This window comes from Notolabrus celidotus, chromosome 12 (genome assembly GCF_009762535.1).
Source record: "Notolabrus celidotus isolate fNotCel1 chromosome 12, fNotCel1.pri, whole genome shotgun sequence".
NCBI classification, from domain to species: Eukaryota; Metazoa; Chordata; class Actinopteri; order Labriformes; family Labridae; genus Notolabrus; species Notolabrus celidotus.
Genome location: NC_048283.1, coordinates 27,784,881 through 27,856,969, shown reverse-complemented (window position 1 = coordinate 27,856,969; position 72,089 = coordinate 27,784,881). Strand labels below are relative to the sequence as shown.

General features: G+C 39.6%; 1 protein-coding gene across 1 annotated transcript; it reads left to right on the top strand.

Moving 5' to 3' along the window:
• Positions 1–46,286: 46,286 nt before the first annotated feature.
• Positions 46,287–52,977, top strand: irx4a (iroquois homeobox 4a). The gene is made up of 5 exons (XM_034698213.1): positions 46,287–46,557; positions 47,452–47,703; positions 48,587–48,693; positions 50,408–50,718; positions 51,828–52,977. Exons 1-5 carry the CDS (start codon positions 46,513–46,515, stop codon positions 52,535–52,537), a joined length of 1,425 nt encoding a protein of 474 aa, XP_034554104.1. The 5' UTR covers positions 46,287–46,512; the 3' UTR covers positions 52,538–52,977.
• The last annotated feature ends 19,112 nt before the right edge of the window (positions 52,978–72,089 follow it).

Below are 72,089 nucleotides of genomic sequence, written 5' to 3'. Positions count from 1 at the left end.
AAAAAGACGTGTTGGCCAAGGTGAGGGACTCCTATCTTTACCAGCACTATTCCCACAATGGAACAGACAAAGCTGGACAACATGGGAGGACCTTGCATGACTTTGTGGCAAAAATATTCAAAATTTCCACAGAGGCAAAGCATAAAGAGTTCATTAGATTTTCCCTGGAAGGCTGCTGTTTTAAATTTTTTGGGCCTAACCCCAAGCTTATTTATTAACCGACCTTACCAGGTTGTGTTAAATACCTAATTTTAAACATCCCATAACAGTGATAAATTCTCAGTAACAAAGCAACACTAAGGACAAGCTTATCACACACAACCTATCAAATCATAATGCAGAAAGACTTTGAGCATATTTCCTGCCTGTTGACACTGTGGCACAAACATTAGTCTCCATTTCAGGCTGTTCTTAAGAGTTACCGGGCACAGATGTGAGAGCAGCCTGAGGTGCTGGACCCCGACCATCTCTGATAGAGAAATGTGGAGAATGATTCTGTCCTGCAATCCAGGCAACAGCAACAGAGCTGGTGAGCTTTTCTAAGATGCTGATCACTACAAACTAACTTAAGCCATAAACGGTAGTGATAACAACAACAATGTTTAAAGTTTGGGGTGTTTGCCTCATTTATATGAGATGTAGGGCTTAATGTTTTAACTTGACTGTGAATGAAATGTTCTATTAATGTTAATTCTCCGTGCAACTATCAGAGCTATTTTTTTTAGAACTGTCTTAATTGGCAGCTGGGTAATAAGTGTGATAATGGATGGGTGATGATGGTGAGATCCCTGAGCGAAGCAGAGGAGTCTTGCTCACCCTGTCAGGATTCTAATTTGCATAATCAACAATCTTGGTTTGACGATCAGTTTATTTTGTCATGCATAGATTGAATTCACCCAAACATAAAGCAATGTACTTAAAATGAATATACAGTTTGTAATATTTATTCAATTTCCAGAGCAACATGTTTGCAATTGAGAGACAGTAAGCATAGAATGGACTAATTTGAGTATATGAGCACTGCCTCTAACACAATGTGAGATATAAGGATATCACCAAATATAGTATGTGTATAAACATGTATTAATACTTTATTAGTGCCTTCTTTATTTGTGCATTCATATAACATTTGCAAGATCATGTTTACTTAAACAGTTTGACCCTATAACAAGAAATCCACCATAACTTACCAAATTCTGCCATGCATACAGCATCATTTATTACATACATTAAGAAAATGAGTCAACAAGTTCAATTACAGCTAACACTACATATAATTTACCTCAGTGAGAGTTTAGCCACCACATCTCATGGTGTGACAGGGGAGGTGTAATACTTTATAAAGCTTTATATTCTCACCCCTTACAAATATCCCATGTGTTAATTAAATGAGTAAAAAGTGCAGTGGCCTGTGTCCTAAATTAATTGCTTTCTATTAGATTACATTATTGTAGATAGACCAAGCCTTATTATTAACATTGTTGTACATTCCCCTACATTCAATTTCCTTGAACATTATTATTGCAAGAAATCACTCTCTCTTCTTCTGGTGCTTCCTCTCTCTCTCTTCCTCTCTCTCTCTTTTCTTCTCGAGATTGTTCCAAATTTCTGTCATGGTGCATTCTGCTCAGTTAATTAAAGGAGGCTAAAGTGCAGTGGCCTGTATCCTATTGCCATCAAATCCATAACTTAGAGAGAAAACATTTACATTAACTTGCCATTAATACCGCCTTTGCCGACTTTTCAATTCCCACTAAGTATGATCTTACACAATAATTGCTGTTGCCTGTGAGACAAAAAGGCGAGGAAGTCCATGAGGGGGACAAGAAAAATTTGATGCTACTGTTAATTAAATGAATAAATGTGCACCGGGCTGTGTCTTGGAAAACAGCTTTGAGTAATAAAAATATAGCCAACAATCTCTCGGTCTTCTTCCTTTCAATTCCGTTTTGAATGCTATTACACACGGTAATGGAGTTTGGGAATGGGAACTTCTTGATAGCTGTCAGAAAGAAAGAGAGCGGGCCGAGAATGCCTTGTATTTCTTTCTGTTTTTTTTATTAAAACAACTAAGCTCAGCAGTCTGTATCCTATCTCCGCTATTGGATTGGATTATTTTACATTTTGATTGAAATGATGTCCGCGCCAGATAAAAGCACGGACCCCAGCTGTTGTAATTGAATCAGGGTGGAGTTGTTTATTCGCTTGATCTACAGCGGTGATTTGCTTGTCCTAACACCCAATGCATAAAAGATCCACTCTTGTTTAACACACTGCTGATTAGATCTGTTTAAAATGGCGAAACAAGAGGCGTCCGTGTCCAGAGATGGGCAGGCATAAAGATAATACATATAACGGCATCGGGAGAAGAGGGGGAGGAATAGAGAGCAAGAGAGGAGAGAAGAGAAAGGAGGATACAAAGGGGCCTCACACTCCCTGAGTGCTTTGATGGTGTGTGTGTGCACAAGTGTTTGAGTGCTGTAGATGCACCATCTGCTAAACTTTCCATGTGTGACTAAAACTTTCAATAAATAAATTTCTCATGGTGTTGATGCCAGATGCACGGGGGGCCTTGAGTAACATTTAAATAACATCCAATAGTGAGTTATATCAAGTAGTTTCATCCCTAAAGACAGACTCTTGTAAAATTAAAAAGTACAAACAAATTGCTCTTTAATACGTCTAACTCTTGCCACATTACAGACAGAAACACAGAGATAATTTAATCAGAATTAACATTTCACAAACATGAAATAAAACCTGAATCCTGAGTGTCAGATATCACGCAGCTGTATTTAGTGAGTCTTATTTATGAGGGCTACTAAATGTATGCTATACAATGGATGGTTGATCATCAAATAATGACTCATATCACTTTGGTGTAGGATGCACATCCATCATGCTGAGAAAAAGGTGAAGTATGCCCCAGTGCGCAATGCATGCTGATTTCAATATCACTCCTTCAGGGAGCACATATGAAAACATAATCTGCTCAGATTGTGATGCCGCTCGTACCACAACAACTGTGTCAAGGGCACCGGCAAAGTCTCAAATATGTTTACATTTTGTGCATATCAAATAAGCGATAAGAGGTCTTCTTCCAGGTAAATATTTATACCACGTTGGCAGAGTTTCATGTCAACTTTGAGTTGAAAAAGTTGTACAATAGTGTTATGATCAAATATGATCTATTGTAGACTCGTTCTCCCTGAAACGCATGCTATTTACAGAGCGATAAAGGTAGAGGGAGCACTCTGATAATGTTGTGCGTTGTAATCTGACGGTAAACTTTTCAGATTGGTACAAATGTGACACTATGTTTATGTTTACCACATTCACTGAAAGAATATGTATCAGTATGAACAGTACAGCAAGATAACTTCACTACCTCATGTGGCCTTATCATAAAATGTAGTTGCATACATTAACTGTGCGATCTTTAAATAAACTGGTCAGGTATGGCACAAAGCACAAAACTGCAAACAGGATATGTATCAACAGTGAACTTTCCTTGGGACACAAAAACACTGTGTAATCTCTGACATTTACCGACATTCAGATTAGGCCAACATTTGTCAGAAAGTCTAACCTTTGTCCTACCTTGTCTGCGTATTATCTGCATATTAAACCTTCACATCGGACACTGTTGTATCCCAAAAAACATAGCTTTTGTAAAAGACGCAGATCATGTGTTTAATAATTCTCATGTTTCAGACACTATTGGGTTTCCCCCCCTGTAATCAATCATCTCTATTAACCACCATATCTCCTGCTCCGCCAGCCGTGACCCCTGGACAGCTGAGCTCAGATTTTATCACTGCATGCATTCCGCGTTTTACTTTACCCGACACCCTCGTGTTGCTTTACAATTCTCTCTGCTGTCGTCTCATGTGGCGTTTTAGGCATCCTGTTGTCCTGTGGTTTGTTTTATCTGGCTGTTACATTTTCTCATTGTGGCCCTACAGGGTAACCCAAATAACCTCAAACATACACATCTGAACTTTGACAGGTGGCTGAAAACAGTGGCAGTCAATTTAAAGAATTGCATGAATCTACAAAACAGCAATCAGATGTCAGAGCAATTCAGTGAAGTAAGTAACTAAAATAAATACATAGTAAATAAGCCCTAATGTCACTTTAAGGCCATCCTCTCCATTAATATCACCTATTACCTAATATTCATTATGGCTTATCGTACTAAAGTCTGTAATAAAACAAATAAAGGTTATAAATCAAAAGAAAATTATATTTTTTAGGTTAATTTCTGTGACAACTGTTTTTCAAATTATGAGTTACTTATAGTTTGAAAGGCCTCAGACAGGTAAGGCTTGTATTTATATTTAGGTGTCCAGAATAATGCATAATTATTATTGCAAATATAACAAAATTCTGACATAGTACGATTTTTTTCTCCTGTCATGCAGTCTGCAAATGTTTCGGTCTTTTGTGTTGCATGCTATTGCACACCCATTAAAAACATCATGATTCCATGCATATACATATATATGTATACATCTACACGTACAAGCTCCTTCGGACATAAATACCACATTTTACGGCTTAGTGAAACAGTTTTTTCCTTAAATAATAATTATCAGACCACTTCAGGACTCGCTGACCTGAAATGATATGCATAAAAAATTGAGAAGAAATAATAGGTTGCTTATTCCTTTGTTTACTGTTGTTTTGTACTGTTTAGATATATGCTGTTATTATTGCACATGCTCACTCTGCATTACTCAGACTGGTGTCATGTTGGAGGTATTTACATCTGTCAACATCAGAAGCAGAAAGAGAGAAAGACAGGATGCAGCAGAGATGTCCTCAGCTCAAACTGCAGCATTTGACCTTTTCTCTCACTGTTGGTGTCAACCCATCAACTATGAAACACATACACACACAGAAACACACACATACACACACGCTCCAAGAAAAAAAAAAGAACACAAAGCAATAATGTGGAAATGTTAACAGCTCACAATTAAAAATGTGATTTATGTTCCGTGCAGCTGTTAAATGACACCGCGGCCCAACAATATCGATTTCCATATCATTAGCATAATAGTTTTATTGTGGTATAATTACTAAATAAAAAGGCTCCTACCTGGCAAACCTTACTGCATATCAGGGACTCTTAAACGAGCAAAATGTTGCCTCACACAAGTAACATGGGTCAATTGCAGCCGAGGATAGTCGGGGGTAATGATTAGATCATTAAAATTTAGTCTATGCTTCACAGAGCATAGAGAAAATTAACTTCCCCCCACCAAGCTCATTTTTCTGCTGAACATGAAATAATGATTTTCTGCCAGTATAATTACAAAGCTAACATCTGATAGAGTCAGCATCCAGGGGGGATTATCACATGCATGAGTATTAGACCTCATTACCAGCTTGACTGCAAAATTATTACATCTTGTAATTGGATGGCGAGATTTATACACAGATTGGGCCAGGGTTCCTCGGTAAGATTGTAATTACAGGCTTCGCTGGTTCGCTACTTATCACACCGCATGCAGGAGGGAGGAGGGACAGAAAACAAGCGGAGAGGAGGGGGGGGAAGGAAGGACCGTTTCATTAAGCAGGGATACCCTATCAATGGCAAAATGGCGTCGTGGCCAGGCTGCGCGGATGGCTGGGGCGAGTGGGTAACATCTCCCCTCTCTTTCTCTATTTATGAGGCCAAACATTGGAGGTGTTTGCAGAGTTGAGGGGGGGGGGGGGGGGGGGGCATTTATTATTACCAGGGTTCCTCTCCCTGACAAATGGGATTTCATTTATTTAACCTCCACTGATCTATTCCAGTGAAACGTATAAACGCGCCATCCGTTTTTTTACGACCGCCGCAGAGTCAACGCCTCAATTATCTAAAGGCTAACTGAGTGTTAAAGTGAGCCATCTGCCAGTGGGAAGCCCATTGATTTAATTTGCCTTGTGGTTTTTACCCCCAGTGCAACCAGGGCCCCACTTTGTGCCTTGATAGAAAGAGGCGACAGATACACATATCCCTCATTGAACTTTAGTTCAAAGAGAGTGATCAGGGAGTGTTTGCATGCGTGCAGTTGTTGCCATGTCACTAAAGACTCCCATTGCTCCACACTGCATATGTAAGTCCACTACTACTCACGCACCTTAGTGTTATACAAGGTAAAGGGGAGATAGAGAAATAAAATGAGGAGTTAGAGTGGGATCAATATATCGGCCTAAATTTGACGAGGAGGATGTAGACCCGCCAATAGAGGGGACACATTTGTTCTCCTGTAGCCAGCTAATCTCTGCCGGCATGTTGAACAACTATTGATACAGTGTGTGTGTGTGTGTGTGTGTGTGTGTGTGTGTGTGTGTGTGTGTGTGTGTGTGTGTGCGTGCGTGCGTGCGTGCGTGCGTGCGTGCGTGCGTGCGTGCGTGCGTGCGTGCGTGCATGTGTGTTTGTTTATGCGTGCGCAGTTAAACAACCATCTTTGCAAACTATGATGTCTGTGTTGTTCATGCATATATTTGCTCCTTTACCTGTTTGGAACATGAGTGACTCGTATCTGTAAGCATGAATGCGTGTGTGTGTGTGTGTGTGTGTGTGTGTGTGTGTGTGTGTGTGTGTGTGTGTGTGTGTGAGCGTCTTTACGTTTGTGTGTGTGTGTGAGTGTGTGTTTTTCTGTGAGTGTGAGTTTGCATCCTGCAGGGCTCCTTTGCAGCTAATTTTATAGTCAGCCCCACACACTAATCAGTGTGCCAGCAGTAATGGAGTTGTTATTGGAGTCCATTACAAAGAGCCAGGTTGGATCAATGCTGGTATCAGTGTTCACAGATGCAGCTCATTCAGCCCATACAGACACACAGATTCAGAGGGGGATGTGTTTGAATGTGTGTGTGTAAATACTTCCTCAGTGTGTGTAAGAACTCAGATCACCCTGTCATGATACTGACTGTTAATACTGTGGTTTCCAGTTCAGTTTGGATACTTGTGTTTAAGTCGTTTTCGATAACACATGTATTAAATTATATAATTTTAGGAACACATGTTAGTTATACAATTGAGAGAAAAGAGAGATATCTTGTCTAATTACTGTCTTTATTAAACAATATACATTTGATAATTCAGAAAAGACCAATGAACTCTTCCTTCTATATTTAAAATTGATTTTAAGTATTAATAATAGCTGTGGAGGTTGCTAAATGAAGACAGCACTGAAGTCTAAGATAGATTTCTAAAAAGAACTGGTGTGTCGTATCATATTGTGTTGTATAATGTAATATCGTGGTATGACATTCTACCACATATTATCACATTGTATCATATGGTAATGTATCTTATTGTTACATACTGTATCGTACTGTGCAGTATCACGTTTAATTATATCGAAACGTATCATATCGTATCATGTTTTATCATATCGTATAGTGTTTTATGTAATGGCATTGTGTCGTGTTTTCGCATCATCAATAGCCTTACTGCCAATCAACGAACTGTATGGTGTTTTCTCGTATCGCATCGTACCTGTTTTATGATATGATATGGTATGGTATTTTTATCATATTGTATCGTGTCATGTTTTATTGTATTTTACTGTATTGTATCGTATTGTGTTTTATCATATCGTATCATGTCATATCGTATCATGTCATATTGTATCATGTCATATTGTATCATGTCATATTGTATCATGTCATATTGTATCATGTCATATTGTATCATGTTTTATCATATCGTATCATGTCATATCGTATCATGTTTTATCATATTGTCTTGTGTCATATTTAAAACAAGTGGCAACCTCCAGTCTTAAAATATGAGTCCAATGCGGAAGTGCTAAAAACTGCAGTTCATTGAGGATCCACTTGAGGCTGGCTCCGGAAGTACCGGAAACCACATACACACCAATTCAAAATAGACAATCTTAACAGCAGAAGTCAACATGTTTACAGCCTGGTACAAAAGACGAGTGTATTCTGGATAGCTACATTTCTTGACCGGCACACGCGGTGATTATTTTTATAAAGCGGCAATTTCGAAGATATTGAGATTACGAGTCTTCAAATGAGAGGCACAGCTGACTTGATTGACAGGCAGGAACACCGTAGCTGTTGGCTAGGAGGCTCAAACTCCGCCTCTTTACGTCACAATCCCTCAACAGCAGCAATATGGCTCCCGCCGACGATTGGCTTCAAAATAGCGCTTTCAGAAACAGATGGGTGACGTCACGGATACTACGTCCATATTTTATACAGTCTCCGGTTTAAAAGCAGCCTAACATATCTTGTCCTATCATATAATACCCTTCAGAATCAGATTGCATTGAATTGTTGAATACTGTTATATGCTGTAGACTATTTATATCATTTAATATTTATATAATACTGTAAAATACTGGACAGGGTACTGTTTTTCAATTCTCTAAATTGGTTATAAAGCACAGGTAAAACTCAAGTTTTAAAAGAAAAAGTAAAGGTTTATGGAGTGGAGCTATGCTGTTTGTGTTGTGTAATTGAATCTACATGCTTTTACATGAGTAGACATATTCCGTGACTAGTTTACACCAGCATGGTGACCAAATGCAGCAAATAATCACCTGCTGCTAACAGTGTGAGCGTTATTGGCAAGGAGATGAGAGAAAATCCCTTCAAGTGACACTCTGTGCCTTCCTGAGGAACAGCTCAAAACCACATGGCTAACTGTAGGGGATCCTGTGTAATGACTCATAATGTACCTGCAAGCCCAAAAAAGACAAGTACAACATTACAGAGTGATTGCTTTGTTTTGTTTTCATGTCTCATTTAATTGCTTCTTTGATGACATTTAAAATCTTTAAAAAAAGTGATCTGCAAGTATCAAATGTTATTTGAATCCTCAGACTTTACACATTTTGTGTCCCAATGCTTTTATTTCATTTGAAGTCTAAATTTCAGTTTTATTCAACACATCTTATTAGCCCGGCTTCTTTAAGGCCTCTTCCCTGCTTTATTTTCCTATCTTTCAGCCCAAGTCTCTCTCCCCAAGATGTCTCTCCCTCCCTCTCTCTCTCCATGTCTGTTTCCCCAGAGTCGCTCATATGGTATTTAAGTGGAATGGGGCCCATTAACCCTGCCAGCTTGTGTCTACCCTCTCCTCCATTGATCAGAATGCACACTGGAGATATTTTATTACCGCTGGTTGTGGGGGACTGACGCAGCCGATTAAGCAACTCTTCATTTTAAGTCATGATGGAGCGGGATCATCTCTGTGTGTGTGTGTGTGTGTGTGTGTGTGTGTGTGTGTGTGTGTGTGTGTGTGTGTGTGTGTGTGTGTGTGTGTGTGTGTGTGTGTGTGTGTGTGTGTGTGTGGTGTATTGCTGTGTGTATGAATATTGGTCTGGACACAGATTGGAAGGAAATTAGTTCCCCAGGGAAGTATCAGAAGGAATTATGGGTGCATTTAGCTTTGCTGGAAATGGCTGCTGAAAAGACCATGTATATTTTCTTTCTTCAGAGCTGATTTATATCATCAATAATTCACATGCTGCTCGATTCTTAAGATGTCTTTAAAATGCTGCTGTTGTCTCGAATGTTTATTTTCCTATCCCACGTAATGCTGTGTATACTCAGTACATTTTTTGATAAAAAGATCAAAATAAAGGGAGCTATGTTTGAAAAAGAAAACTGAAGATTGCAAGAAATCGGTTGCCCATCAATTTGCAAAACCTAACAGACGATTTACATGGTTTAAAGTATTTATTGGCAAGTGCACCAATGTCAATACTTTTACTAACTTCAAGAAAAAAAAAGCTACTGCAAAGAAGCTGTTTCTCTAATTTTTGTCCATATATGCCTGATAATGCCAAATCGAAGTATTGCCAAAAAATGTCTGCAGTTTCCATTTCTGTCTGCAGCCAATGGAAATAAATGCATGCTCAGTTGCCAGTTTATTTAGCACAGGTATTCTAAGCATGCCAGCTTTGGACAAAATATGAGAAACTTTCAGTTTAGTGCAACACAAAAACACCAGGAGACTCCAAAACAATCTGAAAGATAAAAACAACATCTATTTAAAACAGAAAAAATATTGTAGGATAAAGATTAATGTATAGTTAATGTTACTTGGTATCTGAATGTTGTCTGGTTTTATGTACATGTTTTATCTTTAATGTACATGCATGATTTTCATTCATGTATGTGTACCACCAACATGCAGGGGACTATGGAAATTAGTTTATGGCTACAATCTGGGACATTTACATGTCCATTGGCATTAATGTGCACTGTCCCCTGTTCTAAATGAATGAATGAATGAAAGAATGAATAAATGAAAGGATAAAGAAACAAATAATTAGATAATAAAGTTAGGTTTAATTGCATCACAGTTGAACTTACTTACATTAATTTTTTCCAGGTGTGCCTGTGAGTAAACGACTGTTTCCAGCACCAAAAACGCTCACAGTGCAAGAAACAGATGCAAATCAAATGGCAACATCTAGTGTTGCAGTTTCTTAAATGTCCACTTGAGGCCGGCCCCAACATGTTTTTAACCCGATTAAATACATATATGTAAATTAATCTTTTCATTTCCACAAGGGTGACATCATTTTTTATGATGCATCAAATTTTACTTTTTTATGTTAAGAGTTGAACTGAAATGTGCTTAATTAGGGGCGTGGTTTAGTTGACTGACATGTGGGCACATCATGTGTGTCAGCATTTCCCATAAAGTTTTCATCATGCCTCTTAAAGAACCAATATGTGAGGCCACCAAGACTATGTCCATGATTTATACAGTCTATGATGAAAACACTCATAGTAGCCCTGCATAGTAGTTTCAATCTCTTGCTGATTTTGGATCAAGACATCTAAAAGTCACTTAATTCCACTGTTATAGTTTATCACTGTAGATGGATCCCACTGGTATGGACCAGTTTAACATAGACCAGTTAACCAATGAAAAGTATTGTACCTTTAAACACTCTTTATGAATGTCTACTACTGTGGAGAAAAGGCATCAGTGGAGAGACAGAAAAATCAAACGTGAGCCAGGAGGTGTTGGGAAAAGCTCTCCAGGTAAATGTCAAGGAGGCTCTAAATCCACCTGCTCATAACTCTGCATAGATAACATTCATCCATGGATACAGTCCTCCCATAGCTCACAGGGCCTCTCTTTTGCTACGATATGAGGTACTTCACCTCTCTGCTTCTCCCTCGTTTTCTATTATGGTTATTCCATACCCTGTAGGCAGGGCTGCATGACTGAAGAGTGGAGGAGTCGTAGAATAATTCTGGGTTGAAGTGGTGTTCAGTTATTGGACAGTATGCAGTGAATGCTATTCCTTCAGAAGTATTCAGCAGGTGCTCATGCTGAAGGCTTCAGAATAGAAATGCTGAGAAGAGGATCATCCAAGGACATAACTTACTTCATTTACAGGACTTAAACACTGAGAAGAGAAAACTTATTAATATGATTATACATTTTAATTTTAGTTCATTCCTATGACATTGCACTAGAAATATATTTTTTAATAGTCAGCGTTTTTGCGGATTCATGCGTATCATTTTCTTCACCACCAAATTTCTTTACAAGTTAAGGCCATGGTGTCTGCACTAACTTTATTTTATTTTTATTTTTCCATTAATTCTTCCATGACAGCTCCTAAATTGAAAGTGAGTGTGTGTAGAACAGTGAGCCACTTTGGGAACGGGAACAAAAGAGGAGATAATGAAAAGAGTGAGCCTGGGGAGGAAACCAAAACAGAGTCAATGAGCTGTTTTTTTTCTTCCTAATTTAGCCTTAGCTCAGCACTTCTTGACTCTCCAGTTTGACTTTATTTAACATGAAGAAAAATGTCAAAAGACTGGGGTGTTTTTACTGTAATAAGTATGCACAGAGCAGGCCCATGGAAGGAACCTCACACTGTTTAAACTACTGAGCCTTTTTTAGTTGATGAAAAATCAAAGAATTGAAAATCTGAAGGTAAACAATTGAATGAAACGTATTTATCGGGATAAAACCCTCAGGATGTATCATAAAATAAACATATCTCAAAGACTTATGCATTTTATTTCTACTGTGTCCCAACCTCTACATAATACATCGCCTTACAGTAACCCAGCTCTGTGTACCCAGTTGTATTTTATTGTAAAATTTCTTGTATGGCACCCGACAAAAGTGAGATCTCAATCATTCACACAGTACACTGTTATTGTTATTGCTGCTGACATCTACATGTTGACACATTGTCAGCAGGAAAAGAGAGAGAGAGAGAGAGAGAGAGAGAGAGAGAGAGAGAGAGAGAGAGAGAGAGAGAGAGAGAGAGCCCTGGCAGCTCTGGTACCAGCAGGAAAAAAAAAAACTCTACTGGACGTGGAGTCGGCTCAGCACAAGGAACTGGCCAATTATTTCTGAAATGGCAGGGGAGTTTCAGAAATGTGAGAGTGTTTCCCTGGATATATACTGCAGACAGCAAATAAATGACAAGCACATAAACAAGACGTTGGAGTGATGACTTTTTCCCCTTCACACAATAGACAGAATAATGTTTCTGATATCAAAATTATTGACTCAAAGGCTCTTACTGCTCAGTGAAAGCTTTCAGCGTGTCTGTGTGCTTAAGCCTCAGTGTGTGTTTCGGTATGTTTGTGTGCGCACGCAGATTCCTTTCACGTGAAGCGTGGATTCAAAGGTTGGCTTGTGTATCATAAACCTGCGCTGTTTGACATTTGATTAAATAGCCTTACTGCCAATCAATAGAGCAAGATGCTGAGCGTCAGGTCACAAAGGTTGTGGATTCTTTCCTTTTTTATTGACAGGCAGCACATTATAAGCCCAAAAATAAATGTTTACATGTATGTGTGTATAGTGTATGTCCACAATCAGCTGTTTTTACAAGATACAAAGTGTCATGGCCATACTTTTTCCCTTTATGTCAGCCATATGCAGGGTTGTCCTTGCTCACAAGTGAGCTCTCTCCAACAGGAATAATGGAGTGTGAAAAACATCAAACATGATTTATAAGTTAGCAACTCTGTTTGATATGTTCAGTTTAGGGATGCATATTTGGCTTACTCAAAAAAAATGGATCCAAGACTGATAAAACAAATCACATCTCTCAATAAAGCTGTTTCAGACCACCAGGTTCCATGTCTCATACAAGTGTCCTGCAGGATCTTTAAGTCTCATGCCATGATATACTCAGGTCTCAATGAGAAGGAATATTTTGAGCCATTTCTATTAAAAAAAGAGGTCCTGGGTCCATAGAATAGCCCTACAAATTATTAGTAATTGAATAGTTTTACATTTCTCAAAATGACCTATTTGGTACCGTATTTGTTGTATTGTCTAATTGTGCTTCTCTACTTTTTTCCCTGTTGTTGTTTTTTGATTAGCTAAGCCCTGATTTGAACTGTTTAAGGTCCTTTAACTTAATCCTTGGCTAAAGCGAGTGTGCCCACAGACAGCCTTTGTGGCTTCCCTCTATCTACAGTAACTTTTTAGTCTTCGAGAGCACCTGGCTTTTACCTCAAGTCTATCACTGTACGTGAGCACCTGTATCCTCGTTTGCTTTGTCTCATTGTCTAAACTGCTATAAATGCACTTTCTCCTTCATATTCACTCTGAAGCATCTTTAAAATAACCTTTTTAATTTATCTTTGGTTGCTCCTCATCAAGTATAAAAACATTCTGGTCAGCAGTCCACTGTGCATCATTTTTTATACATATTTTTAATTCAGTTTATTTAGTATTGTTTGAAACTTTGGGATCTTCTTTTGCATGTAAAACTAGCTGCTAGGTTCTGCACTAGAAATCGTGTGTTGTATACTTTACACTGGAGCTAGTCAATCAGAATCATTTATTGTTGCGTTTCAGATTATTCAGCAGTTTGTCTTGTTAAAACAGTTGTTTATGTTTTTTTTTTATATCCTATTAAAATCTCCACAAATAAGGTTAAAGCTTTCTTCAGTCAAGCAATCACAGTGCAATCAAAACTTCATAACTGCATTGTCACAGCAATTCAATTCCTCAAAGCTGCAGATATAAGAAATGTGGAATATGGCCGCACCATGAAATAATCAGGCATTTTGTTACAGAAATATGAAACAAGAATCACACAATTATCCAAACTGGGTTTAAATGTTGTAAATATCATCAGATAGTTATAAAGTGTAATAAAATAGCTACAGGAACTATTTGTGGATTGTTAGGATTTTTTTTAGCCCTGAGGCTGTTAGAGCAGTTGTTATAGGGATCACAAATGCAGAAATTAAATCCGATTCCCACAAATGTATGTTAGTTTTAAAAAGAGATAAATACACAGAATCCAAAAACCTTTCAAAACACCTGGTCCCTTCTGTCTGAGACAAGTCAAGTGTTATGCACATTTTCATAACCTTAAGTCATTGTTCATTAAATATTTAACCTCACTTCATGGCCAACTGTTCCAGAAACAGATGATCCTACTTTCTCCTCAACTATTGGCATATAGATCAAAACAGCAGAGTCAAGTAACAGGCCCCCAAAAAACCCTGCAGTATTTATTTGTTTTCAGGTCAAGCCTCTTCCACAATAAGAGGTTGACCTGTGACCCCTCTCTCCATTAATCAATGTAGAGATGAATAAATAAGTGGGATATGTGGCAGCTGGCCTTCCAACAAGCTGTCTACAACTGTCCAAACCACTTCAGAGTCATTTAGAAAAGAGAGGCCTATAGATCAGCCAAATGGAGTTTGAAACCTAAAGAGTGACCGGGGGATTGGACAGAAGAGGAGAGGACAGGAGGATAGCACGACAATCTGCTGCTGGCGTGTGGGGTCTCGTGGAGGTGGGGAAGAATAGGGGGAGTGGTAGAGGCAAGAAAAAGAGAACTGTTGTATGGTATAGGGAAGAGGACAGGAGACGGTGTTTAACAAGTAATCAGACAAGTAATCAGATACTGGATGATATGTTGGTGTGGGTGGTCTAAGGAGACCTGGGGGCTAAAGGAGATAGGGTGATGAGGGAAGAGTGAGATGTAGAGGGGAAGAATTTATAGAAGTCACAGGATTGTAAGAGGAAACTTTAAAAAGAGGATTTGGAAAATGTGATAGGGGCAATCTGTTCTATGAGGTGTATCTAATTTGAAACTATCCTCAAACCACATCAGTCAAGTGAGGAGGTGACAGGAGGGGGAAAAAAATGTCTTTGATTATGTTTTTTTGTTTGCCATATAAACTTTTATTCAGTCTCAGATATATATATATATATATATATATATATATATATATATAGAGAGAGAGAGAGAGAGAGAGAGAGAGAAGGAAATAATAAGTTATGAGTAAATTGAGAGAACACTGGATTTATGGACTGAAAGTAAGAAAAGAGGAAAAGAATAGTGGAGTAAGAAGACAGGAGAGTAATTATGCACCCTCTTCTTCCATTATTGATTATGATCTGAGCCCACTGGTGGCACCAGATGTCAACTGGGCAGTTTAAGTTTCCACCAGCCTGTTTAAAGCTGCCAAAACTTCTCTCCCTCTCTAATCTTTGCTGTGAAACCCCCTCCTTCTTAAATCTTACATGATGTTTTTGTAGGTGTTTGGAACTTATCTTTTGTAAAGGGGCAGAACATTACCTCACATTTCCAAAAGAGTTAAGTGATTTTATGTTCACTTATTGTACAAAAACTGGAAAAGGACAGGCTTGATTTGTCCCAATTATGCATCTAGTAATTAATTAAATTTGTAAGAAGCATAAACCTTCAAGGCTGAAAATTGGAGGCAATGTGAAAGAGCCCAAAACTGCAGTTGCTCAACTGGCAACTTGAGGTTACGCCACGAGGAGCTATTTTAAAATCCCAACTTTTTTCTCAGGTGTTAACATGTTGACAGCCAGGTAAAATGGAAAAACAAAGCACTTACCTCTTAAGCAGCAAGGCTTAAAAATACATGATTATAGACAGTAAATTGGCTTACAGGTGGAACTTGATGACTTTCTGCTTGATATCCAAACTAAGTTAGTCGCTGAGCTAAACACTGCTGCAGACGGGGACTTTTGTACCACAGAGTTTAGCTGATTTTGAAAGAGCCAGGCCTCAACACCAATGTCATTGTGAGTTGATTCTACAAAAAGAAAATTCTGAGTACCTTCATATGCAGTCAGAAAACCAGGGTTTATCACTATTTCTCTGATGCAACCATAGACTGTATAAAATATGGACGTAGTATCCGTGACGTCACCCATCTGTTCCTGAGAGCTGTTTTGAAGCAAATCGACGGCAGCAGCCATATTGGAAATGCGGAACTCAACCAGGCAGAGTGTGACGTAGTGTGAGCTTCCTAGCCAATAGCTATGTGTTCCCGACCGGGAGTCACGTCAGTCATGTCCTTATTTGGGCAAAACTCATAATCTTAATATCTTCTGAACCGTCACGTTAGAAAAAAATTCACCCCCAATACAGTATGTGCCCATAGAGAGATTAGCTTCATAGGGCCAGGCCGTTTTTGAACCAGGCTGTAAACATGTTTATTAATGCTGCAAAGATCGTCTTTTTTCCCATTCATAACTATGTGGTTTACGGTGTTTCTGCAGCCAGCCTCAAGCAGATTTTCGATGTATTGCAGTTTATAACACTTCCGCATGGGCTTCATCGTTTGAGACAGGAGGTTGCCGCTCGGATGCAACACATACATGTTCATTTTAAAGCAGAGGAAACATTGAACAAAGGCTGAGGATAGTGCTCCGATTAAACTGAACTTAATTTTTGAAATGAGGGGGGACTTCTCTATAAATACTTCTTGCCACACAACTCAATTTACATAAATACTACATGCGTCTTCGTCCCTCATTGTATTGCCCACCATTATTTCTAACGACCCGAAATGATTCATGGGTAATTACATCTGGGGAAAAGTGATACTCAGCACATCGTGTGTGTGTGTGTGTGTGTGTGTGTGTGTGTGTGTGTGTGTGTGTGTGTGCGTGTGCGTGTGCGTGTGTGTGTTTTCTTTCTGCATTCCATAGGTAGCATCAGTAGGACACATCAGGAGTGTCACAGTGACCTGATCCTGAATAAATGAAATAGTCACACTTTTAGCTGAGATAACAGAGAGCAGCCATATGATTCTATTTGAAGACAAAATCAATTCAACTTCCCCTCATAAATTATTATACCAGACTATGTTTTGATTATCTTTTATAAAGCCATTGTCCAAGTTAGGGAATACGTGTGTACTTTGAATGTTGAAGTAGTGTTGTATGTTCAAATAAGTAAAAATAAACTCCTTGAGATGCGTCATCTAGTTTTCGAGAGGGACCCAAACAGACAATCATAGAGAACAGAACATACAATATAAGGCAGAATATATGTTTGCTCTTCCATGGAACTTTTCTCCATTGGTAAACGATGAAGATAAGATTTTCTAGTTTTGAGAAGAAAGTCCAAAACCTAAAGTTTTTTTTCTCCTTACCTCTTTTTGCTCACAAAGTTACCTGCATTGACAGTATTGTATGCATACAATTAACAGATACAGCATTGGAAACTGTAAAAGTGAATTAACTTGCCCTTTACTGATCAACAAATTGATTCCTGTCCTCTGAGACAGCCTGTGAAGAAAAATTACTGAATTAAATGTGGACAATTTAATTTATGTGAGCTTTGTCAGATGAGAGGCTTATAGCTGTTAAAAAAGGAATACATGTGTTTAATAAGTTACATTTTAATTACATACTGGCAAAAAATGAATAAACTATAAAGCATTGAATCATTCACACATAACCCCTAACGCTGAGTCATATTCATTTTTCACTGTAACACAAAGTGATTACAAGATGTCAAATATTACCCCACCATGCATCTTCTGAATATTCAAGGTTGAATTAACCGTTGACACAAGTTCAGATCAGTTCTATGAAGCAGGATTAACTTTATCCCAATTCAACACACCCATAAACTAAATTAAACTATTGGTTTAAAAACAAAAACATTTGTGTAATCAAACAGTATTTTGCTTTCTATAAACAAAGTTGAGTTGAGTTGAGTTCTTTTCAATACTGCAATATAATTTTTGACAGAGCCACAGAAATACTACAGGACTGATCATCTAATGTGGATCTGAAGTGAAGAGTATTCACAGTCAGTCAGTCAGTCAGTACTCATTGGTAGACTTCACTGTTTTAGTCTTGTTTTATAGTTTGAGCTCATGAGCAGGGGATGGGATTATAACAGGAAAGAGTGTCACTGTACATGAACTTAGACAATGCTCTTTAAATCAGACTTCCTCATCCAAACACACACTCTCTCTCTCTCTCACACACACACACACACACACACACACACACACACACACACACACACACACACACACACACACACGTAAAAAGCACACACTTCCCCATAAAGCTCTTACACTCTAAATCAAGACAAGAGAGGAGGATTATTTTCAAACTTCACCTTGCTCTTCCCTCTCTTCTGTCACTTTATTGATTTCCTGACAGAAGGATGAGGGGAGAGCATGCGACCTATTAAAGACTGCTGTCTGGTGTCTTAAAGGTTAACTAATCAACAGTAATGGAAAGGAGTCAGGCATTTTTACCTCACCACATTTACACACACAAACAACCAAGTTTGCATCATGCTAAACATTCCATACAATGATGTGAAGTGTGTACAGTGAGCTACAGTAAAGTCACAGCAACATTTCATCATGCTTTGAATTAGCAAAACTGCATGCAGGATTAATAGAGTAAGGAAAACAATGTAAATGTGAGTGTGTGCGTGGAGATTTATTTGCATGATTGTACATGCAAGTGCAAGAATTTGTGTTGCACCCGAGACATAAGAGGTATTAAATCACATTTAGTTTTGCATGGTGCAGATGTGATGACCAGGCCCGTGTTTAAATGTCGCAGCATTGATAAGGTGTGACTGGGCCCAGTCGACTGTTAAGGGTTTGGATGTCGCATTATAGACTGTTTAGTTCTGCGTTAATGGGCTGCTGCACAGGAGAATGTTACATTTACATCAGTCAATATAAACCTCATAGGACATGAAGGACAGTGTTTTAAATATATTAAATATCCATACCTATTTTATGTTATATATATTTATTTATTCTTATTCAGTGGGAGAATTGTTTAAAACAGGGGTCAATATTTTATGCAGTTACATTAGATAATATAACAGTTTACTACTGTATGTGAAGATTCTCACCATAATTTACAGTTATAAAATTTCCACTGCTTGAAAACATCCTTACCTCCTTATTTTAGATCCATACTGTGCTGTTTATATTTACTTTATGCTTCCTCCTTTGATTCTTTGCTGGGCTGATGTGGCAATGCAACCCATGCTGTGTCTGCTGCTTTTATTTCATGATTTTGAGCAGCACAATTGCAATACTTCAAGAAACCAGGAGGTGGCAGCTCTTATACTGTTTCCACAAACTCCTGACCCCACTGCAGGGAGAGCTGTTTCACTATCTATCAAGCTTGTATCTGCCTTACTCATTAGATTTACAAAATTATATTTAAAAAATTTGAATATTATGAGAAACGTAAAGAAATAATGTTTAATATTCTGTGATATTAATCTGCAATTTACCTAACTATAAAAATATCCAGGAATTTGTTTCTTAAAATTGAGTTTAAATGTGATAAATTTACATTTTCCATCAGTGCACATAAATAAGTGTTCTTTAGAGTCACAGATCACCCCCAAACCTCCTCTTCTCTGTAACTGACCTGACTTTCAAACCTCCACACGCGCACAAGCATCATTATACCCTGAGATGTTCTGCAGTGACCGACTCTGGGGCACATAAGGGAACAATCAGCCACTGCCGCATCCATATACCTGTTTTAGTTATATTAAGGAGTTGGGAACGTTCCCAGGGGGTGTTTCGTGTCCATTTAGTCCCCTGTTCTTCCTCTGTGAGAGGTCACACACCCACACGGCCAGTTTACATTTCCTCTGTCACAAAAGCAATCCACCGCAATTTCCCTGCACGAAAATACCCCCTCTGGTCACTACCGACACAATGACCTTTTCTTTTCTGTCTCTCACTCTCGTTCACTTCCTCCCTTTCTCCCCCTCATGTGATTTAAACACTGACAATCCATCTTCAAATAAATATACACACTTGTATGTTTTTTTTTCCTTTACCCCCACAATCCCCTCTATCCATACAGGAATGGAGGATAATCCTCCTGAAAGAAACATAAAAACAGAGATGTGCATGGCGAAAGCCACACAGGAGGAATTCATCGCTGACCTGCAGCAGAAGCAGCAGCGTGGACGGGCAACAGGAGCTATTCCCCTTTGACTTCACTCTCTCCTTTCCACACTTCTCCTCTCCTCCCACCTTCTCAACCCTTTTCCTCTCTCTTCCCCTGGGTGCATCCTTGCCTTTCCACTTGAGCCCCACCAACCACCCTCCTCCTTTCCTGTTTTTTTCTGCTCTCTATCTCTTATTTTTTCTCTCTCATTTTCTTCTTACTTCACTTCTCCCTTCTTACACTGCTCTTCTTTCTCTCTCCTCTCTTGTTTTTTTTGTCACTTTGCTTTCTTTCCTTCCCTCTTCTGCGTCTGGTGGCCATTTTTGTTCTTTTCCCTTTCTCCCTATCTGGCCTTTCTCCCGTTCCTCTTACTTCAGTACTTCTCTCCATCACCTCCACCCCAACCTACTCCCCCTCCACCCATAACCACACACACACACACACACACACACACACACACACACACACACACACACACACACACACACACAGCTCTGTTCCCTCTCTCACCCTCTCTCAGACTAACACAGGGTCTTTCCGGCCCACTGCCTCTCCTGTTCAAATGTAACAATGCTCAGCGTGATTTGATGATGGCCTCAGTTCACCGGCCTCTGTGTGTGCTTGTGTGCATTTGTGTGTGTGTGTACTTGTTTGAGCTGAATATAAGTTGATGTTAGCACAATATAACTTTTTATACTCACAGAACTTCCTCAACTTTCGACCTCATTTAGAGACATTCTTTTTAGTATAGTTCAATATGTATAGTTTTTTTTGCTGATGCCTTTTTATCTCTTACTTTCCCTGTGATATTTTTCCCAGCACTTTTTGTAGATTGTTATACAACTGGCCTTAAAGGAAAAATAAACCTGCTTTTGCTTCACAATCTCATTTTTTTAGGATCTTTACTTACATGTTTCTCATCACTCCAGTCCCCATAACAGCACTTTTCTTTAGATATACAAAATTATTTTCATTTACTACTTCCCTGTGTCTTGATCACTTTAAAACTTAACCTTTATGTCACTCTTTAGTTGTACTTCATGTTGCTGGGGGGAGCCATATCAATCTGAAATATTAAGTTGATTCTTAGCGCACTTTTTTATTGTTGTTTTTTATAAGACAGCATATTTACATATCGCCATCATGCCACTCATCTAAAGCTCCTGAATAATTCCAGTTTGCAAAATAAGTAAACCTGAGTGCTTTTGAATCCACAGTAAAATCTCCAGTCAGGCTTTCTGTGTGCAAACATAAGCTGATACATCTAATGTTTTAATAGTTTTTTAAAATGTCCTGAATGTGCTTTGTGTTACTACCACTCTCAGGAGATCTCCCTTGGAAACAAGATCTCTGATCTCAAAAGGACTAACCTGACTTTATGGAGGTTAAATGAATAAATAAAATAGTCTGTCACTACACATCCCTTACTCGTGCAAGTATGTGTTCAGCAGTAATGACGTATTTCTCCACTTAAAAGTTTGTTTGCTTGTCATATGTGATGATTTTCAGCTGTCTTTGTTTATGTGTGCTTTGCTATATATACTCCTAAAATAACTGGAGGACTCTGTTTCAAGATAGCACACATGCTCCTCCAAAAATATTTGAGCTTCAAATGTAAGATGGTGTTTTCTGGGGAGCAGGTTTATCTCAGTGGTGGAATTGCATGTACAGAGATTATTGTCCTCAAAGTGAGCAGCCAAGGTTCAAATATGACCCACAGCCCTTTGCTGTAAGTAATCCTCTTCTTACTCTTCTCAGTTTCCTCCTCTATCCACAGTCCTGTTCTCTAAAAACAGGCACTTAGTCCAATGATAATCTGAAATATAAATAAGGATGATATTTTCTATATTGATTGACTGTTCTGTGTTTTAAGTAAATCAACAAACTATGTTATTTTGCTATTTCAGAATCATCTTTTATATTTTTTCTGCTCCTTTTTTCAGTAGCGTGTAAGTCAGCATCGATGTGACACAAACAGCACACTTTGTCATCTTCTCTGGCAACAAACCACATTTCATTGCAGGATTAAATAAACACAGAGATAAAAGTCAGCTGCAGCAAACTCCTGACAAAAGTGCAACCACATCACAAAGACAGAAAGTTAACTTTGATAACAGCAGCGTGTGCCCGTGTGTGTGTGTGTGTGTGTGTGTGTCGGTGTGTGTGCATGCAGGTGTTGGCTCTCCTCTCTATGCAAGCACAGGCATTAAAACACATCAGGAGGCGGGGGTGATATTGACTAGGCTGTGTCTCCCTCACACTCGTGTTTGGTCGGCAGGCAATCTACCAGCCGTCAATCACAGAGAGGCGACCCAAGTTGGGAACCATCAAGCAGCCTGACTTCTGGTGTCAGTGCTGAGGGGGATCTATTTCAGCGTGACACGCCATCAGCGCCAAATCTAAAGAGGGCTCCATTGTCAGAGCAGGGAAACACACGAAGATACACATATTCATGAATGAGCACCTATTTGGGCACACACGCATGCACTGTGCTCCCATGTACATGTTTTATCTCAGGCTGATAGAATATTTACAGTCAGCTTTATACTATTATTATCTCTTACCTTTAAATAACATAGTGTGTGAGAAGTGAGGGTTTGAGAATCAATAGTGAACATACTATTGTTGGATTTTCTTTGAATAATTTAAACAACACTTCCTTCACTTTTACTGTTTTACTAATATTTATGTTTTTACTTTGTACAGCCAAAATAAAATATTATATGAAGTAAATATTTTACTCATCTTCATGGCAATAAAGTCATAAAATATAATATAATTATAAAATCTAGACAAAAATGCATCATTTGGTTTCTGTTTACCTTTGCTTGAGCAGTTGAGTAACGTTAAATAATTAAAAATAAAAGCAACACACAGAAAAACAAAATCAAACATGAGGTTTCTCCTTTAACTGTGTTCTTAGATTGCTTTGAATGAGACAATAATAAAGCATCGATGCCCTGCAGCTTTTATGATCATTTGAAATCGATTGATAGAAAATTACTTTTCACTGGTAATAAAGTGCTGCACTTCGCCTAACCTTTGAACTTTTGCCACTGTTGCCTCTGGCTCTTCGGTGGCCATTCAAGGTTCAACATGACATTCAGACATATCTAAGCGCTCTAATGCTTTGAATACAATTAAAAGGTTGCTCGATCCTTTTCCATGAGACTAAGTGGTTTAAACCTCGAGGGAGTTAACACAGTCGTTACTGGGAGAAAAAAAAAAACAAGAACTAACAAGAAGTTTTGTTTATTTTGCCCCCATGTTTGCAGTGATTTCACTTTATCTTTAGTCTCATAATCTATGTAGATTTTCAGGAGAGGCTTTAATAGTCAACATACACTCTGTACATGTTTATAAGTTATTAACAACGTTAAATGCTGCAGCCTCATGTGAATTCATTGAACTCTTCCAGCCCTGAAGTCATCGGGATACTTAAACACTGCTCCAGTAGTACGTTACAACATGTCTTGTTAGCATAAACTATAACTTAAGCAAAGCGTATTGATCCTTATTTAAATGTACAACCATATGCATATTGATTATCTGAAAACCATTGTCACAGCAAATGAAAAAGCAGCAGAATAACTAATAGTTAATTAATTCTTCAAGACAAGATAATAGTACGGGACAGTATGGGAATGACTACACAAGGGGTGAAAGAAAAGAGATAAATGCTTAATGTTTATGATGCATGGAGCAGGCTTAAAGAGGCTTTGCAGGCCATTTGTCATTTGTAGTTTAGAACACACGAGGCAATAAAGAGAGAGGAAGAGAGACAGACTTCATACTCAGCTCAGGGTCACTTAATCCTGCAGAAGTATTTAGGGACCACCGTGGTTGAAAACTTTCTTAAATGAGGCCAAAAAAGAGACTCACAGCTGTCATTGATCTCACTCTTATCTTTTGAAACACATCGTTCTTCCGTGCCTTTAAGTCTTTTTCTATCACCCACTTTAAGGATTAAAAAATACACAAAATTAGGATGCTGTGGAAATGTTTTGCTATCTTCTCACCGTGCCAAAATAAAAGCAGGATGCATGCTGGATGCTGCAGTAAATGAGCGCGCCTCCATCAGGAGTCAATGTTGACAGAATGAGACATTGTACTTTTGAGCCATGAAATTACAGGCTGGTAAGCCCAAGGCAGTCGCCAGGTGTGACTGATGCAATCGGGGGCTTGCTTGGACAAACGCAGCAGCGTGCACAAACATTCCTGCTTGTCAATCATGTTCAAAATCTGCAGGATATAACTCATCACAAGCATCAAAAGATGAATGGGGAATATATATATATATATGTATATATATATTTGATTAATTGCTTCATGATATTTACATCCCTGTGCTTCAAACCAAACTTAAAACATGGATGGTAAGTGTAATTGGTGAATAATATTTGGCTTATGGTCATATTTAAATGATAGAAATTGGTGATACTTGCATTTTATTGGTTGTTTTTTTTTGTCTCCTTCTGGACTGTTGTTTCATCAGTGGTGGTATAGTGACAAACAAGGGACTTCTATAATAGCTGCAACTGTAATCCTTCAGGGTGCACAGTGGTTTGTCTTCTGTACATGCAATGACAATTACAGAGAGAGTTTGACAAAGAGAATCAAACATATTGTAACCCAACAGGAAATTAAAAACAAAATCAATTGCTCTTTTCTGACTGTAGATAATATATTATTTTGATAGCAGGCCTCATATTTACACATTTTATTTCCAGTAATTGCAGCTTAATTCTACTGAGGAGGTCTATATTAAGCTTGAACAGCGGGAGGTCTCAGTGGAGAGGTTTCTCTCCTGTACTGTGACAATTACAGTGAATCAAAGCTGTGGTGTTGGGGGCCTTTAAACTTCTCCCTCCCTGGTTCCCACACCTGTCCTCAGGGCTACAAGATTTATGTCTCTGTCCTGCGATGAACCGCTGTGGCCCTCTCTTACAACACTACTGTCTCCTCTGTTGTAGTGTATGCCTGTAAGTGTGCATGTATGGGAATGTGTGCTCTTTTAACACTGCAGAGGGTCCCATTTTGGGACAGCTAAACTTTTCAATTGGATGAAGAAGAACTCGAAGGTCTGACTAACAATGTACAACTTTCCGCTATTGGGACATTTTTTACTCCCTACAGGCTGAATATTTTCAGAAAGACAGAAAGATTTGTCATATTAAATGTGACCAAAAGTTAAGGGGTTTGTTATGGCAGAATGTACTGTACTTTTAACTGAATGCAGATGGGGAAATTTATGATATGCAACAGTCATATTATGAGGCATTGACTGTCAACCAAACATTTTAATTTGTAGATTAAAACCAACATAACACACAACCGAAAAAAGGTTCTGACCAACCAGGTTTTATCCTTTTCTTTTTTTATGAAGTTGGGTTGTACAAGGTGGTAAACTGTAAGTGTATTACCCACAGGGGATCCCAGCTCCGCACCTTACATGAGAAACCAGTGGGAAAAGCAGCACAGAGGCAAAAGTATCAACTGCTGCATGCAGGGTCAATTTCACCATGTAATTTAGAGCTATGTGAAAGAGAATCTGACTTACTATATGTTGGTGCTTTACTCTGACATCAGTAAAGCGCCATCATAAGGCCTGTTTGTTTCAGCACTGTTTCATAAATGCATCACAAGCTTGTCCCTCCACCTGCAGCACTGATCAGCTTTTCTTTAAATGCCTAAGGTTATCCAACGGACACAGCAATGGCTGTAGAGTTTTTTTTTTTATTTCAGCTGAGCCTTCCCATTCAACTGCAACAACCTAGTGTATTTGATGAAGTAAATATACCATGCAGTCCATGGGTTATGTCATTACGCAATAAAAAAAATATGTAAAACACAAAAATTTACTTTTCAATTTGACTTTTCTGGATTTCTCATTGAACCTCTGACAGTTGAAGAAAGGTATAACAGTACAGCAGAACTGTGGATCGTGAGAGATGCAGACTGCAGCCGTATGTGAGTCGCTGCTATCCTATGAAAGTTTTTTACAAAGTCCCACTCATGACAGGAAGAGCTCTCTCGGTTTGTGGACTCTCTCAACTCTGTGGAGTTTACACACCTGCACCACCAGGTATATCTTGTGCTCTCCACTAAGTACAGAAGTTTCTCCCCTCTCTGTCTTGTTCCTGTCAGTCCGTTGAGTCCCTCTCTTTCTCTGTAAAGTCTGACTCATAACGGTGTCCTCTTGTGTCCACAGCAAAGGGCTTGTCATCATTGTTGTCAGAATCACTTCTGTTTTCATTTGTGTGTTTTTTTTGTCTCTTTGGAAGACTGCAGAGCCAAACAGCTGATTGGTGTGCTGGAGAAGGAACATGCATTTGTTATGTCATTGAATAGTGCTTAAATAAAAAGGCTTTCTGACAGTTAATGTTGTTAATGTTTAGGCTGGGCTTTCTTAAAATTAGCAAGATTACATGTCAAAATTGACCCTGCCTGCAACAGTAGCCTTGCCCCATGCCTGTTCTCTGGTCGGTTTCTCAATGAAGGGGCCAAGCTTCCCTGTGGGTAATACACTTAATACTGACAAGTACCTCATACAACCCAACCTCAAAACAAACCAATTATCACTTCCAAATCAAAATGCAACACTCTGCTTGGCTGCAGTCAGCGCTGAACTCCTCTCCAGTAGAGGGGAAACCGTGGCTACCAAAGTGTGTTCTCCACACGCCAGCAACAATTAGGGTCATGTCCTCTCCGAGCTTCTGTGACACTCTCCTGATGGCGATAATATGCCGTCCTCATAAATATGATGGGCTCTTAAAGGGCCCACAGGACGGTGCTTAAATCCATCTGAAATATGCATAATGTTCCCTGTCTCCCACGGAGAGAAGTGGGTAAGAGATTCATGTCTTATGAAATATTGCGCCACCAGCTCATTTAGGCTCACATACAGGATTGAACCTGATCTAGATCAAGTGTAATGGAGGGAATACGTATTTTCCTCTGCCGGTTTAACACTCTAAAATCAGCAAACCAAACTCAAACAAAAAAGGAAGCAAAAACAAGTCCAACATCAACAATAATGGGAAAGTGAATGAAGTTCATGCTTATCAAAGCAGAAGGAAGGCAGTCTCATGGATCCAAGGCTATCGAGGAACAGAGTAGAGAGAGAAAATATCGAGCTCTAAACGGTTGCTTTTAAAAGGTAAATGGAGTCAAAATGCTTCAACCAATAAATTTGCCCCCAGAGACGGGAGGGACTGCGTAGCAGGCAGAATAATACATGTGGGCGAGGGGGTAATGAATTGGAAGGGATGCAGAAAATGCGCAGCGCTGAGCATTGCCCCTTGGAAGTGGATAGGGAGTTTTCAGAAATGCCGCTCAGATGCCCTATGAAGCTTCTTTGTCCAAGAGAGATGACTCGCACTCAGCTCATTCTGATGTTAGCTCTCTATGTATACACTGAGGTCATGTTGCATCTGAACTTAGATTCATGCCACCATTAAGTTTAAATGCGTAGTTGATCTTAAAATTTTCTAAAAGACATGAAGTGAAAGAGACCGACTGTACAGCCTTGATGGAGGTCAGTTCATGACCCCATTAGCATTGGATGGACAATAATCTATCCTCACGGATCTGCAAACAATTTTGTTGGATTCCTAGTTATTGGTTTCTGGGAAGAGGGATTTCTAAGCCAGGACTTCTTTTCCTATGTAGGGGTTACCGCTGTCCCCTGATAAGGTTCCTGGTTCGATCGCCCGCCAAGACAGGAGCCTTTCTGAGTGGAGTTTGTATGTTTTCCCCAAGCATGTGTGGTTCTCTCCAGGTACTCCAGCTTCCTCTTGCAGTCTAAAGACATGTTTGTTGGGTTAATTGGAGGCTCCAAATTGACTTTAGGTGTGAGTGTGAGTTAGACTGGTTGTTTGTCTCTATATGTTGTCCCTGTGATTGACTGGCAACCTGTCCAAGATGTACCCTATCTGTCACCCAGTGACCAACCCCTGCCATCCCAAACCCTAATGGGATGAGTGGTTTAGATACTTGATTGAAGAATGTGCTTTTCCTTTTTTTCAGTCTAACTAGTAACATAAAAAACAAAGTTGGGTGACTTCATCAATGAGTTGATTGTTAGTTGACTCAGACATCTGTACGTGGAGAATGCAAATTTATCACCAGGTGATAGCCGACGAGTTCCAGTATTGCTTTATGGCTTAGTTGTTCTCTTTCCTGCATAAAGCCAAAGTCTGCTTAATGCTAGCAGACATAAGGGACAAACTGAACCCAAACAATTAGGCGGAAACTGTTGACAGAGATAGTTAAAGAATCTCACATTCCACTCTAAGTTATCACTGCCATCTTTTTCTAAGACAAGCGCAGCAAGACTGAAATGTTTGCCACAAATGCAAACTCTTGCTTAGAACACGGCATAACTGTGATTTCCTCAGCTGCTGTTCCTTTACAATATCAAAGCCTCTATAACTGTGACTCACTTTTCACCACGACAAAATAATTTAGCCTTTGAGTTAGAATGCTTCTGCTGCACACTCCATCAGGAGGGTTGCTGCTGTTCTGTGTAACAGTAGTTTTCCTGTGAGGCACTTAACTCAAGCACATTGCACCCTGAGGAGAATTTGGAACCATGCACTTCCTGCATTCACTCAGGTCCATGTCTAAAAGACTTTCTTATAAATTGTCAGGACCATCCTGAGATAGCATCTGTTCTGAGAATTCAGTCTGCCACTTGGTAAATGCCAATGCACCCTGAGAATCCAATGGGCATTGTAATGCTTGTACACAGACAACCTACAAGGATGTCTTGGCATGCTTCCCATTTGAACCACTACCACCATTTCAGCGGTAGGACACAGGGAGTGGAGTGTTGTTGCATGTTCAGGTCAGGCTGAGAGGATTGTGGTTTTCACCTTCCCTTCCTTATTGAAACTTTAATATAAGACTCTTACAGTGGCAAAAAATAAATAACTGAAAAGCACAAAACTTTGCCAAACTGAGAGCTTATACTTTTAATTAGTTGGCTTCTTCTGTATTTTTCCTGATTACATTTGTTCAAAGATGATCATTGCAGTGGCAGCTCATGTCTACTTTGCTTCATAAGACCCTCTAATTGTCTCCTTTTGCTGAGCTGGTGAGAAAGGACAACATATCCTTAAATTTCATGGAGTGCACAGGTTTGACAAGCACTTGTAGTGGATGGCGTTCCCTCCTGAGACCCTCTGAACTTCTCTCTCAGTCAACTGATGAAATATTTAGCATCACAATAGCAGCCTCTTTAAGGGAGGAGGGTGTCACTGACTTAAATCCATTGTTGTGCTCTTGTGCTTTTATTGAGTGTTTTTGATGTCAAGTGGTGATATTTTAACAATTACTTTGCTATCACGATCATTTCATGCTGTCACCACTGAGTGGATTTACATCGTCAAGAACAAACCACGGTATGCCCTTGGATATTTGTATGGCATCCTGGCAAAATAAGCAACACAGTAACACAGTCTCCAAGAAGCAAAAGAGACACAGCCTCAAGAGCAGGATGTGTAAAATGTGTTGCTCTCAGCAAATATGTAAAGTTTGTCGTTGTACTGACAATTTTTGAGGGAAGGAAAATCTGTGTTTACAGCATGGATTTCTCAGGCAGAATACAATCCAAAAGTGACTTTGGGAATTAAACTCAGCTTTTTATTTCTTTTTTCTCTGGCAGTGTTGAAAAATAAATGGAATTGGGGACAGAGCAAGGTGTTGTATTCAATATATGGGCTTTCATGTGATAAATTGAACGTTATTCATATATGAGTGCACACTGTTTTTTGGTTATTCTGGGGAGAAGTTGCTTCTTGCTGCTCAGGGACACTTTTCCTTTTAACTGAGAAGCGGTTGAGGAGCGGTTTAAGGGAGGAGGGGGGGTTGAGGGTGGGTTGGTGAGGAATCTCTACAGACCTTGATACAATTACTGTGCCTTCCCCTCTCCTTCCGCACCACTTCTGGCCACGCTCTCGCTGCGCCGCTGGGAATAGAAAAGGCCCAGCTATCTGGCAGAAGATTTGGTCAGTCAGGCATCAAATGCAGGGCCCTCTTCTCACACTCTGTGCTGGGGGTGGGCACACTGGGGGACCTGCATTGTGCATTTTCACACACTTCTCTCGGAGGGGCTGCAGGAATCCTTAGCCTTCGGATGGAAAAGTGGGCAGTGAGAGGCAGATGAACACAGATGGAGGGAGAGGGCTGGGGAAGAGATGGAGCGAGAGTGAGAAGGACTAAGGAAGGGAGAAGGAGAGAAGGAAGGAAAATAGGTCCAGAGGCTAGACAAAAAGCATCAAGGCTGCAGGCAACCTCAAGGAAACAAACATCAGTGCCCATCAGACACTCCACTAGTTCTTCACTGTCCTTTATTTTTCCTATGTTCCTTCTTTCAGCCTGTACTTCCACACCACTACCTCCATCTGCCTCTGAAAGGTAGAAAAGGTTTTATTCAGGGGTTTGGAAAGTTGACCCTTCGTGGGCGTGTGACAGTAATGGCCGTGGGCTGTAAGGCTCAGGGTCAGGATGGAAGCAGGGAAATGTATTTCTATTCATGCTTTCAGGGCACTGTTCTTGTTCAAAGACTAATGTCACAAGAAAGGTGTAAACCCCCCGAGCAACAAATCTCCATCACCCGGCCAGGAGACCTTCTCATTTCCCTCAACTATCTCCACGGAAAATGTGATTGTTTCTCAGATCGGCTCAAACTTTTTTGACATGTAGGGTGAAAGGCCAACTCATATTATTTGTCTGTGGGCACTGGGGCAAAAAGAACAGAGGGAACAATGGAGTAGTTTGTGGAGCATAAAACAACAGAAAAAATATTTGGTTTCACATCATAATCATGCAAATATCTAAAAGCTTGTCCGTTTGGCTTCAGTTCCTTTAAAGTAGCAGGGATAAAGCTCACAGTTATGGTTTGACCTCCAGAAACAAAATGTATTCTTTAGTCCTTTTTATACATTTCAAGGTTTTAGACTTTCACATGAGAAGTAAAGGTTTTTTAAATCTGGGAAATGTTTCCTTCCTTTAAGTAACTTGACTGACAGGACAAAGCTCACAGTGTTCACACTTTGGCTGTTCATCAATACATTAATAAAAGTCAATATCACATTTCAGTTTTCATGCTTCACCGTGTTTCTTTGTCAGGTCAGTGAAGAATAATGTCCTTATTTATCCGTTTGGTGAGAACACATGTTGAGTGCATTGTATTCGGTAATGAAATAGCTATTGATAAGAGAGTGACGTGACACCTGCTCTAACCTGCTGTACGTGTGTATGTGAGTAAATGTGTGTGAAGGGGGAGGTCAGTATTCTTGGAGATAGGTCAGCCAAGCAAGACATGGAGGTGGTGTGAGTCTGTGTGTAGGTGGAGAAATGAATGTTGAACCTTTAATGAATTAATAACACATCATATTGTATCTGCCTTTAGTACAATATCATAAAAGCAGTGTCATTCTAACTGTCAGACTTTCTATGAAATGTGCTTTATATGTTCTGCCAATAATAATTCACTTGAATAGCTTGTTGGCAGGAAGGCTTTACAGAACAATTTTTCCAAAGCACAAATTCATAAATGCACAATACATGAGATTACAATACCAACTATATTAGATTAAAAATACAGAACTTAATGTACAAATTGTTCAAATAAAATGTGGCACAAAACAAATAAGTAAATCAAACATTAAGAAAGCAAGGTACACTCTTAAGGACCTCCTGTAAAAATTTAAACATCCTGAATCAAACAGTGTGAGTAGTGTTGAACGTTTACATCTGATTTATTTCAGTATTTTTTTTGTGTTTTGTTTTGCTTTTTTTTTTTTTCAAACTCTTCCTATTGAAATCAGTTTTTTCTAGTTTAGTATTAGTCACTTACTCATATTTTCCTCAACATGTTTACCGTTACTTCTGTGTGTGTAACCAGAATGCTCAATGATATATTCTTATCATTTATTTGATTAAAGTGAAAGCTCTCAAAATTAGGTGTTCAAAAATGTATGATAAGGAAATTAAAAAACACACAAATAATTTAAAAATATATATTTATTTGATTCTGGTTTATTTGACTCAAAATGTACAATGTATATGCATTTTTAAAACTTTAATAGTGAGGAAAACATGAAAGAGACAAAGCAAACTAAGGGAATACAACAGTATACAGACAATACATACCAAAGGTTACAGTAATGTGGGTAATATTTGATTGGTCTGAAGGAGGATACTTGGTTTGATGAGAAGTAGGAAGTTGTATCATTGAATGATGGTTTTGGTAAGGGTAAGAGTATCGCAAGAGTTATTTTTGGGACTCCAGACAACACTTACCAAATTCAGTTTTCTATAAACAGTGAGTTGTGGACACTTGAATGAAGATCTTTTAATTTCTTGTCACCTAAAACCTGCGATACACATTTGAATGCATTTTTTGTATTTATTGTATTTCTGTTCTATTTATCTTTTTTTACTGGCGACATGTCACACCCACTTGTCTGAAACACTGACAAAAGGCTGAAATGTGTTTATTTTCTTAAGCTGCTGATAATTTTTCTCATTGAAAGTTAAGAACTAAACCTTGAGAGCTGAAGGGTCTATGCTTGCATTTTTATTTTTTATTTTAAAACCTAAAAATATGTCCATCAGGCTCATGCAGCCTCTCCAGGTGTGCGATATCTTCCTCCATGATGTCATTTTTTACAGTTTGCAGTTTCTCTGCAGTGACTTTAAGGTATCCACAAAAATGTTGCGCTGCTCATCCCAACTAAAGACATCATTACATGATGTCTTTGTTCAAAAAGTTGTCATTATGTCACAAGAAAAGGAAATCAGCCTCAGTATCTTTCACACTGGATATCTCTTCACTACTAACATGCACACCTTTTAAAAGATTATAAAGTCAAACCAAAGGCCTCTCTTCTTGAGGCGGGAAGTGTATGAATATTATTATTGTTGTGCATCTCTGTGAAAAAGGGAGAGCGGCTTCCCACCCTTCTTTATTGCGGTGTTAAAGCCCAGGTAATGCTTCAGAATAATGCATGATAAGGCAAACATAGGCACTCCTTTCAAAATATTCAAATGTGACCGGCGGAGTGGAAAATAAAGGAACGTGGATGGGTGGAATGACTTCCCTCTTCTCCACACTCCTTCATTATATTCACATCACCACTCATTTTCTCCTTTACTTTGTTGTTCAAAGTGACCCTGACACAGGAGGAACACACAAGCTGATCCCTTTTAGGGAACTATTGTTCGTAATGAGAAAGAAGCCATGTTGAAATTGTATTATCCACAGCCTATTTGATCAAAGATGTGATCAATAGAGAGTAAAGCAAACTTACATCTCGTGTTATTCACATTATCTTGAACACTAGACTGTTTGTGAAGTCTGCAATTCCACATTCAGTCCATTCAGGTACCAACTTTGGGCCTTAGCTTTAATATGAGCTAGCCAGCACTGGACTCTCATTGTGCTGATGTCTCTGGGTTTTCAAAGAACTCCTCATTTTCATTTTCTCAATTTTTAAAGAAATCTTTGCTACGAAGCAACATATCATTTAATATGTTCGCCTCACACAGATGAGTCTACACCTCACAGCGGTGAATATGTAACATGTTTTGCACCCTCGCATCATTCTGCTGACTTTTGACAAAATTAAATTCACCTTGTCTTTTCCTTTTTGTTCAAACATGATGGTTTGTTCTGTCTGTGAATGTGTGAGTAAATGGGGTGTACTATATTTGTATTAAGTTTTTTGCTTTATTTCTCATCCATCAAAATAAAATTCTCCTGGCTCCTAATTAGACCTGCAAACTCTCAAGACACTGGAGGTGGCCTGGGATGAGAAACAAAGAGAACATGCTTTGTACAAAATAAACAAATGAAAAACATAATAAAAACTTGAAATGTAAGAAATTGAATTAAACACCCCTGTCCCCATGTTGCTGATTTTATACCTTTACCTTTTTTTTCCTTCTTTGCCCCAAATTCATTTATTCATTTTTTTCTTCACACAGAATATGTACTTATACTCATAAATTACAAACTCTTGATAAAAGTTCTATTATTTCACTTAATTGTTTTTTGTTTCTTTTTGTGGCTGGTCTTTTTTTAGTAGTTGCTGTTGTCTTGGTTATTATATTTGTTTTGGTTTACAGTCGTCATTTCCCTAGATTTCCCTATAACATTTTAGTTGTCCTTATAGCATGATAAAAAAATAAACATTGACACACAAGGTGAATTTTCTCAGAATTCTCTCTGCTCGTGGACTCAACACAAACATTGGTCCATGGTCTTTGGCCCGTCTTTGATAAGCCCTAAACACTTTTGAATCATGGCACTATTTTTAAAATATAAGGTTATGTCCCAAATGCTGAGACATGGAAAGAGACTTACGTATATCTGGACTTGTTTTTCAGTATTTTGACGCCCAGACTCTTTATTGCAGTTTTGAATATATTCTCTGTGTTAAATATTGGAAACTTGTCTTTTCACTGTCCATGTCTATTGACACATCAGGCCCTGATTTTGACTGAAGAGTTGAAGAAATAAAAGAATAAAACTAAGGCAAGAAAGTTCTGAATTATGAAATACAAAGTTCTTGATGTGGCCTACATCTCTGGCTTTTTTTTAACACAACAAAGAACACAGACAACGGAGTGAAAAAAGCCGCAATAGGCCTGCTGAAAGGAAGCGGCCCACTCGGAGAGTGAGATCTTAATGTAGCGATTAAAGTCAGGTAATGCTGCTGACAAGCCTGGTTGAAAAAGCATGTCATGCCCATAGCTGCCACAGTTACTCTTGCATTACCTGCCCGTTTTTTATGCAGAACTGCGAAAACGAGAGGCTTAAAAAGCAACTGCATGTTAAATAGGTATTAAAATTGTATAGTTTTAATACCTCCAGGTAGAGGAAAATATTCAAATGCATCTCTTTCCTCTTGTTCTGCTTTTGAGTGATTGAAGGAACTTGTGATTGGGTTTCCACATTGTGCTCCCATCTGCTCATGCCAGCCCTTATCCGCCTTGATATTAACATGGCTCTTTCATTAGAAAGCCAGCCCATTTTCTGGTTTATGGGTAAAATAAGATGCAGAATGAGACAATAAAGTGCATTTGTGTTTCAGTGGATGCATTATGAATAAATAATTGTAAGTGCCTGCCTTGGCTGCATCGTCTTCAGGAAGATAATCACTGCCTATAACACATTCCCTGCCCCTGAACGCAGCTACGCTCAATGTACTACCTCTATTATGTAGGTGAATATTGAAAGAGGATCATGACTTTATAATATCCATGTGCATCAGGGGCAGAAACAAATGGAAAGAATGTGGAGGAGGATGGAGACAAGTCATTTCTGGTCATCCTTTGTGTGGATATTTCAAGACAAAGAAAAAGAAAGTAGAGGAAGATTTATTTTATAAATGTGCACCAACATGACTTTCGGTGCTTTTTCTTAGACCGGGATTTGGAGTTTGCTCGAACTTTACCAAGTACATGTTGGTAAAACATGGGCACACTGTGGTGATCTCCTGTCCAACACACAGGCACAGGGATAGAAACATAAAACCATTCATGCTATTGATTCATCTCTAGGACCGCAAAGCTCTAATATTACTTTGTTTCAATCATTTCTGATTACATAGCAGATCTATGTATGGTCTCACTATATGTTGATGATGCCCTGTCATATACCTCAGTTTGCAAACCACTAATCATTGCAGCTTAAGCCAATGCATCAACTTCCTTTCCAACATTCATTTCTCCTTACTAAGACTCACTCAAACCTAACATTTACAGGATAAATATAATATTGTTTGACATCCAATTAATTAAATGAGATATTCTGCATTCTTAAACTGTTATCACAAAACATCAAGCCGCTTTTAGAAATTGAGGGTTGCTGAATTCTGGCCTTTGTTTTAATAATCAGGAGTCTTCTAGCTGAAGCCAATTAAAAAAATTAAATGCTCCTTATTCTTCAAGGAAAGCATTTTAGTAGCATTTGGAGTCCTGTAATATCTTCTGTATGGTTGTTTCTCAGTCTTCTCTTAAGTGCCTTCAGCTGGTCAAAAATGCTGCTGCTGCAACTATCACTAACTTTTATTCTTCCCTTTTTGCAGTAAGCTCCTGTTCATTACCAAATTAATTCCATAATATTATTGTTGACCTCCAAGGCTTTACGTGTCAGACCCCTGGTTATATCCAAAGACCACAGACTCAATAAGAGCCTAGGCGCCCTCTTAGCTCTGCAGATTTTCTGTTTTTACCTAGAGCCTGATTTAAGGGAGTGATCCTCATACTGAACCCAAAGTCGCTAAATATTCTTTGTTTCTCTTTGCATTAATGTATTTCTTGATTTTCTTATTTTTAACTTAGTTTTGGGACATTTTAGCCTCATTAGATAGGACAGTGGAAGTGACAGAGAGTGGGGTATGACATACAGCAAGGACTCAAGTTTGGGAGTCAAACCAGCAGCTGCTGTCATGTGGGTTATGGCCTCTGTGTATGGGGTGCCCACTTTCACCACTGAGCTAAAACAGGTGCCATCATTTTCTTGCTTTTGACTTGATTTGAATCATCCTGTGTAGTTCTTAGGAGAGTATTTATAAACATAATAAAAGGTTTATACCATCATGTTTTAGTGACCAGTTTGAGTGAAAACAAGCATTTTGCAGGGATGGCACACAAGAGTCACTTTTGAAAGCAAGTCAAAACAGCAATTAACAGACTGTCCAGACTGGCACAAGTGACTGTACATTAATACAACACAAAATATTCCTTGCAGATTTCAGATTCTGGAAATGTATTCAGTAACTGGCTGCACATGGCTGCAGCTGGGTTGGCTGCACTGGTGGTGGTCTCAGGTGTCGGGGGAGACGAGGGAGTCAGTGGTCTGGTCTGAGGTCTGTCATGACAGAGAGAGCAGCCACCTGGCCCCTGTGTTTGAGTGTGTGCGCGCGCGCGCGCGCGCGCGTGTGTGTGTGTGTGTGTGTGTGTGTGTGTGTGTGTGTGTGTGTGTGTGTGTGTGTGTGTGTGTGTGTGTGTGTGTGTGTGTGTGTGTGTGTGTGTGTGCATCATACCTTGGTCAGTGTCATTCCAATGTCTGACATGATGGGTCTGCCGTTGGTGACACATGCAGACACACACACACACAGGATGACACATTCAGGCAGAAAGGTGATTGACAAGTCTTATTGTTCAGCTGGTCAGGCTGTTTGCATTTGCTTTCCTAAAACGAACAAGGAAAGAAAAGCTACAATGTGATCAGAGACATAAAAATTACAATCACATACATAAGCCTGTTCCCTCGGGCCGAGGCTCTCTCAGCTCATACTCTTCTTTATCTTGTCCCCGATTGCACTCTTGAAAGACTGTTTCCAGATACTTTTAAATATGACAGACTTGGCCTACAACAGGCTGTGATAAGCTTCAGCTGTTTCATTTTAGTCTGGGGTGGGACTCCAAAGTCACCGACAATGGAGGGAGCAAGATTATTCAAGAGATGTTTGCAGTGGGTTTGTGTGCGTGATCTAGGCAGGATATGAAGTAAGTTGCAACAGTATTTAAGACGCTGTCTGTTTTGGGGACTCTCCCAGAGGGAAAAACGTTCAAAGTGTGTTCCTGCATGAAGACTTCCATTGAGTTCATCAGCATGCATGCTATGTAGATGTGTAGCTCTTTCTAGTACCATCTGTTATAACCTGCACTGCCAGCTATCTGTAGGGTATTGAGCTTAGCTAACAGTAGGGTTGTATGAAGTGCAGACTGACCCACTGCCCATGACCAATTTGCTGACACTCTTGCTACTCCTCTCTGGTCACTTGTTGTCCTAAATTGAATCTCTACTTTGAATCAAGCAAATTTCCCAATAGTATACCACTGCTTTCTTTAGATGCCTGATTATGGCTTAATGAGAAAGAAAAGCATTAAAAGCGTGAGGGGCAAGTCTGCCTTGAAGCTGCTGCTTGTTTCTGCAAGTACCATCCTTTTGGGAAAAATACTGAAGCACAATAGAAGAGCCCTCTCTGCAGTTCATACTGGTACTGTATATAGTATATTATATTAGATGACAAAAAAGGTACCACAAGTGCGTCTCATACACCAGATTTTACAGCAAGTGTTCTTTAGCTAATCTAACAAACACACTTTCTTTGTTTCCCTGTTGTAATATACCGTCCAACTTTTATAGGCTGATTTTATTTTAAATACGCAAAATATATCCCTTCATTTTGTCACTTTCATTTTTTTAATTTTTGCAAACCATCCAACATAATCACAATAATACAACTTTTTTTCTAGTGTGTTTCATCCCTCAATGGAACAGATAATTATTGTATATGAGGAATATAATGTGTCAGCCACCAAATAATCAATACAGAAATTTAAATTATAAGAGGAAAAATAATAATAGAATCAATTTGACCCATCGTTTTCCCACACAAAAGAAATAAAATCAACTTAAGCAAAATTAAAAAGCATTGGGCTTTTCCAACGATCCAGATAATGCCTCCAATCCAGTCAGCATTTAAAAAAGCACCTCTAATGCATCAGTTGCCATACATTTCAACAGTGTAAATATAAAGATACTCTTTTACACTCTGCATGTAAATCACAGGGATGACCACAGATGAGCAGGTGCAAATGTCAGTGTTACAAGACATTTGATTGTTTTCACCCGTATCTTGGACTGTGTAATGGGCATACATACATACTGAGTCCAAGAACACAAGCAGTGAACAAGGGGCCAACACCAGGATTTACAAGACACGTTGAGCTCACATTTTTGGGGCTTGGGAGTCTACATACAGTATTTCAGTGTGTCAGTCCCTGGTCAGTTGCTAAGGGAACACCTGCAGATAGCTAGTTAACTAAGTGCAGCGAAGATGCTCCCCTTGTGGCGATCAATTATGGATGAGCCAAGAGAACTTTGACATGTTAAACCACTTAGAGAGGCTGGAGAGGAAGAACAGCAAGAAGAGGGATGGGAGTGAGAGGAAAACTGAAAAAAGAAGGCTGGTAGACTCATCTCAGGCATATTATCCTGGTATTGTCCAAAACCAAAAAGGTCTACTTCCATTGAATTTTATCACCACCCTGCACTCAGCTTGAGATGATATAAGAAGGATAATGGGCATGGTAACATTGAAGGTGCATGCAGTTGCGTTAAGCTGCATATATCTGAATGTATAGTTTCATCCTGTGAATGCAGAGCAAACTAAATCTTATTTATTTATTTCATGTTTATGAGTATTTGCACTATTATTTTGGAACCGTGGCCATCATCAGAAAATATTACATATGTTTAATTTAACTGCCAAAAATCAACATACACTTGAGTCTGCTTTGTCTTTAGTACAACTTTAGATTACAGACAATACATTTAAGTTCATATGTTTTGAACCCCCCAAAAAAGCCATATGATACAGTGCAGTACAATATAATATGAGTATGAGTGCAATATATGGTACAATAAGATGTAATATGATACAAAACAATACAGAACAAGATGAGATGATACAATATGGCACAACACGGCAAGACTCGATACAACACACTATGACAATGTGATACGATGCGATTAAATACAGTACAGTTCAATATGATACGAGTAAGAGCATGACAGGATACGATAAAATGTGATACGATACAGAACAAATCCAGGTGATATGATACGGCACAACACGACAAGAAACTAAACAATACATCACAGTATAACAAAATACTATAGGATACGTTAAAATATGTCACGGTGCAGTACGATATGATACGAGTAAGAGTATGATACGCCACGGTAAAATGCGATATGATACAAAACAATACATAACAAAACTAGATGATATAATATAGCACAACATGACACTAAACGATACACTGCAATATGACATAATGTGGTTTGATAAGGTAAAATACAATACAATATGATATGATACGACACGGTGCAGTACGATATGATACGATGCGATATGATATGAAACAAGACAAGACTCAATGACAAGATATGATACCATACAGTACAACACAACAAGACCTGGCAACGTACAATATGACCCAATACGATACCATACGATACCAAACTGTACACCTTATTGTTCTCTTAGGTAAATTGGTCTTGGATTCAAGTGATGCATACATCTAGCTGCCTCCACAGTAGTATTAATAAATAATTTTTTTTTTTTTTTTATGTCCATATGTAAACAGAAGCATATACCAATGAGAACTACAAACATCATATATAATACATTGCATACATTAACAAATAATATTAAGTAACTACATGTAAGGCACCTATTACACATCTTACCTGGAAAAAAGGGGAAATAAAGCACTACATTCATTTACATCATGCCTTGTGGGTATCTAAACTAAGCCCCTGAAAGTTTCAATGAAACCAAAATATACAGTATGTTCAGGACTTTTTATAACATGTCTTTCATTTATTGTTATCTCTGCACTCTATCTGGCCTTACAATAAAAAAAAGAAAGATACCCAATTGGTCCAAAACTTAAAAAACCCTTAAGAGTGCACTTTATTTGGAAGTGTATTTTAAACGAAGAGTTGTCACGATTTTATTCTCAAACATCTTGTTTCTTCCTCTAAACCTGGACATATCTCCAGGTAAAGGTTCCCAGTATCAAAATGTTTATAGCCTGACCAATCTAACCTGATAAGCACATTTAAGGAAGTAATTTTCAAAGCCACTGACTCAATGTTGCACAAACCACCAAAAACAAATAGCATTTATTACCTCCTGGAAACGTCCAAGAAATCCTCTGCAAAAATAACCAAAGTCACCATTTTTACACTGAGCGCCTGAAGCAGTCAAGCCTACGATCCAACTCATGCAAAAACCATTAGAGCTTTAGGGCCAAGAGAGAAGGGGGGAAATCATTGTGTTGTTCAGGGGAAGAAATAAGAAATACATTGAGAGGATCGTTGGAGATCAATATTCCATTTGGACTCCAAGACTAGACTAGACAATAGATACAGGCTAATGTTTTGCTGGATAAGCATTGCGTGTAGTTGTGTGTATGTATGTGGTTGTGTGTGTGTGTGCACAAACACTTGGACATTATGTCTATGACTGCAGAAAGAGAAACATGGTAGCCATTGGAAAGCCTGGGAGCTGCTCCGGGCTTCATGTTGCAGAACAAGTCGGCCTGTGCAGCTGTCTCCAACTATTGAGGTCAGCTTAGGTTTTCACGTTGTGGACTCAAAAAAACAAAACGCATGAGACAGTGGACCATAAGAGGGCTGGAGCAGGACCCTCATACATGAGAGAATTCAATATAAATGATGTTTTATAAAGTCTGAAAAAGAACATTAATGTTGTAAGAAAACAGAGCATGACTCAATGATTATAAGCTCACAGTCTGGGTGAACATTTACAGAATAAGAGTGAAGAATAAAGAGTGATATAGAGACACAAACATAGACACAAACACAGAGACAAGTCCATTTAGAAGAAGTCAATAAAGTGAGTTTTTCTTTCACCTGATGCCAACCTGCATTGGGGAGTTTGAACACGGCAAAGGTGAACATCAGCACTATCACTGAACCGCACTTGATTGAGGCAAGTTTTCGTCTCAGTGCTCAGTCAGCCCTTAGATATGTCCTAACTTCAGAGCAGAATTCACACGTTTTGCCTGTAAAGCACTCCAGACTGAATCTGTGAAGAGAAACTGCTCACTCAAAGCTATCATATTGGCTCAAATGAAGCTCATGCAGAGAGGATGACATACTGTACCTTGTTTAGACTGTCTTATTGATGTGATTCCATCATGTGATTCTGATTCTGGTAAATAATATGATATATGGTTACATTAGCATATCTCTCTTTGCTCTGCAGAGATTACTGCGATTATTTGCTAATGATTACTGTTTCTTTGATCTCTTAGCTTGATGAACAAAGACACTTTTATACCCTTGGCCTGTCTGTCTCTGTTCTCAAACAATCCAAAGCACAAACACAGTAGAGGCACTCCCACACTCCCCTTTCCGTGGCTCATTAATCAACAACAGATTATCAGTAAAGTGACACCTTCATGATTACAATGTTGGGGAACTTTCTAACATGAGTAAAGTTGGAAAGGAGATGCAAATTAGGAGCCTCATTTCCAAGTGCAGCTCCGTTATTTATCAGATTAAAGTAGTTTGACGTTTCAGCCCTCTGGTTAAAAGCAGAAACATGGTTACAGAGCTAAACAAATATGATGGGTAAAGGGGTCATAGGGTTGAAGAACAGGATTATAGTCTAAAATGCGGCTTAAGTCTAGTTTGAGAGAAACGGTTACTTAATGTCACTCAACAATGTGACGAATACTTCTGCATTGAACCCTGCTGAACCCTACTATCTAATCCATACCTAATTAGACCAGAAAATAATTTTACAATCTTTCATAAAGGTACCACGCTGATAATGCATGGTTATAATTTATATTTTCAAAATTGATCAAGAACAAGGAAAAACAAGAAAAAAAAAATGGTCCCAGCATATTTTTTTTTTTTACATTTCTGAGGTAAATTGTCTGCAAGTTTACGTTAAATTCCATACATACAAGTGTTCCAAAAATTTAAGAAAATGTTCCTTATTTTTCAATTTTCCAAAAGTTTTGCAGAAATGTATGAAAAATGTCCAATTAAGGTTTACAAAAATGTCTTATAAATCCCAAAATGTTTCTGAAATCTTTCTGAAAGTCTGGAAATGTCAGATTAAAAAGTCCCCAAAAGTCTAACAAGTCTGACTGACAATTCCTCAGAAATTTTCATCGTAACTTTCAGAACATTTTCAAAGAAACCCCATTTAAAATCCAGAAAGTTTCCAAAGTTTTAGAAAAGTTCTCCAACGTTTTATAAAGTTTCCATTTGGCTTTTTTTTTTCAAAGTTTCAAATTTCATCATATCATCATATTAAAAAATTGCTCGAAATGTGCTCAAAATTTCCATGAAAACTCTTAAAATATTGCATTGAAATTTACGGAAACATTTGTTGAATATGATTTGGAAAGTTTCTGAAAATACAGATTGAAAGGTTCCAACTAAGAGTTTCACAAATAATTCCATGATGTATTTCCCCCACATGTATTCCATAGAATTATTTTCATTCACAAGATCTAGGGACATCAATACTTGTATTTAAACTTCCAGCAAGTGCCCAGTCTATAAACTTTGACCTTAAATACAGCTTGTGGATGGAGTCAGATTCATTAGGTGCTAGATTTCCATGTAAGTGTATCTACAATTACCTTTTTGATCTGATAAAGGTTCAATGGATAGGGCGTGAAGCATTACATACATGGCACAACTTCACTGTATACTCATTTTAGTAATGAAAGCACCTAAACCACAAAACACTTTCAATTTCAGATTGAAGAGTTGTAATCACAGCAATGAAGCCAGCCTCAAGGTCTTGGTGCTCAACCAAATCATATGTATTTCCTTGGTAAAAGGAAATCAGACAAATCTTCAGATCCAATGACACTTCCAGAGACTTTATTCCCCTTGATCTGTAAGGGGTGTAGTATAATTGATAACTCCTCTTAATCTGTTGGCCAACACTTTTCAAATAAACAACAACTGAATAATCAGCACATGACAGACTCATTGGTCTCCAGCTCTTGATTTCACAAATTGACCTCATTATGGCCAAAGAGTGGGGACTGATTCCAAGGGACAATAAAAAAGGAAACACTGATTTCAGAGAGAGAGAGAGAGTGAGAAAGAAAGAAAGAAAGAAAGAAAGAAAGAAAGAAAGAAAGAAAGAAAGAAAGATAAACAAAAGGTCCTTCGCAGACCTTGTAGGTGCTCGGGCCCTAAAAAAATGTTAATCAGGCCATAAACATGGTCCCTTTGTCCTGAACTGGGAAAGCATCTTCTCCCTCACTTGCTCCACTTCAGAGCATCCTTGCTTCCCCACATCTGTCCAAGATGAAAAAAAGGGAAGACTCTTTTAATCTTTAAACGCTAAACAAGCATGAACTCTTGCCGTCGCCTTCATTTTCCGTCTAAAAGCATATACTAGTGCGCCTAAATATTTTATCATAGGCGCCCGATAACACTGGGTAACGCAGTGGATAATGAAAAGGTATACACACCGAGGGGAGGAGGGAGGGAGGGATGGATGGAGGGTGGGTGGGCAGTGTAGTTTAGCTTAGTAGTTTAAAACGTGTCTATCAGACTTTCACAATGTCTTCCAGCTTCTCTCTCACATACTCAAGGTTAGAGGTCCATGCAAAGGGCAATAAAGAAAATAAGCTGAGAGGCCCTGATTGCAGCAAATATCTGAGGAAAATAAAGGCCACTCAAGTGTGTGTGTGTGAGTACGTGTGTGTGTTTCAGGGGCGCTCCCACCCTCCCCAAAATCAACGTGTCATCACTTTCTCATGTTTTCGTCCACTGGGTGTGATGTTGAAGATAAATTGGGTCCCGCCCTGCCATAATGCACTGCGTGTCACATTAACCCCAATGAATTAAAAAAAAAAGTCTCAATTAATAAGACAAAAAGGAGCTGTGTGTGGAGGTGTGAGTGAGTGTGTGGTTCAGCCGTTCAGACGGGTGGTTAATGTTGAAGTGGCATTAGAGTTAATGCAAATTAAAACGCACGGGCTGATCTCGTTTGACCCCCCCAAACACACACACACATGTACACACACACACCCACACTTTCCCCCGCCCCCTGTTCATAGCGTTAATGCGGTCATTTGCTCGGAGGTACTAACCCTATAATTCAATTTGTCCAAATGAATGAGAGAACAGACAGTTTATACAGCCCGTCCTCCCTCACTAACACACCTTCCTCCCAAAATAAAACACAAGTGAAAAAAGCAGGAAGAAAGTTGACTTAACCAAAGCACAACTACTCCACCTTCGGCCTTGTTTATTACTTCTTTCATCTGTAAATGAAAGCGAGCAATTATTGCAGGTGCCGTTATCATATTATTATGTTGGCCCCGGTCCCCTAGATAGTCATCAATCACTCTCAATCGACCTGTCACCGGCAGGCACGGATCCAGCTGGAGAGGAGAGAGGGAGAAGGAGGAGGGTGAAGAAAAGGGAGGAGGAGGAGGAGGAGTACATCATCATTAATTTGAGGAGTGACCCCCGGGGCTATCCACATGTCTCAACCCGGGATTCTCCAAGCAAGGCAGCGCGCGCCCGGCGCTCTTGCTACTGTGGCGCGAGAGTTGTTGGAGGTTTTTGGATGTTTTGGTCACTGCAGTTTGACAGTTTTACCTGAACGCAACACACGTGACTGTAGAATGAGAGGAAAAAGAAAGGATAGATAGATAGATAGATAGATAGATAGATAGATAGATAGATAGATAGATAGATAGATAGATAGATAGATAGATAGATAGATAGATAGATTTAAAGTTTATACAAACTGTATCCTCCTAAGTCCTTTTTGTGGAGTATGTGGTCATGAACAGCTCTCTGGAGACTCATTGGCTAAAGCGTAATACAACAGCACTCAAGTGAAATATGATCTTTTTTTGTGGGTAATTATTAAAAAATACAGTCAAAGCGTAATATGTGACTTTTTGGTGTAAATGTTTAATTTACTAAAAGACTGAATGTCTCCCTCTGCCCAAAATGAAATATTCTTTACTAATTAATTTAAAATCAATTAGTTCCCCTTGTGATTAGCATCAGTGCGGAGCAATGATAAGAATGTGCTTAATTAGGCCTAATGCATTTAAACTGATACATACGTTTGCATATTCAAGACACTGATTGGCCTAATTGATTGATTAGGGCTGTAATTTATTTTTTACCTCTTCTTTTTTTGTTTCCTTAATGCCCCCTCCCCTGGTTCCTCTCAAAGAACGTCCTGCCTGATGTGTGTTTTTGTCGTCATCCTGGGAAAGAAAATGCATATTAAAGTTACAGTCTGGTCATTTTTAGAGTGGGAAACTTCTGACGTCAGAGTCACCGCCGTTTAAAACAACCTGCCTCAGCTGCTGACGTCTTTTATACTACTTTTTTATAAGGCAAAAATATGTATCTGACAACAAAGTGATATTTCAGCCAAAGAAAGTCTGTATTGATTTGATTCTTTTATCATTTCTTATCGACTTTTAAGAAGAAAAAGGAAAAGCTAAGGAAGATTTTCCTCCAGTATTATTTTTTTATTTTTTTCCTCCGATGAAAGCCGTTTGAGTGGGGGGCATTTTGCACAAATTAAACATGCTACTCTGCTTCGCCCTATAAGCATCCTAGGAGCCTGTGCTTACCAATCAATTGGTACAGTCAAACAGAGCCGCAGCCTGCGTGAGAGTGGAGACCTTCAGTCTCGCTTTATTTCTGGATATTGGGGGACCTCTCTACCATGTCATATCCACAATTTGGATATCCCTATTCGTCTGCTCCACAAGTAAGTTCATTTCTGTTAATTCAATAGCTTGGTTAAGTTTTGACACCGCTGCAATTGATTATCTCATCGATTTAAGCGCGATCACTTTACGCGTTTTGGCCAAGAATCAGGGAAGCTGTCACCGAGCTTTCGGGTATCCGAGAGGTATTTCGTTACTGCCAGCGATACCTGAGTTCCTGCAGAGATAGAAGGGAGGTAAGGAGAGGATAACAAAAAGAAAGCGAGACCCCGACCTCTCATTCACTGATTTCTGTAAGATAATAGCCGCTCTGTAATGTCAACCATATGTTTATCTTCACCGGAACACGCATGCCAACTTGTTATGCACGCGCTGTGTGTGTTTTGTGCCGTAACCCAGCTGCTGTTTTGTTTTGGCTTTGAGCCATAAAAAATCATTTGGGCATTACTTCGGGTATGACTCGGCGACATGCGCTATCTGTTTGTTTCATTTGGATCACAGCTAATAGACGGGTCGTTTTGGGCACGTTTTACGCGCACATTACCACTAAGATCTGAAGCATCATCCACCATCAAATATCACTCTTTACATGCCATTTGATGTTGTTTTATTACTTTGGACAGATTACATTTCAGAAATAAATGTGGGATTAAGGAGGAGTCAATTCAGGTCAATTCCGAATAAGTAAAATCATGTATCTGTCAAAAAGTTCTTGTTTATTTTTTTTGAAATCAGAAAAGTCAAACGATTTTCGAACAGTTAAATCATGATTATACTTCAGAAATTGTCTTATTTTACAACTGAAAGCCAAAAGTTATGAACTAACTTCGTGAGTTTCCAGGTCTTGCATTAAATTTAATTTTTTCTCTCTCAGAATTTCAAAAAACATGCCAATAACTGTCTCAAAGATTAACTCTCTCTCGGTTTCCTCCTAGTTCCTGATGACAACCAACTCTCTGACCACTTGCTGCGAGTCCACCGGCAGATCCATAGCCGACTCCGGGGTAGCGGCGTCCGGGCAGACACCAGTCTACTGTCCCGTGTACGAGAGCCGGCTGCTGGCCACGGCGAGGCACGAGCTCAGCTCCGCCGCCGCACTGGGCGTGTACGGGAGCCCGTACACCGGCAGTCAAGGCTATGGGAATTACGTTACATACGGCACGGACGCCTCAGCTTTCTACTCGCTGGTAAGCCCTTCATCTGATCCCTCTTGGCATTGATTAATGTAGCTGCAGGGTGCTGAGAGGCGAGCCAGGCACACCTCTCCTCTTTTTGTACACTCCACATCGCTGTAAACCTGCATTTTACAGCTCACGATTCACCCTCAAATCATCTTTAGAAATTAAATGAAATGTATTGAAAATAAGATCTAAACTCAAATGTTTGTGATAGACTTTGCCTTGAATCATTTTTATGACAGGACAGTAAAAAGTGTAATCGTTCTGCTCATATTAAGATTAAAAAGAAATGACCTGATGTTAAAAATGAGTCTGGCGTTGAAGTCTAAAGTTTGTATTATACTGTCATTTTTTGTTGTAAAAAATATATTTCAAACATTTTTATTAGACAATTCTCAGGCCCAGAAGGACTAGAAAGAAATCTAATCAAGTGGCTTTTGTGTGAAAATGTATTAATGCCTCACATAGTGTTGAGATAAATTAATACATTACTTGTAAACTGATTATTTGTCAGTAAAATAATCAAACATGCCTTTTTTTAAGCAACCATCCTGAAACTGTCTGATAGATTTTATTACAATGATCCCTTTACAGAACAAACGTGTGAACCTCATGTTTCCTGGTGTTGCACACAATTGATTTGGTAAAATCTTAAGTTTTTATTTGAAAAGACTTCACCATGTGTAACTGACAGACTACTTATTCATTTTGCAAGATGTGTCAGTGTTTCAAACTCTGACTGACTCATTAAAAACTGCACAAACTTTCACCTTAATACAACTCAACTCAAACTGACATCAATCATTTTTGCAAACCAGGTGAGTCATTGAATGTATCAGAACTGATTCCCTGTTGTATCACTTTAAAATGTTTGTCTTTGTCTTTTCTGCAGGGCACATTTGATACTAAAGATGCGACAGCTTCTGCACATGCTGGAATAACACAGGCAACAGCCTACTATCCTTATGATCCAACCTTAGGACAGTACCAGTATGACAGGTGAGTTGTGACTATAAAGATGTGACTGTTCTGCTTTTCTCATATGTTAACCACGGTCATATTTGAGTGATTTACTTTTTTTTCGTTTGACCAGCTAGAAAAAGTTTTGATCTTATGTTGAGCAAAGTTAAACTCCTCTGGTGCACAAGTTTGCAGGCGTATGTTTTATAGCAGCTAGAATTGGATGTTATCAAAGTTTGGGCAACCCGTTAACACTCAGGTATCATGCATATGATGCACTAGATTAGTCCAAGTTTGACTGGTGTTTGATCAATCATTGCTGGGAGGTCCAAGTCATTCTCATCACACCTCAGAATAGAGGTTCATCTCCTGACACATTTATCTCCTGATGAGCTCATGTTTGGTTCAGAAGACTCATGCTCCTTTCAGAAAGACATGAGGCCTTTTCAGTGCTGTGAAGAGTTCACCTGCCACACTGAAAGGTCTTCCCAATAATGGGATGACATCTTAATGAAGTCCGTGATGTGCGGAAAATGTAAGCTGAGAATGACAACCATGGCTGATTGTTTACTACAATGAGAACGCTCTTTGCACAGAACCAGCAACTTAAGAAATGCACGCACCAGCATGTGTCGGATTGATTACTTTAACGGCACAAGAGTTCACATAACCTAAACATAAAAGCCAGATTCTTTTACCAATCACTCTAAATTCAGTTTAAAGTGCAGAAGGAGTCAGCGTAATAAGTGCAAATACAGCAAAAGGCCTCAGTCTAAAGTAAAACTGGATTAGAAGAACAAGCAGGCCTATTCTGCCTGCGCTCTTCTTTTACCTGAGGGCTCATCATTACACTCAATAAAGCAATTTTACAGTCTATTTTATCTGCCAGGGTATGGAAAGGTGCTCCTTTGATTCCCTTAGCAGTGTTTGACCTGCACTAAGCTATACGGAGCAATAAAGGCCTCATAAAAGCCTCCCCTGAGAGGACTTTTACAGCTCACTGCTGACTGAAAATCAACACTGTGCATTTTAAATGGAGCTCTATGGCTGATATTTATGTGAGAGGAGAGGTTAGGGAGGAAGTTGTATGCTTGGTTATGAATGTTTTTAATAGGTGATACATTGATATTTTGAAATATATGTGCATGTAGTCATACTACAATTAGCAATATAACTGTTTAACACTTACCTTTAAGGTATGATTTGTGTATTCCAGAGGACACTGAGAGCAGATTTATTTTGGACACTAGTGTAGGCCCTGCAGAAAAGGTTGCTTTAAGCGTCTCAGGGAAGTTATGCAAAACTAAGTCACTATTGCCTCGCATCTTGTGTAGTAAAATCTGCATTGTTATAGCAAATCTAATGCTGATACAAAAATAAATATGACAATTTACTGCCACAAATAATCATAACGTTTCCAAAAGGATCGATAATAATGAATACTGCAGTGGGTTTTTAAGGGGGGTGAAAAAGCCTCCTCTGCTTCTTCCTGGTAGTTTCTTTATGTGACCAACATGTGACATGTTTACTATTAATTTTAAAAACTTCACACTTTTCCGGAAGCACAATGAGTTATGAATAGTATTGAGAGGCTTATAAAGCATGTTTTGCATACATTTAAAATGATTGTATGTCACATATTGCTCAGAAAAGAAACAGCCAGGGCAACATTTGAGGTATTTTTGTGCAACAAGCATCACTTGTGATTTTTAGCCTCTCATTACCATCATGTTTGTTCTCTTCTTACTAACAGATACGGCTCCATGGATGGTGGAACAAGGCGGAAAAACGCCACGCGTGAGACGACCAGCACGCTGAAGGCCTGGCTGCAGGAGCACAGAAAGAACCCGTACCCAACCAAAGGCGAGAAGATCATGTTGGCCATCATCACCAAGATGACCCTGACTCAGGTCTCCACGTGGTTCGCCAATGCCAGGAGGAGGCTCAAGAAGGAGAACAAGATGACATGGCCGCCCAGAAACAAGGGCTCGGAGGAGAAGAGATATGACGAGGATGAGGATGGGTCCCAGGAGGAGCAGATAAAGAGCGAGAACAATGAGGATGGTCAGTGTCACTATGTTGTGTTGTTCTAGATTGTTTGGGGATAATCTGAAGTTTCTTTACCTAATAAGTAAATTAAAATGATGTACCGGTGACCTGTTTGCTGAGATTAGTCACATAAAGTTTGCTCTTTTTGTATTGTATCTATATAATTCTCAATAAGAGGCTGCACTAATGCACTATAGTCAGTTTGAGCAACTCTTCCTTGCACTTACGGCCGGTCACCTGAGGGATCTGGATGACTACAAAAAATACCCAAGAGCAACTGAGAGAAAAGTCAAAATTAGACTTCTGTGTAGAGTCCTCTTAAACTGTGTTGAAAAAAACTCTTGTTGAAAAGTCCAAGCCGATGTACTGTACACAATAATGACATTAACACATTGGCATTTATTATTTCTATTTCTTCAAAAATGTCTGTTTTAGAGAGATTAACATGATATGATAAAATCAAGTTCTCTAAACCGATTCAGTCCTTACAATTGATTGTTAAAACTGTTTGAGGCTTATTACAAGAAGGTAATGATGCCTCATTGCATTGTTTTTATTATTCTCATAGTATGTGCTGGAATTAGACTAAACTAAAGTATTTATTTCTAATAAAAAAGTAAGTGCCCATGTCTGTATAGGCATGTATGCAATATCTATAAAGATATGCTGAGGGGATCTGAACATGTAAAGAAACCTGGAACTTTACATTTAAAAGGGCCTGGTTCAGTTTCATATAGGGATGAAGTGGAGGGTCAAACCACCTTCATGTTTGAGTTGCTGCTTGTTTTTTTTTCACACTTCTTCTTTGAGCTGAGAATGACTCAGTAACTCATATTTTTGTAGTTTAGATGTAATGTTGGTGAAATCTCATTCATGACTTGATGTTCTTTAAGTCATAACAGAGGTCTTGATATTTATTCACTGTTGTCAAGCTGCACACGAGTTTTTTCTAATTCATTTCAAAGGTAGTTAACTTTTATTTGACAAGTGTAACTTCAATTTTCAGCAGCTCTCAATCTGACAGAGACACTTCAGGATGCTTTTATCAGATATGATGCCACACATCGTATGGTATGTCATCTCATATTTCCCTGACATGTCTGTTTTCCTCTGTTCTCCTGCAGAGACCAGGAGTCGGCCCGATAAGGACCTCCAGCTGAGCGACCTGGATGACTTCGACACACTGGAGTCTGAGAACTCAGAGTGTGAGCTGAAACACCGCTACCACATGAACACACACATGACCACGACGAGCGACTGTACCGCTGAACACCTCATGAAGGACACGTCTCTGAAAATCTCCATCCCGGTTTCTCTGGGAGGGGAGCAGGACTTGAGCAAAAGTTGTCTGAAAACGAGTCCGGATGATTTCCAGGCGGAGAGCAGACAGCAGGTGAAGACGTGCTACAACCAGCAGCAGCAGCAACCAGGGCACCAGATTTTAGACGGCAAACCTCGTATCTGGTCTTTGGCCCAAACCGCGACCTCTCTGAACCAGACTGAGTACCCGTCCTGTATGCTGAGGTGCCAGCCCCCGCCGCCCTCCTCCCTCACCCCCTCCCCCGCCGCTACCTCACCCGTGTCCGGCCTGGACAACAGGCAGGACTCGCCGGTCACGACCCTGAGAAACTGGGTGGACGGGGTTTTCCACGACCCCCTTTTCAGGCACAGCACTTTGAGCCAGGCTCTGACCAACAACACCGTCTCTTGGACCTCGAACACCAAAGGCCCCGCCATGCTGGAGGCGGAGAGGAGCGCGGCGGCCTTGCAGCAGCACCAGGACTCCTCCAAAGACAGTTTCCCCAAAAATATCAACAAACTCTTCTGCTCCTAACAAAACCAAAAACCACCCTTTGATTTCTTGGAGAGAAACAGAGACTTTTGTGACTGATGGGAGAGCCTGTTCGCTCTCAATGATCCCCTCTTTATGTTTTATTCGTTTTTAAAAACAATGGTAGCTGTTAAATTGGCGGTACACAAGTGAAATACCCGGACCAGTTTTTGGTAATTTGATTTTACGCACGCACAAAAAGTATCGAAATGTATAACTAAAAGTTTACATCCTGAAAAAATAGGCCTAAGGTTTACATGAGTTTCTTTTTCAAGTTTTCTTTCTATGCGCATGCAAATGTAATTGAATATTATTTAGGTCTCAGAAGTGGAGTATCACTATTAAAAGAAAAAAAAGAACTCTCACAAAATGCACAGCTCTCTTAGAAAGTGAGAGCGTCTCAACTTTGTTCACTGAAAATAAAAGCAGTCGGTTTCTGAAGAGCGCTTGTGACGTTGGGTTAATAAGAGGAAGAGAGGGTGCTGTCCAGGGTGCTGAAATACAGGGAAAGCTTGCCCTCTTTCAATGTTTGCACGTTTTATTTTCCTTCTGATAATACATCCGACTCTACAACACATCGGCCCTGGGATCTGCTCTTCAGTAAGCATTACTTTTTATAATTTCAGCTCATTCTTAACCCATTAAAACAGGCCCAATCTACATCTCTCACCATGTGTTATTTTTCAGAAAAACATCCACTCTCATTTAGTGACAGCGAGAAAATGAGGCAGCTCAAGCCTCCAGACAGAACAATATCAGTATCTAAGATCTGCCTCATTAATTCCCTCTAAACAGGCTGTAATTGGGATGTTCACAGTCATATTTCATGTCAGCCTATTGATTTCCCCTCTCTGCTCTCTGATAATATTATCGGAACATCTCAACAGCGTCCATGATGCAGCTGTCAAAAGGGTAAGTTATTCGCCATGCGTCCATTAATGGGTTCAAAAAAAGAAAGCAAGAAGACGGAGGCCCCCTTTGCGAAATCATTTGAAGTGAGGAGTTTTCGTTTTGACACTAACCCCTCAATTTTCTTCAAGAAGCGGGGGCCCTGCAAGAAAACCAACCTGGATGCTGGAATGGAAAAGGTGGGGGGCTTTACGAGAGAGGGAGAGAGAGAGAGAGAGAGAGAGGCACTCACGTCGGCTAAAAGTGAAAAGGGCAAAGGAACTCGAATTAGTTGTTGTAGATAAAAGGGCAAAAAGAAAAGGAGTCAAGGGTACTTGACAGTAATGGCGAAAGTGGAGCTCTCGGGGGACTCTGTCTCTCCTGTGAGAGGGGGTGGGAGAAGGAGGGAGGGCTGGTGGTTGTGGTGGAGGGTTGGGGGCTTCAGTGATGAATTTTAATGGGAAAAGCACATCTCACCCCCCTCTTGGAAGAAAGTGCAATGGTGGACAAAAGGGATTTTCTATAAATCGGAGTGGGGATGTATGTTTCTATTTGCTTTCTTGGCTCGTTCCCTGCAGCAAAGTTGACATGACTGCAGAATAAACAAGACAAAACAGAGAAAACAGAGATATCCGACAGGTGCTTCATTATAGAGAAATATTAAATTCCCATTCTCTTAATGTAGGCATGTTTATTGGCCCACATGTAAAACTGTTTAATTTTTCATTGCCACTGATAGAAAAATTAGGCCAGAGTTTAAGTCTCCGCAGATAAGACAATATAGCCTCGACATTTAATTAATTTAGCATGAGGACAGATTTTATTAGACCTCCCGAACCAATTGGTGTCTTTTTATTTGAGAGAGAGAGAGAGAGAGAGAGAGAGAGAGAGAGAGAGAGAGAGAGAGAGAGAGAGAGACCAGCTCTAACTAAATCATTCAGCCGTGGCAAATACGAACACACAGAGGGAGTGCGATGGTAAATTAACAGGGGCTTTTTACATAGAGACCAAATAAAACTGTAATCAGCGACGCGTTACTTTTCATTAAGCGGGTTTGACAGCAGCATATTCAGCTACTCCGACACACGGAGGGAGCAAGGTCCGGAGCTGGAATAAACTGCTCTCGAACCGAGGAGTCATAAGATAATTCCTTAAGCTCCATTAACAACTCTTAGCCGCAGGAAATGGGCTCCCCCTGAAAACATCTCCAAATCTAAAAGCTTTATCGACCTGGCAAACCTCAGCTGATGGCTTCTTTTTTTTCAACCCCCTCTCTCTTTCTCACCCTCCCTCTCTCCCCCTCTCTCTCACGCCCTCCCCTTTTTTCAACTTAAGGGACAGAAACGTCCAACTGAGGTAATAGACTTTGACACAACACATTAAATGGGAAATGAGAAAAGGGAGAAGAAAGGGCACTCTTAAACGCCTTTTAAACGTTACCAATTAGAGGTTTAAAACTTGAATAAGATGTAGGCCTTTGGCATGTGCCTGACTGATGGGACATTTAACTGAATACCTTCCTTGCTTGGTAAAAGCTTCACGTAAGTGAGAGCAGTATGTAGTCCTCCTGTGAGGCAGCTGAGTCAAGGGACTCATACAGAGGGAAAAGTCATGTGCAACAAGGTCTCGCAGGTTTTTGACCCATTTTTGTTTCACATGGTATCCTAAATCTCGTGGAACTTTTATATATTGAACCCATTTCATCTTCTTTTTTTCAACAAACATCCTGTTACACAAACATGCACTGTTTATTTTGTGGTGGAAGGCCCAAAAATGAGACCGATGACGCAAAGCAACAACAATCAGCAGCTCCCCCAGAGAGAGAGTGTCTGGGTCAGGTTAATACCACTGTGACCCTGAGCCATAAATATATTTACACATCATTACACATCAACATACACACACTCAGAGACTCTCTCTTTCACACACAGCAACACAGAGAATGACATGCACCCCACATGTCAGGCTTAATTGAATATTTAATCTATTCATTGACTAACATTAATAAGGTGAGAATAGCCGTAATGTGATCAAAGCTTAAATGAAAATATGAAGCATGACCTCACACAGAGAGCAGTGTAGAGGGACCACACACACTTTAGCGCAGTCACACACACAAACACACACAGAGAAGCAGAAGGAACAATGTTGTAATGACCTGAGTACCCCTTCCCAAGAATCAATGTGATGGCCTTTTATTCTAATTAAAATAAAGTGCATTATTATTAGAAAATATAAATTCCCTGCTACAATAAACAAACAGCCCGTAGGTGTGTAATCATATCATTTCAAAAACATATTTGCCTCTCTGAGGATTAAATTACATCTAAATGTCAGTTGGTGTGACTGCTTGGCATGGCTGATCTTAACAAATGAACATATTGATAAAACGCACAACAACAAGTGGATGAGAGGAGTTTACAAAGTCACACAGAGGAGAAGTAAAACACTTTTTATAAAGTTCACAAAGTAGTTTGTCGCTTTATGTTCCTTGTTATCATCCACCAGCCACCAGGACGCCCCTCCACTGATGTCAGGAGGGGTGTAGAATATTTACCCCTCTACTTTAAAATCTAAAGAGCCTCCTCTTATTCTTCCTCCACTGCTTGGAGATATGGCCTGCGTGTAAGTGTGTGTGTTTGGGGTCATGTGTGTGTGTATTTGTGGCTGATGTGCTCTGGGCCCTGCTGCCAAAAGCACATGTCCAGGATGTGCCTTTAGGCCCCAGTGACTGGCCTCTATCAGGCCTCTATCATCGCCTCCCTGCAGCGCTTCCACAGGTCAAGAGGTTTTAGCCTGAGGGGCAGCGCTTTTCACCGTCCCAGCCGTTTCACTCTGACTGACTGGGCTGGAGATAGAAAAAGCTTCCCATATCAAGAAGAGTTTTTCACATCATAGACTGCAACTTCAAGAAGTCAAGTGAGGTCATTTTATGTAAAGAGCATTAAGAAACAGGATCTGACCCGAAGTGCTCTAACACTGATGCATATGGTTTTGAATCAGCCTCTTTACTTAATACTAATAAAAGACAGTGAAAAATACAACACAAAAACAATCTCTAAAAATCTATTAGACTGAAAATAATATGATAAAAAGTAAGAATTTAATAAAATCAAAAGAAGGAACAATCCAAGAGAGCACTGAAAATAAGCACCAGACTGGATTTAAAGCAAGTCAAAAATAATCTTTGAATTTAATTTAAAATGATGTGTTGTGTATTTAAAGAATCAACAGTAATTCTATTGAAAATAATTCCAAAACAATATAAATAAATATAAATAAACCATGATGACAGCTAACAGAATATTTGATACATTAGACAAATGAGAGTATATTCAAAGTTAGATTTTAACGTGCAGTAGAAGTGGACACAGCCCCCCAAGAGTGCTGGATCTTTATCTCACACCCTCTTAAGACTAGTGGAAAGGTCAAGAGGGTCTGATCTTTAGTCATCACAACACACTTCAACTCTGTCACACAACTTTGACTCGGTCAAGGTCCACACCAGATAACTGAGATCCTGCAGGCAGGCATCCGACGTGTTGGCTGTCTTTTTGTCATATCTATCTCATTCTAGTATATGACCAGTGTCTGGTGGGACACTCATTCATGAAAAGAAGGGAGATGTTCGCTAAATGTAATATTCCACATTTTAAATCTTTCTCTATGTTTGTTGTCTCATTATAGGCATTATGAGCATGCATATTTGTTATTTCTAGTGGATGTATGGTTCTCTAAAAACATTCATAAATAGTTATAAAAAAAACATATTAATATATATTTGATGATTAGGTCTAAACTGCAGAGCTGAGATAATCTCATTGTCCTTTCATATACTTGTGAATGAGATTTAAGTCAACTATCCCAGAGCATCTCGAGGTAATATGGTGTTTACAGTGATTACACTGTAAAGAGCAGCATCTGATAAATTAACCTAACAAGTCATAAGTATGTAATCTAGCTGTACTGAGGGTATAAAGTAATGCACAAATAGAGAAGAAAGAAAGAAAATGAGATGGACATTGGTTTTTCATCTACAGTACTGCTCAAGCCATGTAGAAGTAATTGCTAAAGGTCAAAAGAGGCTGTGTTTTACCAACACATTTGTGTTTATCATTCAGGACAGATCAATACCATATTGTTGTTTTTAAAGAACAAAAGCCAGAGGAGACTTAACACTGACCTTTGCTTCCATTTCCCATTGTGCTCAGGAGGTCCAACAAAACATACAAATGAGGCCCTCAGGTTCCCCTGGATATAAAAGGTTTTCTCAAACTGCTGGGTGGGTGTTTCTCTGTGGAAAGTATGGTATGCTTTTCTTGTACAATAAATCTCCTTTAAAAAAGACTGGAGAAATGCGATGCAGTTTCTCTTGAGTGCCGGGGTATTATTACTTTCATACTCTCCAACAAAGTTAAGAGACATTCTCAAGAGAGAGGAATATAAACATGAGCTCTAACAACAAACACCTTCAAAAAAAAAGCTACACGTAATTAAAACATCTTATTATCAACCTGATGTTAAATTGACTGTATACTCCTTACAGTGGATCCATGCAGCTTGTAACTACTCATCATACAATTATTTAAGAAGCCTGATGTTGATTGGATTATGATTTGCTCAATCCAATTTAGCAGAAACAAGAAAATAGTCCCCCAGGTGTCATATCAAGCTCTAAAACCACTGAAGACTAATGCGAGGGAACAAGGGGTTACTGATATACCCTATTTATTTATGTGGATGATAGTGAAAAAGCTAAAATCATCAACCATTTAAGGTTGCGAAAGTCAGTAATGTTAGAGTGTAAAGTTGTGGCGAGGGAAGGTGTTCATTGGACAAATTCAAACCAAATAAGGACGAGGTGTCATTGGAGAACATTTCGTCCTTGTCATCTCCTCCCTGCAGAAGTGAGGCATGCTTTTGTGGATTTCTAACACCTGGCCCAACCTACTAGTATCTGAAAGACAGAGAGGACAAGATCAATCAAAAGGTGGGGTCTTCACACAAAGGGGCCAAAAAGACACAGATGGACCAGAGCAACCAGAAGGGTGCCAAAGTACAGACAGGAGAGCCACCAAACTAGAAGTGCGACTCTGGATGAGGGTCAGGAGATAAACCAGATGTAAAGAGCTGCTCTGGGGATGGTAGTACGGTTGATTCAAGTTGCTTCAGGGTATGCTATTGCAACTGATGATCATGTCAAAGACAGGGTGCAGGATGGGCATGCCAGAGGAGGACATTACAGGAAACCTCAAGCCAGGAATGCAGAAACAAAGATCTGTGCAGCTACATAGAGAAAAGAGGTCACTGCAGATCCATGAGGAGATTCACTTTAGCTTGGTTCTCCTGTCACCCCCTACTGCAAGAATCTTGGCATCACCTTTGATAAAGACCTTAACTTCAACCAACAAATCAAAACTACAGTCCAGTCTTGTTTCCACCAGCTGCGCAAAATCTCTTGGATCAGGCCCCTCCTTTCACACCATAACCTAGAAATTGTCATCCATGCATTCATCACTTCCCGATTAGATTATTGTAACTCACTCTACTACATCAGCCTAAGCAAACCCAACCTCTCAAAACTCCAGTTAGTCCAAATGCCACTGCCAAACTCCACATACACACACCAATAAAAGGGAACGCATCACACCAATTTTAACCCCCTGGTTGCCTGTGGGTTTTAGAATTGATTTTAAGGTTCTAACACTCACTTTTAAGGTCCTAAATGGACTGGTCCCTGAGTACCTAAGCAAGTGTCTAAAAATGTATGTCCCCTACTGCTGCCTGAGATTCTCCGGGAAGTCCCTCTTGTAACTTCCTGGAGTGAAGTTAAAATCCAGAGGCGACCGGGCCTTTGCAGTCAGGGCCCCGTCACTCTGGAATGACCTGCCGGAGAAGATCAGGCAAGCCCCATCCTTGTCCTCTTTTAAATCTCTTTCAAAAACACACTTTTTAAAATGTGCTTTTACTTCTTAACTTATCACTGACATTTTAATTTCTGCATGGTTTTTATTATTGTTTTTTACTTAACTCATTTTAGTTCTCCTAACCATTGTCATGTGCTTTTGTGTTTTCACTTGCTATGTTTTGAATTCTATAAAGCACTTTTTAAACCTGTTTTTAAAAGGTGCTATATAAATAAATGTATTAATATTATTGGTATTATTATTTTGAGAGGAGGCTCCTGCAGCTTCACTGGGACAAGACACTGCTGCAGTTTAGCATACACAAGAAGTTGCTGCAACCTAGCAAACACAGGAGAGTGCTGCAGCTCAGCAGGGACAAGATACTGGCAAAGCTCAGCTGGAACAGGAGACTGCTGCTGTCCTGCTCTAACTGGGGATTACTGCAGAACCAAAGAGTCAGGAGGTAGCTGCTGCTCCATGGGTCCAAGAGCACTGCAGCTCACAAGCTAAAGGAAATTGCAGCTCAGCTAGGACAGGAGATACAGTAGCTGTGGCTTCATAGTGACAGGGGGTTGCAACAGCTCAGCAGTGACAGAAGACTGCTGGAGCTCAGCCGGGAAAGAAGCTTGGCACAGATCATCAGGGACAGGACAATGCTGCAGCTTATCAAGGACAAATGATTGCTGTAGCTCAGCAGGGAAAGCAGGTTGCTGCAGCTCAGCAGGGACAGATGATTGGTGCGTCTAAACAAAAAAAAACATCTACAAGTTGCTGCATCTCCATCTTGACAGGAGGATGCTTTAGCTACACAATGTTAACAAGTGCTGCAGTACAGCAGCGACAAGAGATTGCATCAGTTCAGTAGGGACAGAAGATAACTGAAGCTCCATGGAGACAGACAGAAATGTGCTGCAGACCTTCAGGCTAAGGATGTTGCTGCAGCTCAACAGGGACGGTAGATTACTTCAGTCCTGCAAGAGCAGCAGGCAACTTCAGCTTCATAGAGACAGAAGGTTGCTGCAGCTGTACATAGCCAGGACACTTCTGCAGCTCAGCTGGAACAGGATATTTCTGCAGCTCAGCAAGGACAGGGATTTGCTACACCTCAGAAGGAACCAGGAACTGATGTTGGTCAGCTGTCATCTTATTAAATAAAGTTGGAATACACTTGTTTTTGCTTTTCTGCTGTAAATACAAAACCACCAAGTCAAACAGTACTGCAACAATGTATGTTTTCTTTATCATTTACATATAACGCTTAATGCTGCAGACTATGCCTCATTCTCTTTGCCATAAAATGCTTGTAGAGCACGGTTGAAAAACAATATGATTTGTTTTTACTGATCATGTGCTTTGATGCATATTAGTTTACTTAGCGGTGGCAGGGGATTAACAGCCTCCTCTTGCATGCTTGAAATGAAATTCAGCCAGTGTGTCAGCATGACTGGTCTGGTGAAACACAGCTGTAGCCTAAACTGTCCTTCATCATTGGCTCAAGTATGGGAATGTGCACAATGGCACTGTGCTGTTTATTGTTGGCTTAAGAATGAACACATCAATAGTCAAATCATGTATACTGATGGATAACTCTGCTGATGATGACTTATGTCCGTTGCATTGCCTTGTCTCCTTTTAATTTAGCCCGAACCTTGACCTTCCTCAAAGTTTCCAACACCAGTGATGTTCTGTAATGTCCACCAACTCTGACGGCACTTTGTTTTGGTAGCAAGTGAAGAAAATCACAAATTCTATATCACTCTTTGATTTTTAAGATACACCTCATGGCCGGATAACTACCAATAAGGTGATACTTTTTTGTTAGATATGTGAGATTACCAACTGTAATATGATGATGAAGAAGCCTTGCACACTTTGATCAGTATCTCATACTCCCTATTTAGCAAATAACTCACAGCTGTACTTATTAAAGCCAGCATTGGTAGTCACAGAAAACTAGCATGAATTTGAATGTAGCATGTCCTCAGGACTCCATCTAACCCCTCCCCACCTCCCCTTGGAGCTCCTTCAAAACGACGCCCCCGCTCACATGCACTAGCACCGCTTATTCAAGACCATATGATCGTGACTGATTCAAAACCGGTCCTCAGCACTTCATTTGTGTTTTGCACTATGTCAACTCATGTCTCACTCAGCGGTAAGAAAACACCGAAACATTATCATAGTGAAAGTTAAAAACACAAACAAACATGGCTGCTGTTAGTACTCACAACTGTCATGCTAGCATTATTCAGTTGAACCGGTGACACGATATCAGGAGAAAAGCTATACTACATATACATTTTCTGTAGGACTTAGTAAATGTCATTAATTCTTTTGCTTGTCAGAGCCCCCGTGGTGAGAGCTTTTTAGACTCTGATCTGGACTACAGTCCTAAGCAAAGCACCTCATCGGGTCAGAGGGGACAGGCCTGAGGTCGAGCGAGAGGGGCAGTAAAAAGAGGTAGGGGAAGCAGAGGCAGGGGACGGGGAGTGCAAACCGGGGAAATGTACATGCAGGAGGCGGGCAGAACGGCAGGACGGGATTTGATTGGTTTCATAATTTGGCTCCTGATGGCAGGGTTTGGTTGGTGTTTTCCCAGGTTTACTTTGGCTGTAGATAGCAGCTTTTTTGACTCTTTTTAAAAATAAAAATGCATTATGAATTGATTGCCATCGGGACATAAAGATCATTTTAACAAGTATAACAAAAAGTGTATCTAAATCTGACTACCAACCCCAGTTTTAAGTCATTAATTTGCTGAAGTTATAGACATTTTAGGTTCCCTTGTTACCTTTGCACCCTGTATTTATAATCCAACAGCTAGATGTAACTCAGCAGCATGGATAAAATGAATGCTTGTATTTGTCAATTTGACTTAGGTCCACAGTGACCCCCAACAGCCATATCTAGCAAAGTATTGCACAAACAAAATAAACAGATTATATATTTTTCGAAATTCAGATTCAGTTTTGATATATTTCAGTCCCAAAATTCCTCCACACGTTGAATGATCAAACAAAGTTGATTTGTGTTTTCTGTTCCTCTCCTTTTTTGATGTTTTATTCTTCAGTCCATTCTTGTCATGTTATCTCTTTCCTGGTGTTGCCATTGTGCATGCTTGCATAGCATTCTCTAATAACTGCAAAATCATTTGACTTTTTGGTGTGGCAAAATAACAATGACCAACAGTCATCATGTTTTCTTTCCACATTTTAATTATTCTGGTGCTTGAATATCTAGCAGAGGACAAAGGGAAGTCTCGCTGGACTGTTTGCCAATTAGTTCCTTGAGTAAATTATCTGTGGTCTCTTATCTGTCTTGTTTGCATGTAAAGGATTTTCCCTTTAAGTACTGCTGTGACCTTTGGAGTCTCATTATAGGAAAAAAGTTTCTTCATTGGCACTTCCATTAGCTGGAAATGGTGTATTGGTGACTTAGGTTAATGTAGAAATTATTGTTTTCAAAAAGAATGCTAACAGTCCTGTGTAAGCTATTTTACAGATTACGTCAGAAAGAAAACTTTGGTATCAACCCCTAGAACTGGTCATATCACCAGATTTTCATTAGCTCAAGTACAAATCAGATAAACCAAGCCTTTGGTTAAAAATGTAATCTTATACACAGATCAATTAGGACAAAGACTTTCTCTTACAAGCATGACAACAAGTGATTTGTGGGTTTGCAAAGCTTGAAGTACCCTCTGTACAAGCTGCAAAACAAACCTGTATGGATCCAGTCAGACATTACCCATGGATTTCTTTCCAACAAGATCCAGGATTTTATAAAGTATGTGGTACACCTTCAGGTATAAGCAGCCAGAATGAAGGCAGAGAGGTTCCAAAATAGCACCTCTAACAAGTCCCGCAGAGAGAGGAAAAGAGACACCTTTGAGGGCCCACTGCTCCCGGGCTACAACATGTAGTGTGACGACTCAGTAACTCCAACAGGTCGACTTTAGACTATTTGGAGAGTTTTGAGAGACAGCCTGGCCAACTGTGAGGATGTGCTCTGACGCGCTAGGTGAATATCCGTCTGCCACGCGTCTCAATCAAGCCTAATGTCGACTTCCTGGCTTCTCTATCTTTACCCTCCTCTCTGCTTCTTCTGAGCTTTTCCTACCTGTCTCTCTTCTCCTCAGGTGGAAGAAGGGGGATTCATTTTCCCCTCTAAATTATGATGAGTCAGCCAAGCGATGTGCCTTCCACCTTTTTCAGAAATAACTATTCGACTCAACCTACAAGCTGTATTTTCTCTTGACAATCCTGAGGGAGAAGGGAGAGACAGCTTCTTTGTTCTTAGGCTTGTAGCTGCACTGGACTGGTTGGGACTGAGTTTACAGCGTCCACAGGCTGTCAGGCTAACTGGGACTTTACGACGGACAAGACTCTTGGTTTGCCATTCAGTGGAATATTTTGCAGGGTTTTTCCAATCCCTGCATTTGTACCCTGTTTGACAGGTGACATCTACCTGCTTCAAAATGACTTCAGCACTTAAATGTTTGGATTTTTAATAGTGTTTTTTGTTCTTTAACAACAATGCAAACACTGACATTAGCAGAAATACATACTTTAACTTTTCCACAGTAGAGACATGCCATGTTAGGCAATTTTGTTGATTTATCTTGTAAAAGAAGAGAAAATTAAAACAGATGTGTCTCGTGGAAAGGTAGCAGAAGTAAGGTGCCTTCTATTGTTTTAGAGTTTAAACTTCAAGCTTCTCAAAGGAGCTTGCTATTCGACAAAGACACTACCAAAAGCAACCACGTTCATGATTATAATTTAGCTGCTTTTGGAATCACTTCCATCGACATGGTTCGTAGTATTTGTTCTAGTATAAGTATGCACAAGAACAGTAGATTTGGTTATTTTTAGTCGTACAACTCTGGCTTGATTTCATGTGACATTAGCTGAGAAAACTTTCCCAGTTTCAAAGTAAGGCTACAATTTCAGGATAAGAAAAAAATATGTGTAAAATCTCCATGAGGAAATGGCAGCGGAAGCCCGGTTTCCTAAGGTCTCGTTCAGGGGTGTTGAGGCTCGCCCCTGCATAAGTAGCGTGTGGGACTGTTACAGTGGCTGCGGCTGACTGACCTGCCTGCTCATTAAAGCACTAGCGAGCACATTTGGCCTGCTCCTGTAATGGGAGCCTGTACTGTGTCAGAAACACTTATTTGCTCCACAGCCATCACAGAACATTAACATTCACGACAGCCCGTCACACGAGGGCGGGTGAGGGGGGTCAAAAGGGTGTCTGAGTGGGTCTGCTTGCTGCACCAACCCAGACTTACACACACACACACACGCACACACACACACACACACACACACACACACACACACACACACACACACACGCACACGCACACGCACACACAAAGATCTGCATTTCTTACATACATACAGCCATAAGACACCTGATGACACCCATTTCTGCAGGATATACAGGCTCTTAGAAAATAAGTATGAAAACTTGCACGCATGAACACACGCACACGCACATGCACTTATTTCATTACTTTCTCTTGACACACCCTTTCTGAGATCATATGCTTTCTCTTTTTCACACACACACTCTTCAAAACCCTGCGTTCTCTCACACACTCTAGGAAACATGCAATCAGTTCTCTAAGTAAAGGTCACATTTGCAATGCAGGTGACTCAAGCAGAAGGCTGCAGGTAATTGGCTGACGGGATGGGGAGCGCTAATACCTCGTCTCTGAAAGATAATGTGATGGATGGGAAATGCTTGGCATTGGGGTAATTAGATGTGTTTGGAGGAGACCAGACCGGGCCAGGGCCTCCACTTATGGTGAGTGGAAGTAAAGAGAGAGTAAGGAGGGGCAGTCAAAGGGAGAGTGGTGAGGTTGAAGAGTAAGGGTCACACATGGCCTTTACTAAATTTAAGAGATCCGGAGACAGAAATAGAGAGAGGGAGATAAAATAAGCTCAGTTTTAAGCAGGAGAGCTTTAGGGGAATAAAGTGGACTTGAATTTTAAATGCTACCTGCTCTTGGTGCTTAGGATAAGCTGCAAATTAAATCAAGAGCTGCAGCAGGGGACACTGGTGCAGTTTAACATGCTGCACAGCAAAGCAAACAAGTGTTTCAGTGTCTGTGATCATAAAGTCAACACAATTTAATAGCAGGAGCTTCAAAAATCAAAAAAATGAACTGTTTGGGAACAGAGCCGAAACTATTTTAGACAATTGCTGACTACCAGTGTCTGTATCCTTTAAAACAGATATTAACATTCATTAAGGTGAGTTAGCTTCTCCTTTGACTGAACCATATGAGGCAGACAGGAGAACAAATTCATCTCAGTGTGCCACATTACTGTAAATAAACTGTTAATTTGGAAACTGTGTAATGAATTGCCGTTTGAGGAAAATCACTTTAACTGTGGTTGAATATTTATGTGCAAACAGTAGAAAAAGCACTCATACTGTAATAAGTGAGAAATGGAGAAAAAGAGTGCATGAGAAAGGAGGGAAAAGATGAGTGCAAAGCGTTCTAATTGAAGTGGGCCAGCTGTGGCGGGGTGAAACCCTTTAAGACACATGCATTATTTACATGCTATGTGTAGCTGTGGAGGCCTGTGTGTGTGTGTATGTGGGTGGGTGTGTGAGACACCCTGTCTGCATCGCACCTCCTTTGGAGAAGGCGTATATTCTATCACTGGGCAACCAAGTGGAAACAAAGACTCAGCCGCTCTCCATATAGACTGTATGCACTGTCTGATACAGGACGGATGAAATGGAAGGATTGTAATTGACACTGGTTATAACTCGGGCTTGCATTCTGATATTCAAAGCGATGGTTGAATCAGATGCACAAAGGATACATCAACACTGTTAGGATTGGTATTTGAAAGAAACAACAGCTGTGAGCTACAAAAACCAGAATAAGTCAGTTATTTTATCAGGTTTTTCACATCCTCGCTAGATTTAGATACAAAATATGTGAATATAATTACTGGAAACATATTCAACCATTTCATTATAAAGCTTTAGGGAGTATCATTTGGTTAACATTTTATTTAAAAAAAAAAAAAAAAAAATCTAAACCTGAAAATGTGTTGAGAGAAAATTGACGTTAAAGTCTCAGCGATGATTATTACTCAAATATGTCTTCTTTCCCCTCTCCTCTCCTCTCCTCTCCTCTCCTCTCCTCTCCTCTCCTCTCCTCTCCTCTCCTCTCCTCTCCTCCTCTCACACAGCAGGTTATAGCCGCTGTGTGCAAATAAGATTAGTCGGCTGTATTTTCTCAGGTCTCTGCATTGAAACAGTAAGCCTGGCTGTGTATATAATTAGAGAGAGATTATAGCAAGGCCACTGCCAGCGACCACGGCCAACTGACATTTTGTGTGTGCGTGTGTGTATATGTGAGTATGGACTGGCTGTGCTTGTTGTGCTGTGGCCTCTCCATAATCTCTGTGTAATTGTGAGCATTACTGTGTGTGTGTGTGTGTGCATATGTGTGTGTGTACAGGACCACAGGTGATGTTTGAAGTGTAGCAGAGCCAGGACCTGAGAAACCAAAGCGCTGGTGTCACTGAAAGTGTGTAAAATGTAAAGTTTTATGAGGGCTTCATTTCAGCATCATAAAAGAGTAGTAAAAGTCCGGGTATAAACACACTATAGGCATGAATTAAAGGCCTATTAAGGGTCCTTTCAATGATTACTTGTCAGTGCTTGCCCTTTGTTACTCCAGGCCTCAATCCTCAGTGTAAACACGTGCCCCTGTGAACTTGGCAGATGTCTATAGTCAGTATCTATCCTCCTGATGGCCCCAGTGTTTGACTTTGACGCCATCGATATCCTGTTTATTCAGTCTGCATAGGAATAATCACTTCAGTAAATGTGTGATATTCTGCAGGATTTATAGGTTTGTAGGTCAGACTGGTTTACAAACACACTGACGGACGAGATGTTTCACATTTCAGACCTCGTGTCATGAATGTTGGGATTAAAAAAAACTAGAAAAGATGGAGGATGAATAATTAAGAGGTGAAGCTGAAAAAAAGGTCAAACAAAACAAATAGAGTCACAGTCTGGATTAAGTTGTTGTGAATATTTTCTGCATTTTTTCCCTTAATTTTGATTTAGTATAAGTGCACCTTTGTTTTATTAAGGACATAACGAGTTGTACACAGCATACAAGGCAGTATTGAAAGATCATTAAGTTGTAAAGATGATGTTTTGTGTGTTTTATGTGATTTAAAATGACACAGTTAAAAGATTAAATCTATTACAGAAAAGAGTGTGGACTTTTTTAATTCAATTTAACCGAACAGCAATACTTTGTATATTTTAAAACTTACCCATGTGTTGATTTTTAGCTAATTGATCTACCATTAAGGCTTTAATATCCCCCAAAATAAATGACTTTTAAAAGTAAAAACCTCTCCTCTCTTCCACTTCTCTGCAACACCACTAACCACAAGAATTCAGAGACAATGCCTCTCTCCCCTCTTGTTTTCCATCTGCTTCCCATCACTCCATGCTGCCTGAAAGTTACTAAATAATAGAAGAATTACGGGTATTTTATTCAGCCGTTTTTCACGCACAGTTTCACACAAATTTGCGCTCAGAGCGCTTTTCTAACTGACTGAAGAATCTTCATCGTGGTTTGCTGTTGCCTCCTCTAATAAACGCCTAACAGTTCCCCACTCTCGCCTCCTGCAATTAGTTTTCATTGAATGCTATTGATTTTTACCCCCTTTCAATTACACACACAAAAGTCAACCACATGGATGTTTGTAGTCATTAGGAGATACTCTTTGTGTCTTCTCCAATACTAATTATGTCTGGTCGCTGGTGTTTGTTATCCTCCCCTGGATGAAAGAAAAAATAAAAACTCCAAGAGGGGAAAAAAATAGAATCACTACATGCACCAGTGGACATCTGGGGTCCTGTCGCGTGTGTGTATGTGAGTGAGTGTCTGAGTGCATGGCTATCCTGCCACCGTGAAGCCTATGGAGAATACACCTAATAAAATAAATATGACCTGGATAAAGAAAAAGTAGAAGTGTTTGTCCCCTGGCACGTCTCTCTCAGAGTGTGTAATGTATTGTGTTTTCTGTGTGGCCTGACGTTTCTCCTGCATTGTTAAAGGAATGTTCCCAGAAATGTCTTTGTTGTATTTAATTTTAAATAAATCCCCACAATAAATAGGAATTTCCTTTGAACAAAATAGAGGATCTGCTTTGAGATCAGTCTGAAGATGAAACATGAAGGGAGGGAAAGCCAACCATTTTATCCCACAAACAGACAGCTTTAGTTTTTATACATCATACATTAATCTATATAAATTTACTTTTCTTGAATGAACAAAAGTAAAAAATATACAAATACAGATCTTTATATGCAGTCATTTTATATTTTGTCCTGAATATAATGGATTGTTGATGCCCCCCCCTCTCTCCCTCTCTGTATTAAAAGCTGCAGATTAGCGAGTAAAAGGTTGCACAGGTCTGTGTTTGAACTAACCTCTGTCCTATATTTACACATCCTCTAAACAGGAATGCCATGCATATGTACAAAACAGATTTGGCTAGCATCTCTGAGATGAATCATTGCACCCTTTCCTCTGCATGGCACCAGTTCAATGATAGCTCTGAGCAGGGGGAGGGACATGGCATATTACCTCCATGGAGAAGTGGAAATTAGATCTGTAGTGCAGCTATTGTCTTTTACTAAAGAGAAACAAAACTTTCAGATATCAGTTATTGAACTTATTGTGGGTCCAACAAGAAAAGAAATGTATAAATGGTGTGACACAGCAGCTTTTTCTACTGTTTCAAAATCAACCCTTTGAAATCACCTTGATCAATATGAGTTTGCAGGGGTTGAACTTGAAAACAAAAGGGTCGCCTTAAAGCCTAATCAATAATATAATAAAAATGTTCAAATATTGGTTAGTCTAGAGCAGGGGCGTCAAACTAATTTCATTTCAGGGGCCACATACAGCCCAAGTTGATGTGAAGAGGGCCGGACCAGTAAAATCATAACATGATAACCTATAAATAATGAAAACTCCAAATGTTCCTCTTTGTTTTAGCGCAAAAAAGTACAAGTACATTCTGAAAATGTTCACATTTAATGAACTATCTTTCTACAAAAAGAGCTGTTGTATTTTGTCATATGAGTCTCATAGTGGGCCGAATATTTCCCTCTTTAACCCTGAAACCTGCTGCCAACACACCAAACACACAGGTTTCCCAGTCACCTGACACAGACTGTAATGTTAACATCAAAAGAACACAGATTATAATAATGAAGAAGGTAAAGTTGATTATTCTGGACCCCTCAGCTCCAGCATGAACAGTTTGCTTGCTGGACAGTGTTGTATGCAGGGGTGTAGTGCTAGTGCTAGTAGTTAGTGGATCATTTTAGTGCTCTAAAAAGTCTTTATGAATCTCATCCAGATTATGCAAACAGCAAGTAATCTATTTTCTTACTTTGGATAAAAAGTCCTGAAAAAAAGCGCCATGGCAGGTGCGCTCCGTCAGCACTATGATTTTATGCGACCCCCAGAGAACAAATTGAAAATAGTACAGTTCTCTGTAATTTTTTCACTTTACAAAGTCGTTCCTCGGGCCGGATTGGAGCCTCTGGCGGGCCGGTTTTGGCCCACGGGCCTTATGTTTGACACCACTGGTCTAGAGGTGAAATAAATATTTAAACATTCCCGAACAACTGCAGTTCAAGTCATGTAGCTGTCCTTATTCACTTTTACTTTAATCTTCACTTAGGATAAAGGATTTTAGACAGCTCGGTAACTCAAGTTAGAGCTTAGCTAGCTTTACTCACAGCCAAGCTACCTCCCGCAAATTTGTTTAATGATAAAAACTTTATTTTGTGTTTTTGTCTGTCTTCATCAGCTTGTCTAATTCGCCTCTTTCACACTGCAATGCCACAACAGCATCGAGTAGAGTTTCACCATCACTACGCCTTTGTGGTTACACATGAGAACCTGAAACGGCGTAATATCTGTGTCCCAGTGTGTGATCACACATCGCATTACAGAAGTGCAAGAGGCACGACTTGTAAACACAAAGCATGACGGCCACATACACACACACTCAGATATGAAGATGCACACAGCGCTGTTCTGCCCTTACTGGTTCTAGCACTACACATTGCACCTTCTTCTTCCATTCCACCTCTGTTACTACTCCGAGGCAGGATCATAGGCCGAACGAATTTGCCCAACATTACACCTCCTTAGGTTACACAGGCGAGGCTAACAGGTGCAGAAATATCCTGCCTTGACATGACAGTGTTTAAGAGCCTATTGTTTCTGAGGAAGGCTGACCTCTCCAGGTAGTTCAACCTCTGGTTAATTGTGTGAAGAATGAACTCTGAATCCTTGACTTTTTGGGTGCAGATCTGACCAGCTGTACAGAGTGAATGTCGCTGAGTTTAGCGACATTTGCACTACAGGCTGTTTGTAGTCCGAATGTCACTAAACTTAGTTTAGCTATTCTGCGTTCATAGCAAACATGCTTACAAGCTTAGAGAGAGCTTGTTAGCTCAGAGAGAGCTTGTTTTTCTCCTTTCTCCTTTAATGATGTGCATTCCTCAGAAAAATCCAGGGAATGAAAGTAGAGGAAAAACCAATGCAGACCCATGCATGCATGTGAGAACTTCCCAAAGACTCACTGTGTGTTAGACATCACAGTTTCTTTGATAGGTTATGAGGCCTTTAAAGTCTTATAAGGGGACAACTTTAATCTTATGATAAACAACCTGTCCGAAAAGATATTTATCTTGTGCTGAAAAGTTTTTACTTTATTTCAAGTTATGATCTTGTGTGCACTAGATTATTACTGGTTTGTGAAGCGATTTTGTACTCTCTCATGCGGGGAGTTATCAACCAATCATAAAGATTCACTTTCGACAAAATTTATTCTGGTAACAATAGAGACATATTCACTCATTCACAGCAACTATTGTTACAGTGAGAAGCATTTTAGCTAACTGTTGTTTAGTTCCATCACTGAGATTAACGGTGAAGCTGCGATTTAGTTGGCAAAGTAACGTCATCGTCTGTAGCGTCATCAGATATTTTTTTTGCTTGTCAGGCCTTCAAGAGACAAGATGAGCAGGTAGACTTGTGTGCATAAGGCAACAAAAGCAACATACTACAAAAGTGCATAGAAAAAGATGAGTTTCAGTAGTTGGTAGTTGAACAGCTTGTCTTTGTGAGGACTCAAACCTCTAGAAATGCAAACTTTACAAAAGACCATCAGACTGAGCCAGAAGACTTTCTATCTCATCATCAGTGTGATGCCCTCATAATACAGACCCCATGTCTTTATGGATGTCATTGGTCGTGACTAAATACAGAAGATTGCAAGTGAGCAGTCCAGGTAGATCACTAGTTTCAGTAGATCTTGAGGATTTTTAACTTATTGATTTGACTGAAGCGATCAGTTCATTAAAGGATAACCACCTTTAAGATATATTTTCCAAACACAAAGTTTTATTTGTGCTTTTTTTATCCACACACGTTGACTTCAGCAGTTTGTCATCACCAAAGGTTAGCACTTGGAAAGTTTCCCCTCTGACGGCTAATTAGAATAGCTTGTTTGACAGGTGCATGGATGTGTCTCAGGTAGAGGTCTAATACATCAACACTAAAAGGGATTCATGAGAAAACTCTTATCCGTTGGATCAAAGTCAGAGAAATCCTCTAATTATGATGAGCCTTAGAGTGGGTGTCTCATGCTCTCTGTTCCCCCTGCTCGCCTTGATCTCTC

Coding starts and splice junctions, on each gene's coding strand:
- irx4a (XM_034698213.1), top strand. CDS start 46,513: ATGTCATATCCACAATTTGGATATCCCTATTCGTCTGCTCCACAA. Junction 46,558..47,451: donor CCTATTCGTCTGCTCCACAA/GTAAGTTCATTT, acceptor GTTTCCTCCTAG/TTCCTGATGACAACCAACTC. Junction 47,704..48,586: donor CCTCAGCTTTCTACTCGCTG/GTAAGCCCTTCA, acceptor TCTTTTCTGCAG/GGCACATTTGATACTAAAGA.